At 48.2% G+C, this 60,948-nt stretch overlaps 2 protein-coding genes across 9 annotated transcripts in view; one reads left to right on the forward strand and one right to left on the reverse strand.

Moving 5' to 3' along the window:
- CHST4 (carbohydrate sulfotransferase 4) overlaps nt 1-6,223 on the reverse strand; it is a 10,150-nt gene extending 3,927 nt beyond the window's left edge. The window contains exons 1-2 of one of the 3 annotated variants that reach the window (XM_089319854.1): nt 5,682-5,792; nt 3,502-3,575 (exon numbers count right to left, since the gene is read on the reverse strand). In XM_089319854.1, the coding sequence (XP_089175980.1) occupies nt 3,502-3,524 (23 nt within the window). In that variant the 5' untranslated portion in view covers nt 3,525-3,575; nt 5,682-5,792. Of the gene's footprint in view, nt 1-3,501; nt 3,576-5,681; nt 5,793-5,916 lie in introns of those variants that run through there. The other 2 variants (XM_070063577.2, XM_002711673.6) reach the window with 2 other exon arrangements.
- Nucleotides 6,224-42,418: 36,195 nt separating this feature from the next.
- LOC127491335 (zinc finger protein 19) lies at nt 42,419-60,136 on the forward strand. Of its 6 annotated transcripts, XR_016225406.1 has the most exons (7): nt 46,549-46,840; nt 47,194-47,267; nt 50,199-50,325; nt 51,257-51,370; nt 52,757-52,828; nt 53,074-53,190; nt 53,681-53,817. XR_016225406.1 is itself a non-coding variant. In XM_089320449.1 (6 exons), exons 2-5 carry the CDS (start codon nt 47,235-47,237, stop codon nt 52,822-52,824), a joined length of 342 nt encoding a protein of 113 aa, XP_089176575.1. In that variant the 5' UTR covers nt 46,549-46,840; nt 47,194-47,234; the 3' UTR covers nt 52,825-52,828; nt 53,681-53,819. The 6 variants fall into 6 exon arrangements, 5 of the variants coding, with proteins under 5 accessions (XP_089176574.1, XP_089176575.1, XP_069918816.2 ...); XM_089320449.1 differs by lacking the exon at nt 53,074-53,190 and having other exon boundaries at nt 53,681-53,819; XM_089320448.1 differs by lacking the exons at nt 46,549-46,840; nt 52,757-52,828; nt 53,074-53,190 and adding an exon at nt 42,419-42,999 and having other exon boundaries at nt 53,681-60,136.
- Nucleotides 60,137-60,948: the final 812 nt, after the last annotated feature.

A 60,948-nucleotide genomic window follows, 5' to 3' on the forward strand; every position in this document is an offset into this window, starting at 1 on the left:
GAGACCCAACAGAAGCTCCTACTTTTGGCCTGGCCTAGCCCTGGCCACTACGGCCATTTGGGGAAGCCAGTGATTGGAAGGCTTTTCTCTCTGACTCTCCCTCTCTCTGTAACTGCCTCTCAGATAAAAAAATAAAATCTTAAAAAAAAAAAAACAAAAACCAAAAAAAACCACTCTGTTACTAGGGCCACGGTAGGAGATTTAAACTCTTTCCTTCATGATCCTGGATCAACTTTGGGGTACTTCCTGACATCAGTAATGACTGAGAGACATGATAACTGTAACAAAAGGGCATAAATATAGTAGCAAGGAAGTGCTCTCTTCCTGCTTTAAAAAATAAGAGTGACTATATTTCCAGAAAGTAATTGGAGCTGGGTTTAGGGTTTGCTATTTTCCTGGTGACAGATCTTACTGCTAATGTTAGAAAAAGTTTTGAATGGGTAATATGAGTAGTTAGATGGTTCAGATCATTTTGAAAAGCGTCGTCATGGGTGTTAGGTCCACAGACTCAGAATCTACAATTAGGTGAGACTCTGCAGGCAGGGAGAAAGCTTGCAGCCTGGCCTGTCATAACTCAGCTCCTCAACGTGAGGGCTCCAGAAAGTTCCTGGAAAGTGGATTAAAAGATAAGTCTATTTTGCTGCAAAAGTTTTGAAATCCAAATCCATGAATAGTATTTTCATGACTTGTACTCTCCATGAAGTGAAGTAGTTTTTTTGTTTTTTGTTTTTTTGTTTTTTTTTTTTTAAGATTTATTTAGAAAGGCAGAGAGAGAGAGAGAACTTCTACCTACTGGCTCACTCCCCAAAGTACTTGGGCCATCATCTGCTGCTTCCCAGGTGCGTTAGAAGGGAGCTGGTTTGGAGGTGCAGTAGCTGGGACTTGAACTGGTGTTTTGATACGGGAAGCAGGCATCCCAATCGGTGGCTTAACCTGCTGCACCACAATGCCCGTCCCCTCAATAAACTTTCTGAAGATTTCTCTGTGGGTGGATTTCAGTTTTTTGGCACTCACATAGACGTATTTTAATTTCACTTCATTTCCCACAAACATTTTGAAGTGCCCCCAGAGTGGACGGGGGAAGTCTTGTGTCCGTGGGAGAGGTCTGCAGCGGGAAGTGAGGAGACTGCCGGTGGGGCTATGTGGAAAGAAGGCAACGATGTGTCTTTAAGGAGGACACAGTATTTTTCCAGGGAAAAGAACACCTAAGAATCTTCCTGCTACTGAATTAGTTGCTTCATCTTACGATGAACAGCTGGCATTTACCCACCACTTCGGTATACTGCACAGCACAAAGTCTACTTCCAGCACGTGCCCCCCTGCCCATTTCCCACTTCACCTCCAGATAGCAATAGGACATACTTTATAAAATGGGTCCTTTTTGCTGCTTTATGTACACACAGGCAAATGCAAACATGCATGTATTCTCAATGTTTTCCCTCTTCAAAACACAAAAAATAGTAAGTTTAGCAAATTATCCACACTGTGCCGCCCCCTCTTGTCTTTGCTTGTCACTGGGTCTGGAGGAGCTCTTCAAGGCAGTATCAAAGTGTGTCCTTATTCCTTCTTTACCAAGCAGCATTCTGCTGTATGGATTTGCCACATCTTATTTAACTGTTTTCCTCATTGATGGCCTTTCGGGCTCTTTCTAGTCTTAGCCATGTCAGATGTTTTAGTAATGACCTATATATTCACACACCATTGCACATGTATGTAGCATAAATCCCCAGAACTGGAATTGCTGAATCAGAGAGTACCTGCATCTGTAACTTTGATAGATCTCCTACCCGTGTGGCCTTCATACTGGCCATAACCCATTCTCTCTGTCCAGAGCCCCAGCGGCATTAGAGAATGGATTTTAGGGGAGGAATATGCCAGCCACAGATGTGACTCAGAGTTTAGAGCTTGTTTCCCAGAGAGGAGGGTATGTGTGCTTTGCCAGCTCATGGGCTTCCCTTGGAAGTCCCCTGAACTTTCTGGGAAGTATGTAATGACCCAGCGAAACGTTGGGTGACAGTGGCAGAAAAACCCCTTCTCTTCCATCCATTGCAACAATGCTCTTCCTCTGGGTGAGCCAGAAGGATCCAGTGAGGATCATCTCTCCTTCATGGCCAAAAACCACTTTGCTTTATGTCAGGGAAATGTCGACAAACGGTAATTCCTACCTTGTAGTCTTGTCCATGTTGAATTAGAACAGGACCAGCTAAGACAGGTTCCTAGGTCTTAAACCTTAAGCCCAAGTGGAAATGATTAGAAACCAAGTCTTTGTTCTCATGCCTCAAGGATGCCACTCCAAGACTGAAGAGGTGACTTTAGGAGAAGACCTTACTAAAGACGTGAGCATGAAAAGGTTTGGAACATAGAGATAGGAAACAGTGGAGCAGAGGAGAGAGGGAAGCCAGAAATGAAGAGCCTGGCCTGTTGAAAGGAATTTTATAGGCAGCTCCTATAATCACTCTAGGAAAAAGCTAACATTTCCTGAGGATTAGGAAAGTAGACCTGTGCACACTCCCTCCCTCCCTCCCAGCTTCAAGCCAACCCTGCATCCTGTGTGGGGCTCCATGACTCTGCTCCCTTGCCTGCCAACTGCTCCTGGCCTCAGGCCCATTCCCTCTCTGAGCTGGAGGTGAGCCTCCTAACTCTGTCCCCAGCCACTCCCAGTCATCCATGGCGCTCAGGAATTCCTGTGGAAGCCCTCTGACTTCCTCCCCTGCTTGTTCTTTCCATGAGGGCCTTCCCTGGGCAGAAAGAGTATGCTTTTGTGATGGCATACCACCCCTGGACACTGGGCTCTGGAAACATCCTGGGCCTGGACAGCACCTGCAGAGCTGACCAGACAGCCGGGGACGACTCTCGGGGGTGTCTCTGCATCGAGCGTGGTCAGCAGTAGACACTGATGCTCCGGAGGCCACTGCAGAAGTGTGGTGAGGCAACTAATCCCTGTGCTGGACGAGGCTCGGGGAAGAAGGCAAACTCTTCATCTGCATCCTGGAACCCCTCTCCCGGTGCCGGCACTGCCCTGGGATGCTCGGCTCTCCCCATCAGCCACTGCTGCCAGAGAGGATTTTTTTTTTTTTTAAAGAACAAAGCTATCACTTCATTCTGTCACTTCCCTGCTAAAAATCCTTTGCCAACTCTCCAGCATTTGTAGAAATAAATCAAAACCCCCAAGCCTTACACCTCAGGTTCTGGATGGCCTGATCTTGATTTCCTGTGATTCTTCTCCTCCACTAGGTGCCAGACTTAACTTTCTGTTCTTTCACACTTGCCCTGCTGCTCAGGAGCCCTGAGGCTTTCGTGAGCCTGCCCTCTTCCTCCCAGAGTCTGCTCCCTCTCAGGAATGGCTTGTACTGCAGACTCTGCACCAGCATCCCCCTGCCCCGCCCCCGCCCCACCACCCCCGGCGGCAGGAAGCAGCTGTCTGTGAAGGTCTGCACTGGGCTGCTGGAACTTGCAGGAAAGCCTGTCTGATCTCGCAGGATAAATGAATAAGTCAGTAACCTGTGGAGCCTGGAAAGAGCCATGATCGTTGTTGACAGCAGATGACTGAGTTCCTTCCTTCACGATGTAGAAACCTGCCCTTTCCAGAATGCGAGGACAGTCGTTAGGTTCAGTTATTAGAATTTAGCGGAGTGTTCAGCACATCACCAACACCGTCTCAGTTACGCAGAGCAAGGTGTAGTAAAGTCTGAGGCCTCAGTTTGATGCAATATGGCACAATCCAAAAATAGTTGCCACACTGAGCATGTATTAATTCAGACTAGGGAAGAAACCCATGAACATTATTTTTAGAAAATGTTAAAAAAAAGTAAAGGCCCCAATGTGGGATAAGAGGCTACCTGCTCTAACCAGCTCACTTAAAAACCCCACGTCAGTACATTCTAGAGTGTCACCCCCACAGTAATTTAAAAACACACTGCCCCAGTGATGGGTGAGTGGTGGTACTATCTCAGAACACGAAGGGCAGACCATCCCCAGAGAAGCCTGAGAACCACAGGATCTTAACAATGTCACCAAAGAGAGCAGGTGGGAGCAAAGGAGAATCATTATATTCTTGGAATTGTATCTATGCACTATGTTGAATCTGTAAAAAATTAAAAATACACATTGGGGCCAGCACTGTGGCGTAGCAGGTGAAGCTGCCACCTACAGTGCTGACATCCCATATGTGTGCCGGTTCAAGTCCTGGCTGCTCCACTTCTGATCCAGCTCTCCGCTGTGGCCTTGGAAAGTAGTAGAAGATGGGCCCCTGCTCCGTGTGGGAGACCCGGAAGAGGCTCCTGGCTCCTGGCTTCGGATTGGTGGAGCTCCAGTCGTTGCGGCCAGTTGGGGAGTGAACCAGTGGGTGGAAGACCTCTCTCTCTTTCTCTCTCTCTCTGCCTCCCCTTCTCTGTGTAACTCTTTCAAATAAATAAATAAATCTTTAAAAAATTTAAAAATACACTTTTTAAAAAAAATCATCAAAGGAGTAGTGATAAGGGAGAACCTACACTAGGCAAAGGGACCATGAAGTCCCCCAAATCAGCCCTGTGTAAGGTTTTAGGAACAAAATGGGGGAATTCTCAAGGAAAAAAAAACCAAACAGATATCAATTTAAGAAATCTGGATTCCAGCCACCCAGCACATTCCTAGTGAGATTATGCCCTGGTGACCAGAAATTAGACATGGCAGACACTGGCTCGCACAGAGACTGGAGAATCACTGGATCCAGTGATCATCACCCATAGTCTGTAGACCTGGGACAGCTGTGCAACCAACCCCTGGAGCCAAGGGTGTCTTGAATACCAGTGCTGTCTGGTGCCAAGGTCAGTGCTGGGCACACAGTAGGTACTCAAGAAACATCTAGCAGTGATTGACTGAGTGACATCTGTAGAATGCTGTTTACTGTTTTGAGGTGCCCTCATAGACCCAGGAAGGAAGCATTTGAATTTTGCACGTATGAAAATATTCCAGTCCCAATGAGAAGTTCCAGACTTGACCAGGGCCACTTAAGATGGAAGAGTCTCCTGCCTTAGCATAGTTGCTAGCCCTGTAACTTAATTATATTTTACCTCTGCATGGCATTCCGCAATTTTCAAGGTCTTCTTGGGGCAGTCATGAAAACAATTCAGTTAGGAATTTAGGACAGTCAGGAGCCACTCCTCCCATTTTTCAGGATTAAGAAACTGAATTTTAATTGATGGCTGTAACAACATTGCCTGGAGCAGGACCCAGGTCTTTTGGGTCCCAGGTTGTTCAATGACCGTACTACACCTCACCTGAGCTACGAAACAAACCTGCAGCTGACTGCACCTCCTGCCTTCCCTTCCCAGCAGAGATAGGGGAGAAGCTGTAGGAAGTACAGCAACAAGAGCTCCAAAGTCAGGACCTGACCAAATCAGAGGCACCAGGGAACTGTCACAAAACACACATCAGAACAGCACTCCCCACGTCTGGCTCTTTTGGGTTCTTGTAGGGTTGGAGCCGGTGTGTGTGTAGAGGGGAGCTGCTGGTAGGCAGAGTATTTTTTTTCCACCCCAAAGAGTCCCCTGGTTCATTCTGATTCACCCTCTCTGGGTGAGCCCCCTTCCAGCATCAAAATCCCCAGTGGAGCTGCCAGAGGTTGTGTGGTACTCTGGCTCCCTCGGCCCTGGGATCCTGGCCCTGCACTGGAGGTGAACACAGGGAAATTCTCTTCTTACCTTGCTAAGGGCTTCAGCTTCCCCACTGCTGAGAGAGGCTGGCTGCCAGCCGGCCTGTGGACTTCTCTGCTCTGACTCACCAACCCCCTCTGGGCTCCCTCCTCTTCCTCCTCCCCACCCCTCCTCCTCCTTCCCTTTCTCTTCCCCCTCCTCCTCCTTCTCCTCCTCCTCGAATTTTGCATACCCATCCTGTGTGGCTGCCCTCTCTCTCCCTTTTGCTGCAAAAAGGACCCACCTTGCAAGGCAGGCTGGAGAAAGCCCTTGCTCCTGGGGAGCTCCAGCCTCAGCAGCTTGAACAGTGGCGAGACGCCAGGGTAGGAAGATTCTACTGCAGGTGGGCTGGGAGCAGCAGAGGAGGAGGCATTCTCCCCAGGGGCTGGAAGCTGATCCTGGAATGTTCACTCCTCAGAGGCAGCCATGGAGGTCAACTCCCTTAAGGCAGAGTGGAAACAGAAAAAGATCCTTGGAAATGAGGTTGATAGGAGCATTGCCTGACAGTAACAGCCTGAGTGCTCTGAAGATCTTGACTCTTGCTGTTACTCTTATCTCTGAGAAAATGTGAACATAACCTCTGCATGGGCACCTGCTTTACTCGCCCCACCCCAGGTCTGGGAGGGGGTTACATTTCTCAGCCTCTGTGTCATATTCAGTGTTTTCACCCTTCTCAAAGGAGATAATAAATATATTCTGGGAGGACATGGATGTTTGGTTGGAGCAGGGAAAAAATATTTCCCCAGAAGGAAAAAAAAAGATACAAGTTACTTTTAAAGATGATAACTTAGTAGCCCTTGGGCTAGCCAGGTCCCCACCCTGAATTTTTTCCAGTGGATGCACATGAATAAATGGGAATTGTGGTGTCGTGTGGAAGTCACAGACTTTGAAAACAGAGATCTGGGCAAGTCATTGCACCTCTGTGAGCCCTAGGATAGCTGAGTAAAATAAGGGTAACAATGTCCACCTTATTGTGTTCTTGTGAAAGCCAGGATCAACACATATGAAGCCCCTAATAAAAATCTTGACAACATTCGTAGCTATTATTGAGTGATAATAGCATCTCATTTCTCTTACTCAACTGCTGCCAGGTTTTCCAGGCTTAGAAGGGAGAGAGAGAAAGCAGGCGGTGTTGTTTGAGATCTGGGAAGTTTATGTTTGCTGATTTCCATCAGCTGAGTCCCCTAAGGCCTTATCATCGGGACCTGTGCAGGTCACCATGGCTGCATGTTGATTTCCGTTGCCGTTGTGTGGATCTTCCTTCCCTAATCTTCCCCTCTGAAAATTTCAGAGCCAGACCCCCGGGCTTTGGCAGTTTTACTTTTATTCCCTTTCAAAAAAGTAATGCTCGCTAAGTATAGGAGATCGGAAACTACCAGTGTGTGTAAGGAAGAAAATGTAGATGCCTTTACGTGCTGATCCTGAGAGGACCACTGTTGGTCGGTGTCTTCCCCACATGTGGAGAGGTCACACCAAAAATAGCTTTCTGTGTTTGTTTCTTCCAGTGTTTTTACTTTAAGATATCTTAATTGGGAAATACAATTAGGGCTGAAAGGTACAGTTTACCTATAATATTAAGGAACTACCACTTAAACTAAAAAAAAACAAAAAACAAAAACCAAAAAAACCATGAAAAACCAAAACCAGAACATTCGCTCTGCCCTTCTCTGTCATTTCTCAGAGATAATTGCTTTGACCGTAAGCAGTGCCTTTCTCTTCCCTCTGCTTTATGGCCTTAGTTAATACCATTGACCAGTCCGCATTTTGACCTTGATGTAAATGGAATCTTATTTATTTGAGGGAACTTCAAAGAGCTCATGGCAAAGTAGAATTAAAAGATAAGTTTATTTTGGTGCAAACCATTTTAAAATCTGCATGGTTCATGCATTTCCAATGGACTTTTTAAAATACTTTGTATATATTCCTTTGAGCTTTCTTCATTTTGTGTTAGACTTGTAAGAGTTATCTCGTGTGGGGTAACTATATTTAATAATTATCTTATTTTATGAGCAATTAAAGGGACAAAGTTCCAAGGTTGCAACCATAAAGTAATGTCACAGAAGGGGAACTGGTGATGACCCTGACCTGATCAGTAAGCATTGCATATTTGAAATGTTGCCTATAAATATATACAATTATTGCTTATAAAGTTTTTGAAAAGACGATTCATCATGTTGTTGATATAGTTTGAGTTTTTTATTTTCTGTGATTTTTTTATCTTGTGATTTTTATCTTGTGATTTATATTGTGAATGGATGATGTAGCTATTTATGCTTGTAGTTAGGACTAAAGATTCCTGACTAATATCCTTGCACGTGTTCTTAATCATCTCTTGGGCGTGCCAGGACAATAGGCTGTGACTGGTTTTGAGTGTTTCTCTTTTAAAAAATACTTAATTTGGGAAGAGAGAGTGAGAGAGAGAATCCCATCCATTGGTTTACTATGAAGTCTGCACTGAAGTCTACAATGACTGGGGCTGGAGTATATTGAAGCCAGGAGCTGAGAACTCAATCTGAGTCTTCCACATGGATGGCAGGAACCCAGCTATTTGAGTCAGCACCTGTTGGCTCTCCAGTTGCTCATTAGCAGGAAGCTGGAGTCAGGAGTGGAGCCAGAACTCACACCCAGGCACCCTGACATGGGATGCACATGTCCCACCCCTAAGAAGATGATCTTAATGAGTAAATAAGATTTTGTACATGAAGTAGCTAGCAGTCTTTCACGCAGTGTAGCTTCCCCACCTCCTTCTCTGCATGTGACACCACAGATCTTAGCCAGTTTAGTTTGTGAATTATAAAGCGTTCAGGAAGAATTTTTGGAAAGGCTAGGCTGGAAGCAGCCATTAAGAAATATTCACATAAATTGAAAACTCAGGGTATTATAATCAGAGGCCACTCCCAGCTAGGGTTTATGGAGCCTGATGACTATGGGAGAAGGTCATTGCAGTTACTGCTAATTCGGAGCTTGCTACAGTGCCTGGCACTTGCATGGGGCACTTACATAGGTTATGTTTATTCGTCTTTGTTATGGCCTCTAGAGGTAACTTCCATATTATCCAGAATACAGATTATAGGCTTAGAGAAGGTTAAAAAAATGAATTCACATTTGCGTGGCTTAAAAGTGGCTTGTAAGTCTGGACTCAGCTACAGGCCTGAATTCAAATACCAGCCTAATGCATCAGGCCTGTATTACTGTGGGCCAGGATTGCTATTTGCATTCCTTTTCCCTGTGTTCCTGCAAACAGTCAAGTAGAATGCAGACATCTTTGCATAGTTACATGAATAGAAACTCAACAAGGAGCTTTCCAAATCCTTAGGACTTGTAGACCACATGGGGGACTCCAATACAAGGAGCAAAAGGGAATACATATTTGTCAACGTTGATAGTTTTAATCTAGCCCCTTCTCACTGTTCCCTTCTTGCTTTTTTTTTTTTTTATTCCTGAAACCTTCCTGAATATAATGAGATTCCTGCAATATTGTATGACCTCTAAGTAACTGATCCTACCTGCCGTCCTTTCTTTGACAGTCACTCAGGCTGGCAGAATGCCAAGCAGCAAAAGCAAAGTGTCCTCTGGTCTCTGGTCTGTGGGGTGGTGGGCACGTTCAGGGCCTGGGCTTCTAAGCCTGTATGGTGCTTCATAGCACAGGGGAACACGTTAATGGCCAGCACCCAATATTCACGTATGCTCATGGGAATTACACAAAAGAAACACCATTTCTCTAAGGCAACACTATCAACAGAAGTCAGTGTGATAAGGGAAATGATATGGACTAATACGGGAGCTAATACTACATGTGGTCATTTAAGGGGAGGCCTTGGGTGCAGTGGTGCAACTGTCACGTAGGTTGCCCCGATTCCTTACCAGAGTGCGTGGGTTCAAGTCCAGGCTCTGCTGCCTTCCAGCTTCCTGCTGATGCACACTCGGTGGCAGCAAGTGGCTGCTCAAGTACTTGGACTCCTGCCACCCCTGTGAGAAACCCAAATTAAGTTCTAGCCCTGGCTGTTTAGTTATTTGAGGAGTGAACCAGTTGATGGGAGTTCTCTGTCTATCTCTGTCTTTCCAATAAAATAAGAAAATAAATAAATAAGTCTGGTACAACTATACTGGATAGTGTGGTTAGGGTTGTAAAGATCCAATTCCTTTCCTTTTTTTTTTTTTTTTAAAGATTTATTTACTTATTTGAAAGTGCTGCAGAGACAGGGAGATACAGGGAGGTGGGGGAGGGAGAGAGAGAGAGAGACAGACAGACAGGTCTTCTATTCTCTGGTTCAGTTTCCAAATGACTGCAATGGCTTGGGCTGAGCCAAGCCAAAGCCAGGAGCCTAGAGCTTCTTCTAGGTCTCCCATGTAGGAGCAGGGACCCAATTATTTGCTTTCGTAGGCACGTTAGCAGGGAGCTGGGTTGGAAGTGGAGCAGTCAGGACTCTAACAGATGACCATATGGGATGCTGGCGCTGCAGGTGGTGACGTAACCTGCTACAACACAATGCCAGACCCCTAGTTTATTTTTTGAGTCTCAGGAAATCTGATCAACAGTATAGGCCTTCTCTCTGGAATATTGTATATTTGTTCATGTACAAACCCACAATCATTTCCCATTTTGAAGAGTCCAAGGTAAGAAAGGAAGGCTGTGAGTACTTAAGTTGCTTCTCAAAGCATGATGTGAAGAACTTCGTCTCCCCAGGACCTTTATCCAGCAGAGCTGTAGGCTGTGTCCTGCCCTTGGATCATTGTCATCTTTGCAGTCTGGGGACCCCTGAATGGTGAAGAGACTCTGGGGCAGTTGGGATGTAGACTGGATTTCTTAGGAGTCAAGAAGGGATTTCTGCTGGATACACCACCTACTCCTGCCACCTTTACCCAGACCACTGCTCCTTGTGGGAGGAGTCAGATGGGTAATAGGCAGTCAGGGTGGTCCCTTGATAGAAATTTGGAATAGTGAAGTGCCTGCTCCTCTCAAAAGGTTATCTTTAGCAGATCAGAGTGTCTTGTTTTCTTAGCAATCTCCAAATTTATAAATTTACCATGAGAATAGCAAGGGAGTGGTGATTTCCCCCCTCCTCGTCCTTATGGATGATTTTTTTAATCATGAGGGAGCATGACAGGTTGGAGAATTGTAAATCAGGTCTTTTGTTGAGATTTTCTCTACCTTGTTGATTGACAGTTTGGTACCTAAGATTATACTTAAAAACCCAACTGCTATGGGGCCTTTTGGGGTTTTTCTTCTCTTGGAAGCTCCCCCTCCATGCCGCTCTGGCTGGAGGTCTTTGACTCTAATAAATCTTTTTTAAATCTTTCTGCTGTCTGCTTGGAAATTCTTCTTCCATGTGAGACAAAGAACTGAGGTAACAATAATTTCTTCGCCGCCGTTTTCCCATAACACTTGTGTGCTGAGACTAGAGTGTCTCCACTGCTCCAGCTGCTAGATGTCTTTCCTGTGCACAGGGACACTAAAACAATGAGGAAACAATGAGGCTTTCTGTGAATTCTGGGCTCCAGCCTTCCTCGGTTTACTCAGGATGTTAAGGCCTACAGCTGTTGAAAGAGATGACACACCTTACATTGATCACTGGCCATACTTTACTTGCCAGAGGCTCGTGTTTGCCCTGCTGAGAGCACTGGCTAAATGTCTGGGGTTGGAGAATGGATTCTGAGCTAGAGCTTTCTGATTCAGCTATGTTTCTGCAGGTTGGACCTCAGCACTGTAGGGAGCCACCACATTCTGAAGAAGCTCTTGTAATCCACAAATCCTTGTTTGCTGTAAATCCTGTTGTCAAATGTACAGTTGCATTCACTGAAACCTGTTTCTTGGAGCTGAGCCCTGGGGGTGGACACCTGTGCATGGGTCTCCTGGTAATAGGATGGCCCCTGTCTCTGTGTTAGAGATATTTGTTTCAATAGTGGAAGAACGAGTTGGATTAGAGTAGGTCAAAATTAGGGAAAAATGTGAACATAATTTTAAGTTTCTTGCTGGTTCTTGCTTTCTTGAGGCCCCTTAAAAGGGCAGGAAGGGTGGGAAATGGGCAACAAGGGGCCAGGAGTTCCTAGTCTGTCTTTGGTGGTGTAGGAGTTTGACATTGCTGGACAACGATTGTCTTATCTGGAATCAGGCTCCTGGAATTCTCCCTCTGGGCTTAAAGAATTTCCAGAGACTGCTGCAGATGACCCATAGTTGCCCAAAGAGTTTGTGTGTAGGGGGTGAATTCTGGAGAGAATATGAGTGTGTCTTCTGGTGGGCTGCAGCCCCATGTATCAAATTAATCACTAAGTTCTGTATTCTACCCCTAGATCGCTGTCAGATTTGCCTCCCTCTCTTTCAGTCAACAGCCACTGACTTCAACTATTCCCTTAGCTCTAATCCTATCCCTCAACTACTCACTGTCTCTAATCTTGCCCCCTCCGGTCTTAGCTCCACCCTGCATCTGGAGTGACAACTCATCCAGTCGATCTGATCCCTTTCTCCTCCCTTCACGGAAACACTGCACCAGAGCCCATTGCCAAGGTGCAGACTCAACCTGCCATCAGGGACTTTTTAAGAGCTAGTGTCTCAGGGCTGGTGTTGTGGTGCAGTGGGCTAAGCCACTGTGAAGCTGGCATCCCATACGAGCTCCGGTTCAAGTCCTGACTGCTCCACTTCTGATCCAGCTCCCTACTAAAGCACCTAGGAAAGCAATGGAAGATGGCCCAAATGGTTGGGCCCCCCAACAGTCACATAAGAGACCTGGATGAAGTTACAAGCTCCTGGCTTTGCCCTGGGCTAACCTGGCCACTGGAGATGGACAGTCTCTCTGTTTTCCCCCTTCTCTCTGTAACTGCCTTTCAAATAAATAATAAACTTAAGAAGAAAGAGCTAGTGTCTCTACTGTCCATCATGATCTCCTGCATGTAGTAAATTCCAGAAATATTTATGGGTGCCTATTGCATACCAACCTCTGCTTTAGAACTGAAAACAGCAAGGAACAAAACAGGCAACATTCTCTACCTTTGTGGAGTTTGCATTCTACCAGGTTGGGTGGAGAGGACACATAAATCAATTGTGCGTTATCAGATTGTAGTAAGTACTATGGAGACAAAATGAGGAGAGAAGATAGAGATTGTGATTGGGGCTGAGGATTCCAATTATAGATAAAGGGTCAGGGAAAGTAAAATCTGAGCTAGGAGATGAAGGGAGGAAAAAAATTTAAAATCTGGGAGAGTGAGAAAATATTTAAGGAAAGACCATTCTGGGCAAAGGGAACGGCAAATGCAGAAATGCTGAGCCAGGAAGCAAGTGGAAGGCAGTGTGACCGGTCAGAGTTCAGTCAGGTGGCACAGGAGGAGTTGAGAGGACAGAGCGAGCAGGGCGACAGAGGTTCTACAGGAGTGCATGGTCCTTATCAGTGGGTGTCTGGCTTCAGCATGGCTGAAACAGGAAGCTGTGGAGGGTGTGAGTTCAAGAGTGACACATCCTAAAGGATCACTGTCAAGGATGTGAGGACAATAAACTGTATGAGGGTCAAGGGCAAACCCTGAGGGATTGCTAAGAAGCCAAGCATTAGACAAAGAGAGGTGGTGGATTCTAAGCTATCTGTTAAAACATGTATTCTAAAGGTCAAATTCGGTGATGGATCAGATGTAGTCATGTGATAAGAGAGGAGGTTCAAAGATACGGTCACCATTTTCTGAAATGAGAAGAAGTAAGTTTTGGGGTAGAAATTTACTTTTGGAGGTCCAAGATACCTACTAGACATCCAGGTGCTAATGTTAGGCAGCTTGTTGGATGTATAAATCTTTTTTTTAAAAAAATTATTTATTTGAAAGTCTGAGTTGAGGGGGGAGAGAGAGAGAGAGAGAGAGAAATCGATCTTCCATCCACTGGTTCACTCCCCAAATGGCCACAATGACCAGAGCTGGGCTGATCCGAAGCCAGGAGCCAGGAACTTCTTCCAGATCTCCCATGTGGATGCAGGGGGCCCAAGCACTTGGACCATCTTCTACTGCTTTCCCATGTGCATTAGCAGGGAGCTGCATTGGAAGTGGAGCAGCCGGGACTTGAATCAGTGCCCATATGGGATGCTGGCTACACCAAAGCACCAGCCCTGGTTATATAAGTCTCACATTCAAAGGGGCAGTTTAGACTGGAGACAGAGATTTGAGAGTCATGAACATAGAGATGCTATGTGGAGCCTTGAGGCTTGTCTGAGATCGCTCTGAGAGAGTGAGCAGGTGGCAAAGAAAACCAGATGTCACCAGCAAGTTAGGGGGGAAATCAGGGGAGTGTGCTGTCTTGGAAGCCAGAAAAGAGAAGCTCACTTGGAGGAAGGAATAATTAGCTGTCCAAAGGTTCAAACAGAAGAGACAATATTCAAACACAGACTGCATATCCTGGTGCTACCTCCACAATGATAAAGATCACATATTGGCCATTGCAACATAGATACTATTAAGGACCTTAACAAGAAAACATGCTGTGGAGTCACAAACAAGAAAATCAGATTGGAGGAAAGGAATTGGAGACGGAGGGAGCGGCCAGTTCTTGTCTAAAGGGAGGAGAAATGAGGCAGTAGATGGAAGGAGAGGTGGGGTCAGGAGGTAGGTTTTCTTAAAAGATGAGGAAATAACAGCTTGTTTATTTGCTGATGGAAATGATCCAGGAAGGAAAGAAAACTGAAAATGCAGAAAAGAAAGAAGAGAATGATTGGAGTAATGATATCAGGTGCACAAATGGAGGCACTGGCCCAAGATAGGAGCACACGGACCCACGGGAATCAGATGCACAGATGCAGGTGGGTGGGTAGGTGATGTGCTGGGAGCTTTGGAAATTGTTTCCTCGTTGCTCTTATTTTCTTCCTGACCATATGACATGGGTATTGTCTGAGTCTGGACCTGGGGAGGAAATCACAGCAAGTTTGAAGAGAGAGAAGTTAAGGAGTGGCTGTCATTGAGAATGTGGTAGTGACCGTGCTAGGGTAAGGTAAGATGGTGACACTAAAGGCCTTTTCAAGGTGAGGGCTCAGAAGTGGAAAGTGAGATCAGTTAGCACAGGCATGTGATTTTTCCAGCCACATTCAGCACCTGTGCAGGTGTAGGTGAAGAGTTAGAGTTAAGCAAATCTTGTGCTTTTTCAGAAAAGTACAGCAAGTAGTAGAGGGACAGCAGAGCCAAGGTGCTGTTCAAAGAGTGAGTATAATAATGGGCCATGCAAGGACACAGGGGTGCAGCTAAGCTAAGGTAGGAGATAAACTTTTTGGAACGAGAAGGTCAAGGATTTGAGATATGATGGTTTTGGAAGGGGCATCTATAAGGATATTGAGATCATGTAGAGTTGTCCCAAGAGCAGGGTTGGAGAGTGACAGTGGCCATAGGACAGCAGGGAGAGTAATACGGAGTCAAAGCCGGGCACTTTCAGAAAGCAAGGAGGCAGAATGATCCGGAAGCACCCTGAGAAACAAGCATGCTTGTTTCACTGTGGGGGTTGGGAGGGAAGTAACCACCACTCAGAACAGCTGCAGAGAAAGCTGTGTTGTCATCCAAGACCAGGGTTTGTCATCCAGCGTTTCCTGCAGTGCAAGAAGGTCTTTGAGAAAGCAGGGATTTTGCTTATCTCAACAATGAATCCCTGAGCAGTTCAAGACATGGGGAGGGTGGGAAATGAGAGTCAGAAAATGGGATGGGATGTACAGAGCCATCTGGGATGAAATGCTAGGGACAGGGTATGATCCAGGATCTGGACTCTTGACCTTCCTCTGTGCCTAGCAGAAGCCAGGATAAAGGGAATAATGGCAGATGATGGTGATCTCTCCCCTAAAAATACTGGGGAAAGGAAGGTGAGGTGGGCCTGCTGGCAGAGTCTGGGGTGCTCCCTCTCTACTCTTTGACAATGGGGATGCGGAGGCCAGTGGGAGGGGCTGTTGGCCAAACCCTAGGAATTGAGAAACTTCACTCTGGAACTAAATAATGTCAGCATGTCCCCAAATGTTGCTAAGCATCTGGAATCAACTGAAGCACCAGGGATTTTGGTTGGGAGATACTGATGATGGTGCATGGGACACTGCAGGCAGAGTGGTCTTCCAGGGCCCTCATGGGCGTTCCGGAGGGCTGACCCCTGTGACGTGAAGTCATACTGCTGGAGCGGATACAAGGGCTCTGTGGTGCCACTTTGTGTGGTTCTTCTCTGGGCCTTCAACTTCGTGCTGACGGCCTCATGGGCATAGGGGGGCTGCTGCATATCTGGGATTCACATCTACATTCCAGATTGTGAATGGACATGCGCATGGTACGGACAGAAATATTTACATCTCGCAGGTTCTCCTTCATGCACGTGAGTTCCTTTGCTTAAAGCACTGCCGCTCCTTTATGGCCTCGCTGACCTCCGTCTTTTCTCTCAAGACTCAACTCAAGTCAGCATCGCCTCTTTTGGGAAATGTCCTCATCTCCCTAGCTTAGTTATGGGCCCCGGTCTGTGTGTTCAGAGCTTATGGGAGATTGCAGTAACAGTCACCCATCTTTGTACCCACGTCCTGTGCCATATAGTTCTAACTCTGATCTCAGCCACACAGCCTGCTTTGACTAGTGAAAGGTTTTTAGGCAGAGACTTGAAGCAGTCACTTGCGCTGTTCAGTACCCTCTTGCTCTTGTGTCTGAGGCACTGCCGTGGGGATACGCCTGCCGGTGAGGAGCACACATGGCAAGAGCTGAAACAGCATGGCTGTCATGGCAGAGGCCGCCCAAAACCAGTCAGTAACAGCTAAGCCTGACAATTCAATGGACCCAACCAAAACCAGCAGAGCCACCTGGGCAACCGCCGACGACACATGAGGACACATGAGTGAGCTGTTGTGGCACACCACAGACATGTGGTTGCTTATCACTCAGCATCAACATCGCTGTTAAATAGTCGATAGAGAGCCCTGAGGCCTAGCTCTGTCAGGAACACTGGCTCTGTCTCCACAGCTAATGATGGGAGGGCCAGCGAGTTTTATCTGTGTGTATTGAGCCTAGCACCGTGCCTGCCACATAGCAGGTGGTCGGAGGGCGCCTGTGAAAGGAATGAATGAATGAACCTTTGTTCAGACTTTAAAAAGGAACTCATTACTCTGTGTACAACAGGTGCACATTCCGCATCACTGAACAATGTAATCAAGCGAGCGTGCTCACAGAAAACCTGGTTCAACAAGATATGCGAAGCTCACGTATAAAATAAACTCTGCTCACAAATTAAAGTGCTTTTCTACCTCAAACACAATGGCCATTTCTTAAACATTGGACACATGATTTTATATTATGTTATATTATATAGATTAATTTAAAGATAATCTAAAGCCTGTTAATACATTTTAAAGGGTAGCATGTAATTAAGTGGATATGACTCATTCTAGATATGCTTACTATTATCTTTGGTACACAGCACCGCACCATTGTAACTACTGACTTTTCCTAAACAGTGTCCAGAAACTTGCATTCCTTTTCTTAAAAATTTTTATTTATTTCAGAGACAGAAATAGAGACAGAGCTCCTATCCGCTGGTCCACTCCCTAAATGCCAGCAAAAGGGCTGGCCAGGGCGAAGCTGGGAGCCAGGAATGCAATCCAGTCTCCTAGAGAACTTCTGGGAGCCTGTAGAGGGCAACTTGCATGTGGGTGGGGAGATGAGGATGTCATCCTTAGGAAAAGTCGGAGGTCACATGGGATGGCCTGTTTTGGGGACACCGAGCAAACTAATTTTGCCCAAGAAGAGGGTTCCTGCAGAGAAATAGTCAGAAAAGAAAGGCTGGGGCGGTGGAGGGCAGGATGGGCCCCAGTTGGGGGAAATCCTTGAGTGAGGTGAGGGCATGCTGATGCTGCTTTTCTCAGCCGGAAGATGACAGCCAAGCAAGGGAGTGACAGGATGAGTGGAGTGATGGGCACATACCAGCCACCAGGTCCTCGCAGCTCCATGTGGGCTGGCTTCTGCAGATGATGTTAATATTCATGTCAAGTAATTAATGCAGTTATGCAGATTACATTCCCATATACTCACAGACCACGTCTGGTTAAGCTCTAGATTTATGCTAGGATGCAGGTGACCGAGAGATTATTTTTGATGAGGCATGCTCTCCCCTTCCTGACAGTCCACTGGAAGCCCATGAAGTATTTTTCTCTAGATATTGGGTTGTTCTCATTCTCTTTTCTTTTTTGCTTTTGATACGCTTCTTCCTGACTCCTGCTGGCCCAGGCTGCTTTAAAAAAAAAAAAAAAAAAACAGTCAGAGGTGGAGATCGGAAGTTAGAAAAAATGAGACCCTGGTAGCCCAGCCAGAATCAACATCAGGATCAACTGTTCTAAGCTCTCTTTCCAACAACCGGGCTCACCTGAGTCATGGTAACATTTACCTTTTGGGTGTGGAGATGTCATTTTGCCCTTGAAGTGTATTTCATAATCCACTAACTGATAACCATTTGCTAGGTTGGTGTCACTTTCTTGTTATTCAAATGGAGCTTAAAGTCAGGAAGAACACCTAACTGTATACAAATCCTTGTGTCAGATTAAGGATACAAGCATGCCTTTTCACATTGCGTGCCTCTCTAGAATGTTCTCTCCACTCCTCTCCCATTGCACTCAGTAAGCTCCTATTCAGCCTTCCAAATCTCATTTGGATGGGCCTTGTCCCGTCAACCTTCCTTCTGCCCATGCGCAGGCCACAGTAATGTGAGAAAACCGGCAGGCAGCGGGGGAACAGCATCCCCACCGGGAGAGAGGGAGAGACCGCCTCGGAGCGGACAGCAGCCCCCGCAGGTGCACCTGGATCACTGCACCAGTGCAGTCATTTCCTGCACGAAGCCTGGCATCCAGTATACTGTGGGTGCTTAATTAATGCCGAGTCTAAAAGGAAAGACACTAAATTCTGAACTCTTCTAAACTAAGCCATAGATAAAGGGGACACCGCCCGACACGATTCTCACTTACATTTTTTATTTTTCCTAAAAGTATTCTGGTGGGGGGGGGGGTGGAAAACGCTGGGAAAGGAAGTTTCTCCCGCTCCCGTAGCCATCGAAGAAACGCTGCGCCGCCCCTCCGCGGCCTGGGCGTGCGGGCTCCGCGGGGGTCTCTCCCCTCGCTGCGTTCTCGGCGATGCTGCTCCCCGGATGCCTGCCTGTCCCGGTTTTCTCACATTTTCTGCACTCCCCCCGCCCCCCTACACACACCGCGGAGCTCCGCTTTCCCGGCCACATCCTCCTCCGCCCGCGGACGCAGGGGCTGGCCTCCCGCTCAGGACCCGGTGTTCTCCCACCGGCTGGACGGGCCCTGCAGCTTCTCAAATCTGTAATCGGGCGTGCAGCGCGCTCAGCCTGCGGGAAAGAGGGCTCGTCTACACCGGCGGGACCTGCAGTCAGCTCCCGGGGTTGGGAGGGGACGGTGGTGAAGCCCCGGTCGCCGGTCCTCTGTGGCGGAGGGAGAAGCCGCTAGGCACAGCGAGGTGGGCTCGTGCCGGTGTTTCTCCGGCGAATCTCCCCCAGGGCACTGAGCGCGCGTCTCCTACCAACTGATCGCCTCCCCCACCTAGCGCAAGACGTCCCCTGACAGCTGCCCCAGCGCAGTTCGGCTACAGACGGACCCCTGCGCTGGCATCTCTGAGAGAGGCCGGGCAGGAGACCTTGGCTGGAATTTCGCAGGAATTTCAGGGCTCCCAGCGCCTGCGGGCGGGCAGGCGCACCGGGCAGGGGAAGGAGAGCTCCGCGCCCCCAGGCTTCGGGAGAGGCCCGGGGAGGAGGTGGAAGAGGGTGGGGAGAAGCCCCTGATCACACTGCTGCGGGCGTGGTCCTGGGTCGTCCCGGGACACTCGGGGCGAGTGGCTGGGTCAGCGTGGGGTGAGCGAGGCTATGGTAGGCAGGCGTGCGCCTGGGTCTTCCTTTACTTAGAATTTAGTCCTGTGGCATCATAGGGTTTTTTTTTTTTTCTTCAGTATTTCTGTTTAAAAGATATTACATTATCTTATTGTTCATCTTAGTTACTGAGTTTTTGTTTATTGTTTGAAAGACCACACACACACACACACACACACACCCCTATCCACTGGTTCACTCCCCAAATGCCTGAAACAGCCAGGGATTGGCTGGGTGGGAGCCAGGAGCCAGGAACTCAATCCAAGTCTAACATAGGAGCCCCGGGGCCTCAAGTCCTTGATGATCTCCTGCTGCCACCCAGGGTGTGCATTTGCAGGAAGCTGGAGTTGTTACTGTAGCTGGGACTTGAACCCAGACTCAGCAGTGGGGGATGTGCTTCTCACGTGGCATCTTGATTCATGCCCAACGCTCACCCCAGATTACTGGAATCATTCTGACACACCCACCCCTGACACTATGCACCTGTGCCATATGCAAAGTTGTTTCACTTGCTCCACCTTAATACTGGCACTGAACACGTTCTCTGGATAGGGTGATCCTGAGAGGTTTTTAGTTGTTCATTTTTGCTCACCTGTATTTCGTGACTTTTTATATTTTTATTTTTTTAATATTTATTTATTTGAGAGGTAGAGTTACAGACAGTGAGAGGGAGAGACAAAGAGAAAGGTCTTCTGCTGGTTCACTCCCAAGATGGCCGCAATGGCCAGAGCTGTGCCCATCTGAAGCCAGGAGCCTCCTCTGGGTCTTCCACATGGGTTCAGGGGCCTAAGGACTTGAGCCATCTTCTATTGCTTTCCCAGGCCGTAGCAGAGAGCTGGATGGGAAGAGGAGCAGCTGGGACTAGAACCGGTGCCCACATGGGATGCTGGCACTGCAGGTGGAAGATTAACCTGCGCCACAGTGCCAGCCCCAATTCCTGACTTTTTAAAATGAACATGTCTTTTTTTAAAAGATTTATTTGAAAGTCATAGTTACACAGAGAGAGGAGAGCCAGAGAGAGAGAGAGAGAGAGAGAGAGAAAGAGAGAGAGAGAGGTCTTCCATGCCATGGTTCACTCCCCAGATGGCCACAACACTGGAGCTGTGCTGATCCGAAGCCAGGAGCCAGGAGCTTCTTCCAAGTCTCCCACGTGGGTGCAGGAGCCCAAGGACTTGGGCCATCTTCTACTGCTTTCCCGGGCCAGAACAGAGAGCTGGACAGGAAGTGGAGCAGCCAGGTCTCAAACGGGCGTCCATATGAGATGTCGGTTCTTCAAGCCAGGGCTTTAACCCACTGTGCCACAGCGCCGGCCTGAACATGTCTTTCTTATAGAATAAAAGGCAGTGAAATGCAAAAAGATCTTTGAAGGTAGGGATCCTTTGTGCCACAGTGGAGAATAAAAAAATGATGAATGAGTGCATAAAAGAATGTGTTCATCAACCCTGTTTCCGAATCCTATCTGTTCTCAGGTTCTGACTCAAAAGCTACCTCCTCAACAAGCATTTTCTTTTGTCCCCAGTCACACTGGCCAGCAAGCCCTGCATGGTCTATCCAAGTACATGTCCCATGCCATCTTGACTACACTCAGCCCTCTGTCCAGGGCTTCTTTCATTGTGAATTGAAACTATGTGTTAGGGGCTGGCGTTGTGCAGCAGGTTAAGCAACCCTGTGTTGAATCCAGCATCTCATATCGAAGCACCAATTTGAGTCCTGGCTGCTCGGCTTCCAACTCTCTGCTAATGCTTCTTTGCAGGCAACAGAAGATGGCCCAAGTGCTTGGGTCCCTACCATCCATGTGGGAGACCTGGATGGAGTTTCTGGCTCCTGGCTTGGGCCTGGCCCAGCCCTAGCTGCTCAGCCATTTGGGAAATGAATGAAGGGATGGAAACACACACACACTCTCTCTCTCTTTTACCTACTTCCTTCCTTATATGTTGCTCTGACTTTCAAAATAAATAAATCCGCCCCTCTGTAAAGATTTTATTTGTTTGAGGGGCAGAGGTATAGAGAGAGGGAGAGACAGAGAGAAGTCTTTTATCTCCTGGTTCACTCCCCAATGGCAGCAAAGGCTGGAGCTGGGCTGATCTGAAGCCAGGAGCCAGGAGCTTCTTCTGGGTCTTTCACTTGGGTGCAGGGGCCCAAACCCTTGGGCCATCTTCCACTTGCTTTCCCCAGCCTTTAGCAGGGAGGTGGATCAGAAGTGGAGCATCTGGGACTCAAACTGGCACCTTCATGGTATGTTGGTACTGCAAGCAGAGGCTTAACTTATGGCACAGTGCTGGCCCCAATAAATCATTTTTAAAAAAGGAAAATATTTTAAAAAATTGCATGGGTACAGAAAATGCACACTTTTTTTTCCGTGTCATTACTCCCTAAACAATACAGCATAACAGCTATATACCTAACACTCACATTGTCTCAAGTATAACCAGCAACCTGGAGATGAGTTAGAGTATGAGGAGAGACCTGTGGAGGTTACATGCAAATTCTGTGGCATCTTGAGCATCTTTGGAGGGGCCCTGGAACCAGTTCCCCAGGGGTTACAAGCACGCCCCCCAGTTTCCTCCTGCCCCTGCTCTTAACTCTATGGCTCCATTTGTTTGGCCTCCTCCTTACTGCTGCTTCTGGCACCCAGGAAGTGATCGATTTGTATTTGTTAAACAAATTCATGACCGTGACCTTTTCCTCTTCTGTATCTTTCTTAACAAAATCTGTTTTGTTCTGTAGGTTTGTATCTGTCTTATCTCCCCTACTCTTAAGCAAATCGGGTCACCTTACTCATTCTGATATAACCCTGGTGCTAGGTACAAGGCTTGGTATGAAGCAATAACAAATACTACAGTAAAAACAGGAAGAGCCATCGCTGTAGGCTTACCCTGGATTAAACATTTGTAGGTGTCACTTAACTTCTACAGGTTACGTGTCCTGTATCCAAAATGCATCTTGGAACCAGGAGTGTCTTGGATTTTGGAATATTTGCATATACATATGAGAGAGTCTTCAAAAACTTAATTGAAACTGCATGTTATGAAAAGACTGTGCAGGCCGGCGCCACGGCTCACTAGACTAATCCTTCACCTTGCGGTGCCAGCACACCAGGTTCTAGTCGCGGTCGGGGCACCGGATTCTGTCCAGGTTGCCCCTCTTCCAGGCCAGCTCTCTGCTGTGGCCAGGGAGTGCAGTGGAGGATGGCCCAAGTGCTTGGGCCCTGCACCCCATGGGAGACCAGGAGGAAGCACCTGGCTCCTGGCTTCGGATCGGCGCAGTGCGCCGGCCGCAGCATGCCAACCGCAGCGGCCGTTGGAGGGTGAACCAACGGCAAAGGAAGACCTTTCTCTCTGTCTCTCTCTCTCACTGTCCACTCTGCCTGTCAAAAAAAAAAAAAAAAAAAAAGAAAAAAAGAAAAGACAAGACTGTGCATGGATTTCAAAAATTTTTGCACCAAAGTAAACTTATCTTTTAATTCCATTTTCCCACAAACTTTCTGAAGTTCTCTTATAAGATACATTGAAGATGAGACCCATGTCCAAGTATAAAATCCATTTATGTTTCCTGTGCACCTTATACATGTTTTATGAAATTATGTAAATAATGTGGTGCATGACACAGAGCTCCATGGTGTGAACTTTCCTACTTGGGTCATATGGTGTTCAAAACATTTCAGGTTTTGGAGCACTTCTGGTTTCAGATTTTTGGATCAGGGAAGCTCAACCTATGTATTTTTATTTATTTATTTATTTAATTTATTTTATTTGAAAGTCAAAGTTACACAGAGAAGGAGAGGCAGAGAAAGAGAGAGAGAGAGACAGACAGACAGACAGAGAGGTCTTCCATCCGCTGGTTCACTTCTCAATTGGCCACAACAGCTGGAGCTCCACCAATCCAAAGCCAGGAGCCAGGAGCCAGGAGCCTCTTCTGGGTCTCCCACACAGTCTCCCACATGGTGCAGGGGCCCAAGGACTTGGGCCATCTTCTACTGCTTTCCAAGGCCACAGCAGAGAGCTGGATCGGAAGTGGAGCAACTGGGCCTCGAACCAGCACCCATATGGGATGACGGCACTGCAGACGACGGCTTAATCGGCCACACCACAGTGCTGGCCCCTAAGATCTATTTATTTGGAAGTCAGAGTTACACTGAGAAAGAAGGAGAGGTGGAGAGAGAGAGAGAGAGAGAGAGAGAGAGAGAGAGAGAGAGATATCTTCTATCTACTGGTTCACTCCCCAGTTGGCTGCAATGGCCAGAGCCAGGAGCTTCCTCCAGATCTTCCCACATGGGTGTAGGGGCCTGAGGACTTGGGCCATCTTCTACTGCTTTCCCAGGCCAGAGCAGAGAGCTGGATCGGAAGTAGAGCCGCCGGGACACAAACTGGTGCCCATATGGAATGCCGGCACTGCAGGCAGCAGCTTTACCCCCTATGCAATAGTGCCATCCCCTCAACCTATATATTTAAACGCTGGTGCAGATACCTGTGAGTGTATGAATCCATGTAAGGGACCCCATATTGCTAGTCCCCATATTGCTCAGTCTTAGTTTAAGTAACTTGTCATATTGCTAATAGGTAAAAGTCATATTGCTAATAGGTGACATAATAGAGAAGTGGAATCCTAAATTATATCAGATCTAGAGTTCTCAAATGTGTCCCAATCCATAGGGGCCAAGCCATTTTCATAATAATATTGGACATTGTTGGCCTTTTTCATTCTCCTGGGTGTGCCCCAGGTGTGTCACGTGATACCAAAACACCTTGAATGCAGAAACAAAAAAGAGAATCCAGCCACTTCAATTAAGGGTGACATTAGAGATTTTTTTTTTTTTTTTTTTTTTTTTTTGGACAGGCAGAGTGGACAGTGAGAGAGAGAGACAGAGAGAAAGGTCTTCCTTTGCCGTTGGTTCACCCTCCAATGGCCGCCGCGGCTGGCGCGCTGTGGCCGGCGCACCGCGCTGATCCGATGGCAGGAGCCAGGAGCCAGGTGCTTTTCCTGGTCTCCCATGGGGTGCAGGGCCCAAGCACCTGGGCCATCCTCCACTGCACTCCCGGGCCACAGCAGAGAGCTGGCCTGGAAGAGGGGTAACCGGGACAGAATCCGGCGCCCCGACCGGGACTAGAACCCGGTGTGCCGGCGCCGCTAGGCGGAGGATTAGCCTAGTGAGCTGCGGCGCCGGCCGAGATTTTCAAAATTGTAAAAATGATGTCAGTTTTTTGTTTGGGAAGTATAGTTATTTTTCATAAAATATGTCATTTATGTTCATATGTAATATATTCATATTATCTTAGGTTAACTATTTTTAAAATGATTCATGTTGCTTTGTTTTTCTTAAAAGATTTAATTTTTAGAGATTTTTTTGTTTAGTTATTTGAAAGGCAGAGTTCCAGAGAGAGGAGAGACAGAGAGAGAGAGGTCTTCCATCTCTCGGTTCAATCCCCAAATGGCAAATGGCAGCAACAGCTGGGGCTGGGCCAGGCTGAAGCCAGGTGGGTGCAGGGGCCCATGCACTTGGGCCATCTCTTGCCGCCTTTCCCAGGCACATTAGCAGGGAGCTGGATTGGAATTGGGCCTTACAGGATGTCCGTGTCACAGGCGACAGCTTTACCCGCTGTGCTACAGCGCCAGCTCCACCCACTTCAATTTCTAACATGGTCAATATTGACAGATGGAAATTAACAGAAACGGAAACCCCTGGGGGTCCTCCGTGCTGTTGCCCTGTGACAGAAGTGCATTTTGGAGCTGAGACCATGTGGGTCTTGTGACTTCTGGAGGGCGCAAGTAGGAATGCGAGATCATTGTCTCCAGAAAAGAGGGCCGTGTGTGGGGCCTTTCTCCAGGCCGAGTCCTGAGCGGCCTTGGCTACCTGGATTTATTCTGCTTTTATCCGCTCTGTGACCTTCAGGAAACTTCCCTCCTGTCTAGGGCTCACACACAGTCCCAGTCCCAGTCCCCTTCAGGACCCCAGGCTCATTATTTCCTTCCTGTTTTGTTTCTGTGATGGCTCAGTTTTTGCCTCACCCCAAAACGTCCTGGGCCAGGGAGGAGCCTGGCGTTTGTATCACTCATCAAAAATTCAGTTCCACCGAAACTTTGCTCCCAGTGAAGTGAAACAAACAAGTGAACAAAACAAACCAAAAAGATTTCCTCCTATGTAATTATGTCTAAGAGCTTCTGTGTTTGGCCGGTGGCCCCTCCTTTCAGGGGAGGAGCTTCTTGTGGGGGTGGCGCAGGCGCAGGGACTTCATCACAAATCACTGGGCAGTGAAGACAATGTATGGTTTAGGTTTAGGATGGAGATCACCTTAGGGAGCTCCGAGTGTTGATTATTTCCCACTCTGACACCGTGTCCTAGGTTGGCAGAATAGATTAAGAATACTAACTGGCCTCTGTCACTTTACAGAAACAATTGGCAAATCCATATGTACGATAAACTAAGATGCATTGTATATGATATGCGGTATACATACTGGGGACACTCGATGCGTTCTATTTGTTGGTGCTTAGTTGGTGATTACTTTTTTTTTTTTTTTTTTGTTATTTTCCCACGCTGATGCCTTTGGAGAAAGGAGGTAAATGTTGATGCTGTTCCCAGCCAGGTCACCTGTTTGCTGTGTGATCCTTGGCCAGTCTTCTCCTGGGTCTCCATGACCCACATCCATCACAACACAGGGTGAGACTTGCCTTAGAGGGGCAGTCGGGCAGGAAACACAAGACCTAGGCAGCAAAGTCTTTGGAAAGTTGACTGTGCTATTCAACCCCTAAGTGGTATTATTAACTATTCCGCATACTTAATTCCCAAGAAACAAGAAGGAAACAAGAAACAAGGTCTTGGCTCCACTTTCCAGCTTGGAACAATAACACTGCAAAGAACACTCTCAGAGCAAGTCAGTGGCTGAGCTGGTTCTAGCTACCTGACCCAGCCCTCTTCAAAGCTGGAGATCAGCTGTCAGTGCTGTTCCACGAGGGAGCAGCAGCGTGGACAGTTCTAAGGGAATGCATCTCCAGACCCCAGACTTGGTGTGCATCTTCTGAGAGCCACACTCCTTGTGCTTTACAAGAGGTGTGCACACTCTTAACCTGCTCTCAGTTGCTCCAGGGACCTAAAACCTCTTGGATACCAAACAAAGGGACACTTTGGAATATGGATTTCTGAAAAAACTTTTAATAATTAATCAAAGGGAGAGGAGAAAACTTGCCTACCATTTGTCTTCCATTGTCACATGTTTCCTATTGTGAGAATTGGCTGCCAAGAGCTATTCTTTCTTCTTTTTTGTAAAGATTTACTTACTTGAGTGGTGGAGCGAGAGACAGAGTTACAGAAAGAGGGAGAGACACACAGAGAAAAAGGTCTTCCATGTGCTGGTTCACTTCCCAAATGTCTGCAACTGCTAGTGCTGGGCCAGGCCAAAGCCAAGAGCCAGGAGCTTCTTCCAGGTCTTCCACGTGGGTGGTGGGGTCCTAAGTACTTGGGCCATCTTCCACTGCTTTCCCAGGCATATTAATAGGAAGCTGGGGCAGCCAGAACTGAAACTGATGCCTATATGAGATTGCCCCTGTAAGCCTCAGCACCAGATCCCCCCTATTTTTTAAAATAGGTGATTGGGAATCAAATTACTAGGACGTTAAGTCTTTATGTATATATTTAAAAGAATAACAGTTTTTATCTTAAATTGCATCCTTGGCAACTATTTATACTTGTTATATAATGTTAAATATTAGCTAAAAACATATAAAAGCTGTCATGTTTTTTACAGATTCTTTTATTGAATAGAACTCACACCACATAAAATTAACCATTAACCATTTCAACAGCATTACCTTCACATGGTACGCCCATCACCTTTTTCTTCTTCTAAGACACCGACATTACTTTTTTTTGTTGTTGTTGTTGACAGGCAGAGTGGACAGTGAGAGAGAGAGACAGAGAGAAAGGTCTTCCTTTGCCGTTGGTTCACCCTCCAATGGCCGCCGCGGCCGGCACGCTGCAGCCAGCGCACCGCGCTGATCCCATGGCAGGAGCCAGGAACTTATCCTGGTCTCCCATGGGGTGCAGGGCCCAAGCACTTGGGCCATCCTCCACTGCACTCTTGGGCCACAGCAGAGAGCTGGCCTGGAAGAGGGGCAACCGGGACAGAATCCGGCGCCCCGACTGGAACTAGAACCTGGTGTGCCGGCGCCGCAAGGCGGAGGATTAGCCTAGTGAGCCGCGGCGCCGGCCACTGGCATTACTTCTAAGGGAAATTCTATACCCATTAAGTAGTTGAGTGCCAAACACTCATCTGTTTTCTGTTCCTATCAATTCACCTATTGCAGGTGTTTCATATAACTGGAAACACAGTCACCACATGTAATGAAACACAAAATGGAATCCTTCAGTGTCTGGCTTCTTTGACTTGGCATCATTTTTTGAGGTTCATCCACGTTGTAGTGCGTGTCAATATTTCGTTCCTTCATGTGGTTCAGGAACATTCAGGTGTATGAATAGACCACGTTGTATTTATTCGTTCATCAGCTGGTGGGCGTTGGGGCTATTTACACCTTTTGGTTAAGCTGACTAGTACCATTAGGGACACTCATGTACCAGTCTGTGTTTGGGGATATGCATCTAGCAGTGAACTTGCTGGTGAGACACTGTTTAACTTTTTGAGAAATTCCCAGACTTTCCCACAGTGAGCAGTCTATTTTATATTTCCCCTAGTGGTGAATAAGGATTTTCATTTCTCCACATCCTCTCCAACTCTTGTTATTTCCCATTGAAAAAAATTTGACTAACTTAGTGGGTTGGGTATGAAGTGTGGTATCTCACTGTGTTTTTGATTTGCATTTTCTTTTTTTTTTTTTTTTTAACAGGCAGAGTGGCCAGTGAGAGAGAGAGAGAGACAGAGAGAAAGGTCTTCCTTTGCCATTGGTTCACCCTCCAATGGCCGCTGCGGCCGGCGCGCTGCGGCCGGCGCACCGCGCTGATCCGATGGCAGGAGCCAGGAGCCAGGTGCTTCTCCTGGTCTCCCATGGGGTGCAGGGCCCAACCACTTGGGCCATCCTCCACTGCACTCCCTGGCCACAGCAGAGAGCTGGCCTGGAAGAGGGGCAACAGGGACAGAATCCGGCGCCCCGACCGGGACTAGAACCCGGTGTGCCGGCATGATTTGCATTTTCTTAATAACTAAGGCATTAAGCATCATTTTTATGTGCTTGCTGGCTAGGATTACCTTGTTTTACGAAACTGTCTTAGGGGATCTGAAAACAAAAAAGTCTGCAGACCATGGCTCTGAGCCTAAGCCATCGTAAGATCATGCTGAAACTGCCCAGCCCACACCACCCCCCAGAAGCCCCAGGACTTCCAGAGAGATTGTCTAAGGGACACCTCTCCCTTCCAGAAAAGCAGAACTAACAGTTTAAAAAACTCCCTTCTCAGTGGGGTGGCATAAGAGCCTGTACAGACCCAAACTACAGCTTAAAGAACAAAGCCGTCCTTCTCTCCTGCCTGCTCAATGAGCGCTTCTAGGTTTTGATGACAGTATTGCAAATGCTAAGATATAAGCCTCTGGGAGGAGATCTGAGTGCCGAGGTGAGCCCCCTTGCCCCTGGGGAGCGTCCCCTGCTGACTTGTTGGTTTGTTGTGACAACCAGAAGGGACCTCCAGCTGTGGTTCTCACGGAGACCCTGGGAAGACACCTCTGCATCAGGCTGGTGGGAAGTGAGGGAAGAGGAAGTGTTTGGGCAGTTGATGTGGCAGCTGGGCAGGGAGCTGTGAAAGTAGCCAGAGGAGGTCTCAGAATCCCGACAGCAGGGACACTGACGCAGTCTCCCCAGGTAGATTGTGAGTTCACTGAACGGCGTCCTCATGTACTCCTTAATGCAAAACGTGGCACCCACTAGGTACCTGGGAATGGGATCTGTGTGGGCCGAGTGCTCCTTCTGCATCCGCCCCATGGCTCGCCTCTGCCTGATGAGGCGTCTTTGCCTTTCCAGTGGGTGGTCAGCTTGTCCCCTGGCATGACCCACTGTCCTCACCGCCTCCACCCACACCTATGCAAGGCTTTCTCTGGTTATCATTTCTCTGTCCTTTTCCACCTTTGCAAACCACATTGGCATCTTTCATCTGTTTTCGTCTCCTTTGTCATTCTCTTGTCCCTGTGGGTTTTCAAGCTTTTGTTGTTTTACTGTTATGTTATGGGGCTCAAGAAATACTTGTGTCTAATCCACTCATGTTTCATAAGCAACTTTTCTTCAGAATCACCCACTCCATGGAGTGTAATACTCTGAAACCGTTAGGTAGAGTAATATTCATTCACCTGTCTGGGCGTGTCAAGTGTTTCGGGCAATACAGAATGTTGAGGCCAGCGCTGCGGCTCACTAGGCTAATCCTCCGCCTGCAGCGCCGGCACTCCGGGTTCTAGTCCCGGTTGGGGCGCGGGATTCTGTCCTGGCTGCTCCTCTTCCAGTCTGGGTCTCTGCTGTGGCCCTGGAGGGCAGTGGAGGATGGCCCAAGTGCTTGGGCCCTGGGAGACCAGGAAGAAGCACCTGGCTCCTGGCTTCGGATCGGCGCAGCGCGCCAGCCGTAGCAGCCATTTGGGGGGGTGAACCAATGGAAGGAAGACTTTTCTCTCTGTCTCTGTCTAACTCTGCGTGTTAAAAAAAAAAATACAGAATATTGAATGGAAAAGGCGAGCCGCAGGTTGGGATGTATGCGGGAACTTCAGAAAGTTTGTGGAAAATGTGTATTGTGGAAAAGCAATACATGATTTCAACTTTTTCATACCAAAACAAGTTTATCTTTTACTTCTACTTTTCCATGAAGTTTTTGAAGTATCCTGGTATGATATGACCCCATTTGCATTTAAACATTTAAAATGTTATATGTATACATACAATTATACATATTGCATACATATATCTTCTTTAGAATTATCTGAGACAATATAAATCAATATCAGAGCAGATCTGCAGAGCCAATTGGAGATTTTCTTTTTTAAAAAAGATTTTTATTTAGCTGAAAGTTAGAGTCAGAGTGAGAAGTAGAGAAATCCTCCCTCTGCTGGTTCACTCCCAGTGACTGCAGTGGCTGGCTCTGGGCCAAGCTAAGTCAGGAGCAAGGAACTCCAGCCAAATATACCATGTGGGTGACAGGGACCCAAGCACTCGCACCGTCTTTCACGCTTTCCCAGGTGCATTAGCAGGGAGCTGGATCAGAAGTTTAGCAGCCAGGTCTGGAACCACTACTCATATAGGATGCTGGCATTGCAGGTGGCAGCTTAAAACTGCTACACCGGCCGGCGCCGTGGCTCACTAGGCTAATCCTCCACCTTGCGGTGCCAGCACACTGGGTTCTAGTCCCGGTCGGGGCACCGGATTCTGTCCAGGTTGCCTCTCTTCCAGGCCAGCTCTCTGCTGTGGCCAGGGAGTGCAGTGGAGGATGGCCCAAGTGGTTGGGCCCTGCACCCCATGGGAGACCAGGATAAGTTCCTGGCTCCTGCCATTGGATCAGCGCAGTGCGCCGGCCGCAGCGCACCGGCCGCGGCGGCCATTGGATGGTGAACCAACGGCAAAGGAAGACCTTTCTCTCTGTCTCTCTCTCTCTCACTGTCCACTCTGCCTGTCAAAAATAAATAAATAAATAAATAAATAAATAAACTGCTACACCACAGGGACAGCCCTGGAGATTTTCATTTGCTAACAATATCTAGGAGGTTCTGGTTTGAAAATATAGACATTTTACTAGACGTAACATTTACTTGGGGAGCCGACGCTGTGGTGTAGCAGATGAGACCCTACCCTGTGGTGCTGGCATCCCATATATGGGTGCTGGTTCAATTCCCGGCTACTCCACTTCCAATCCAGCTCTCTGCTATGACCTGGGAAGGTCATGGAAGATGGCCTGAGTCTTTGGACCCCTGCACTAGCATGGGAGACCTGGAGGAAGCTCCAGGCTCCTGGCTTCGCATCAGCCCATCTCCGGCCATTGTGGCCATTTGGGGAGTGAACCAGTGGATAGAAGATCTCTTTGTCTCTCTCTGCCTCCACCTCTCTGTAACTCTCTACATTTCAAATGAATAAATAAATCTTAAAAGGAAAAAAAAAAACCACATTTACTTGCAGACCTGAAAGGCAGTGAGCATCATTCCCAGGGATTGTACAGCTGGTGTGGCCCTTCCCTGGGGATCCCGCACAGGGAGCAGCTGCCACTGGCATAGAGAAGTGAGGGTTCACTTGGAAAGGAGTTGCTTCTCCCAGGTGTGTTTCCAAGTGGCCTGTGCCCCAGGGTGTGTTTGTTTGACTGTTGGCTCGTAATCCTCCTGAACTGTCCTAGGGAGGCCAGCGTGGAAGGAGAATAACAAGCAGCAAACCTCCTTTGTGCAGATGTCCATTCCTGCATGTTGTGGGGGAACCTGGGCTTTCTCGCAAAGGCAAGCAGCTCTTCCTGCTCCCAGCCACCCTCGATTCCTAAGCCAGTCAAACAAGGAGAAGTGGAGGATTTTTCAGTTCAAGTTTAGTCTCACAGCATTGAAAGGCATTCAGCCACATGTTCAAATAATGACCCGGCAGTACATCTCTAGAGGTCCTGAAACGTGGCTACCTGAAACTTGAATCACCAGGGGAGGTTAGCAAAACCACACGCCCAGGCTGGACCACTACCCGTAGAACCTTGGCACTACTGACATTTGGGCTGCTGCCCTGTGCATTGTGGGATGTTTGGCAACATCCCTGGGCTCTACCTGCTGGATGCTAGGAGCACCTTCCCCCAGTTTTACCCACCAGAAAACATCGCCATGTGTTTCCTGGGGGAAAGGGCCAGCCACCCAGCGAGGACTCACTACTGTTGGGCTGGGACACGGGCATCACGGTTTCTGAAAAGTTCTCAGATGAGCCTAACGCAGTCAAGGTTGAGAACCAGTGCTCTTACGGAGTTTCCTGTGGGAAGTGGGTCCTGGTGGAGAGTCCCAGGAATTTTGGAGTAGGTTCTTAGGAACTGTGATTTCCTGCTGGTTCAGTAAGATGGGAATATTCTGGTCCAGATACGCAGCTCCACTCATCCTGTCTAGTAAGTGTGTGTTGCTTATGTCAAGGGGACTTTGGAAAACTGTGAGCAAGCTGAGAAGCTGGCAAAGCCAGCCGAGCTGGTGGTTGACAGAACACCTTATGCAGAACAAGGGGGTTGGGCTAGGGAAAGAAAGGTCTGAGCAGAAGAGGACCACAGGGTGAACATCGTTGGCACCTAGATGAAAATCTACTCTTGTCTGTAGAGCCCCTGCAGATCGTGGTCCTGTGCTAGGAATCTATTTACATGTCACCAAGTGAGAGTACGTCTAAGGGAAGGCGAGGGGTCTTCAGAATGTTTATGGAAAATGTTCATGAAGAAGCTGTGCATGGATTTCAAAACTTTTGCACCAAATTACACATCTTTTAATTCCATTTTCCATGAAGGTATTGAAGTGCCATCACCATCATACTCATCATCATCATCATAAAAAATAGGACTAGCTTAAGAACAAGCTTGTTGAGGCCGGTGCTGTGGCATAGCTGGTAAATCCGCCTTCTGCAGTGCCGGCATCCCATATGGGCGCCAGTTCAAGTACTGGCTGTTCCATTTCCAATCCAGCTCTCTGCTATGGCCTGGGAAAGCAGTAGAAGATGGCCCAAGTCCTTGGGCCCCTGCATCCACGTGGGAGACCTGGAAGAAGCTTCTGGCTGCTGGCTTCAGAACAGCCCTGCTCTGGTCATTGTGGCCATTTGGGAAGTGAACCAGTGGATGGAAGATTCCCTCTCTCTCTCTCTCTCTCTCTCTCTCTCTCTCTGTGTGTGCCTCTGCCTTTCTGTATCTCTGCCTTTCAAAAAATAAATAAATCTTAAAAAAAACCAACAACTTTGTCAATGCTTCTGCATCGTGTTCTAAACCCGACTGTTGTATATAGGTGTTTCTATGTTTTGTAGTGGGAACTGTAAGTTGGTTCACACAATACCCTTTCCATCCTCTTTCTAGTTTGGGAGCCAGAGAGTGAAACTTGATTCCCATATTCCTTTGCTGTCGGGATGAGCTGGGAGATAGAACTTTGGTCTATAAGGATGTGGGCCTCTGAGATTTATTGTTTGCTACTCAAGAGTCATCAAATTGAACTGTCTAAACATGTCAAGTTCATTGTACATTAATTCTATCTTAATGATACAAAGGTGAGTCATTATTGTTTTAAATTTTTTACTTATTTTATTTATCTGATAGAGGGAGAGGGAGCTCCTCTCTGTTTATTCACTCCTCAAATGCCTGCAATAGCCAGGGTTGGGCCTGGCCAAGGCCAGGAGCTGGGAACTCCATCCAGGTCTCCTACATGGGTGGCAGGGCCCCAGGTACCTGTTGCCTCCCAGGGTGAGCATTAGCAGGAAGCTGAGATTGGGAGTGGAGCCGGAACTCTAACCCAGCTACTCCAATGTGGAACTCACACCCAGCTACTCCAATATAGTATGCTGATATCCCAAGCAGGATCTTAACGTCCACAACAAACGCCTCTTTCCAAACAGCCATTATTAATAAAATTTAGACAAATTATAAATTGGAAAAATTTTTTGGCCCTGCAGGAAGTTGAGGTGAGAATTTTGACTGGAAAAGCAGCACTCAGATGACGTTCTTTAATTTCAGGTAGCTTTCAGAGCTAGAGATTTATCCAGAAGATAATGGATTCCTCAGTGTGCTGTGTAAACACAGCTGCCACTCAGCAGTGCTGTTTGATGTTCAGAACAGGAGGTTGGAGCGGTTAGAGGTGGCTAACTTTCCCTTCTCTTGATGCCAGAATTTGGCCTCATTCTGCAAGGGCAACACTTTAGAGTGATCACTGATGTTTTTCCAAGAGGCAACAAATAAGATCATTTTGCCTGGTATCAGAGCACATCAGCTCACAGAAATCAACTGTGTGGAAACAGATTCAAGCTACATTGGAAAAGACCCAAGGTCAGATGTTTAAGATGGAACAGGAAATAGGACTGCAAATCACACACTAGATGTAAACTTCGGATCCACCCTTGGAGAAGATGAGAAGGCCTTAGGAATGAACAAAGGCCCCCAAGAGACAAGAATTGGCTCTGAGCAGAATTAAAGACCACCCCCTCCCCCATCAGAAAAAGCATGTGCAGGAATGCACTGCTCAGGGTAACAGGCTTGGTGGAAAACAGGGACTGAAAGATGTGTTGCAAATCTATGTCAAACTGCTGAAACACTTGAGCAAAACCACAGGAAGCTCAGGGAACTGGGAGCCTCTGAAAAAGAAGAGAACAGTGCCAGAACCCTGTGTCTAGGAAACAGGCCCCAGAAGCCAAGGCAACTCTCCCTGTGCTGACTCTGCCTGCACTCCAGGGTCTTCCAGGGGCTGGTGGCTCCTGGGGAATTTGTCATCTGTTTCCAGCATCTGAATCTGCAAGAAAAAGGAACCTCCCACAGATGGAACGTGAAAGAATACTGAACAAGAACAGCTGACACCTTGAAGAGACGAACGAAACAGCTAACGTGCGTGCAGCTCCGAGTGAAGTGGCAGTTGGGTCCGAAACTTGCCGGAGCAATGACGTCTCTGCAAGCACACTGACCACAGGCCCTGAAGTTTCTGTGAGCACACTGACCACAGGCCTGCCTCCCTCCCTCCTCATTTGATTACACTGCAGAAACCCACAGAGGATGATCTGACCTCCACAGAGTTCAGTATGACATCAGTCTTAACAGAAAGTCACCCCTTGGCCTCCCCTGAAAAACCAGGGGCCTTGCTACAGTGTTTCTCCACCATCGTGAAAACCAACTCACGGGTAGAATTTATCCCAATGACGCGCCATCTTTTTGCAGGAAGACGATATTCCAGTCAGCCAAAAGTCTCTCTCTAAAGTTGTCATGAACTCTACCAAATGGGTGGAGAGAACAGGTGCTTTCCTATGATGGAAGTTGGATGTGGCTTTTTTTTTTTTTAAGATTTATTTATTTATTTGAGAGGCAGAGTTACAGACACAGAGAGGAAGAGATAGAAAGGGAGGGCTTCTGTCTGCTGGATCACTCCCCAAATAGCCAAACAAGCTAGAGCTGTGCTGGTCCAAGGCCAGGAGCCGGGAGATTCTTCTGGGTCTCCCATGCGAGCGCACTTGGGCCATCTTCCCCTGCCGCCCGGAGCACATTAGCAGGGAGCTGGGGGCTTGACCTACTACACCACAGGGCTGGTACCATGTTGTTGATTCTTGATCGACTGAAGAGACAAATCTGCCAAATGCAGGATGAGAATCTTGTTTGGATCATGATTCAAACAAAGCACCTAAAAAAGATTTTGTTTTAAGACAACAAGGGAGGCCGGCGCCGCGGCTCAAGAGGCTAATCCTCTGCCTAGTGGCACCGGCACACCGGGTTCTAGTCCCGGTTGGGGCGCCAGATTCTGTCCCAGTTGCTCCTCTTCCAGGCCAGCTCTCTGCTATGGCCCGGGAGTGCAGTGGAGGATGGCCCAAGTCCTTGGGCCCTGCACCCCATGGGAGACAAGGAGGAGAAGCACCTGGCTCCTGGCTTCAGATCAGCGCGGTGCGACGGCTGCGGTGTCCATTGGAGGGTGAACCAACGGCAAAGAAAGACCTTTCTCTCTGTCTCTCTCTCACTGTCCACTCTGCTTGTAAAAAAAAAAAAAAAAGACAACAAGGGAAACTTTTCTGTGCTTGCATATTGGGATATTCTGAATTATTGTTAATAGTAATGTATTTGTGTTTAATCCTTTTTTTTTTTGAGAGATACATGAAAGTATTGGTAGGGAAAATGGTATGATGTCGGAGATTTACTTTAAATAGTCCAGCAAAACAAACCAGCAATAACACAAACGTGTGTGTGTGTGTTTGTAGGAGCAGATGCAGTGCAAAGGGGATCATTGTTGAAGCTGATTATGATGGATTGGTACAGGGAGCTTTGCTATGCTACCTTATCTACTATGTGATTTTGTTTTAGTCTAAAAAATGTTTAAAAATTAAAGAAGAAAAAATGAAAGGAAAAAGATCTCCAGGCAACACTAAAATAATAAATATGTACACACATATATATTTGAAATATTGGTATATGCATATTTGTAAGGGTAAGTGGGACCCCAGGATTTTCTTTATTTCTCTCTCTCTCCCTCTTTTTTTTTTTAAGATTTATTTATTTGAAAGGCAGAGTTACAGAGAGACAGAGGTAGAGAGAGAGAGAGAGAGAAAGGTCTTCCATCTGCTGGTTCACTCCCCAGCTGGCTGCAGCGGCCGGAGCTGCACGGATCTGAAGCCAGGAACCAGGAGCTTCTTTTGGGTCTCCCAGACAGGTGCAGGGGTCCCAGTACTTGAGCCATCTTCTACTGCTTTCCCAGCCATAGTAGAGAGCTGGATTGGAAGTGGAGTAGCTGGGACTCGAACCAGTGTCCATATGGGATGCTGACACTGCAGGCAGCAGCTTTATACTGTGCCATGGTGCCAGCCCGACCCAAGATTTTCATTTACGAAAGGTCAAAAGAACACAGCTAGCTGGGAACAAAATATGAAGGCTGATTATTATGTCTTCCAGAACATTCCACCAGGTGGTGCTCTTGTAGTCTTTTTTTTTTTTCCCCCCGCCAAACAGCGGTTTAGACCCGATTGGACTCTCATTCCATAAAGCTACCTCTGTGCCTTCCAAGACCCTGCTGTCTCCTGGTTGTGCATGTAGCTCTCTGATCTTGAGCCTGTGTCGCGAGTAAGCTCTTCTTTTTTCCTGTTTCCACCTGAAGTGTCATAGGGTTCTTTGCTTAACTCACAGGTGCCGTCAGTGATCTCAAACACTGTGGTGTGCAGTCACCCGAGGGACACACAGACAGGGACACACAGACAGCACAGAGGTGTAGACCCTGTCCCCTTTCAATGAGATGAGACCCCTGAACTGCCTGTTGGCTCTGTGTGATCACATCTGGTCGTAGGTATGGCTGTGTCCACTCCAGCCCTGTTGCCGCCCTGTGCTCTCCCCTGACCTCCAGATGCGTGTCTAGCTGGATGGGCTTACTGGCATCAACACCAAAAGCTCATTATTGCTTGTCCGCTTCTCCCCCTGAAACCCACAATCTATGCAGTCATCCAAGGAAAAACCTCGTGTAATTTTACACTTCATCCTCTGCCTTATGAAATACAGCTTTGATTCTTAAAATGGTTGACATTCACTGAATGCTAAGTAGAACAAGTGGTGCTTTGAGATGCTTCTGCAAACCCATAAAAGGCAAAGTGTAAGCACTTTGCAAACCTTTGTGGCTGTCTCAGCCAGGGCTCAGGTATCCAGTGACCCAGCACATCCACTCATGAGCATACCCAAGAGGAACTGAGAGCTTATTTCACCAGAGTGTGTGGGGGATCTTCATAGCACTGTTATTTATAATAACCTCAAAGTGAAAACGATCTAAATGTCCACCACAGTAGTTTCTTGAGGGTAAAAAGCTGGTTTATTCAAACAACAAAATGTTACGCAACAGTAAAAAGTTAACTATTGTTGTTTGCAATGGGTGAATTTCATAGAGAAATATTGAGTGGGAGAGACCAGCCATATACTTTATGGTTACATTTATTTGAAGTTTTCAAACAGGCAAAATTAATCTAAGGTGATGGAGATGAGAATAATAGGATACAAGAGAAATGGCTGGGGTGCTCTGAACATTCCATGTCTTGATTTTGGTAGAGTTACATCTGTATTCATGAAATTTAAGATTTGTGCACTTTCCTGTATTTAAGTTACACTGTGACCAAAAAAAAAAAAAACCAATTAATTTAAAAATGTATGTTTACCATAAGTCAGACACCAAAATAAGTGCTTTTCATATATTGTTTAATCCTCCCAACAGCATACATAGTGGGTGGCCATACAAACATTTCATAAGCGAGGAAACTGAAAGCAGAGATAATTTAAGTAACTTGTCCAAAATCAGAGTTAAGTGGAAGCTTGAGAAAATCACCTTGTCTTCACGTGTTTCTGTTTCTTGACTGTCAGCCAGAAGAATGCATTTCTAAGGTGGTGATGGCGTTGTGTGCGTACACGGGAGCCACACTCTTGTGGTTTGGCTTCTGGCTGTGCCGCATGTGAGCTGGGCATGATCTGGAGCATCCTATCTAATCCTTGTGTTCGGTTTTCTCATCTGTAACATGGGAGTAATGGTCCATCTTTTATGGTTCCATGACCTTAATTTCAGAACTCTCTCTCTCTTTTAAAGATTTATTTATTTATTTATAAGGCAGAGTTTCAGAGAGACAGAGGAGAGAGGGAGAGAGGGAGGGGGTAGGGAGAGAGGGAGGAGGTGGGGAGAGAGGGAGGGGATGGGGAGCGAAGGGGGGGATGGGGAGAGGGGGAGAAGGGGAGAGGGGGAGAGAGAGAGAGAGAGATATTAGTCTTGCATCCTCTGGTTCACTTCCCAAATGGCTGCCCAGAGATGGGCCTATCTGAAGCCAGGAGCCAGGAGCTTCTTCCAGGTCTCCCACATGGGTGCAGGAGCCCAAGGACTTGGGCCATTTTCGATTGCTTTCGCAGGCCAAAGCAGAGTGCTGGATTGGAAGTGGAGCAGCTGGGACTTGAACTGGTGCCCATATGAGATGCCGGCACTGCAGGAGGCAGCTTTACCCTCTATGCCACAGCGCAAGCCCCTCCCCTCTCTTACTGAAAAGGTTGAGGTCAGAGAACTTGGGTCCACAATGTGAGAACACAGAAAGGCATTTTGGAACCTGAAGCACCATCTAGGGGATTATTTCAGAAAGTCAGTTTGATATGGTGGAAAGTATCTAGGGTTTAGGATTGGAGATCAGGTTTAACACTCTTTAAAAAATTTGTTTTTATTGGGGCTGGCACTGTGGTGCAGTGGGTTAAGCTGCTGCCTGTGACACCGTGTCCCATATGAGCACCAGTTCAAGTCCTGGCTGCTCCACTTCTAATCCAGTTGCCTGGTAGTGTCCTAGGGAGGCAGCCAAGGATGGCCTAAGTACCTGGGCCCCTGCCCTACAAATAGGAGACCTTGGATGGAGTTCCTGGTTCCTGGCTTCTAACTAGTCCAGCCCTGGCTGTTGTAGCTATTTGGGGAATGACCCAGCAGATGGAAGAGATCTCTTTCTCTCTCTCTCTCTTCTTCTTCTCTAACTCTGCCTTTCAAATAAATAACTCTTTAAAAAAAACTGCATTTATCTGAGATGCAGAGACACAAGGAGGAAGATGAGGACACAAACACACCTCAAGAGCGAGCACATGAAGGCTCCTCAGACCATGAGCCTGGGCCAGGAGCCAGGAACTCAATCCAGGCCTGCTGCATGGGTAAGAGGAGCCCAGTTACTTGAGACATCATCACCAGCTCCCAGGATCTGCACTAGTAGGAAGCTGTATTCAGGAGCGAGCTGGGCATAGAACCCCAGTACCACAATGTGGGACACAGGCCAACCCCTGGAATAAAAGTACACCCCAGGTTTAAGTTAACTTGCTCTCTGTTATTTGCTGTGGCCTTAGTGAAACTCCCTGATTTTTGATTTTCTATTGTATGTGATTTACTCTAAATTGAGTGTCTACATTGTATCTCTGTTGTTTATATGAGTAATATATTTATTTATGTCTGACCATTCATCCCTGTTACAGATTATGAACCTAGTTATGGATGCTGCTCTAGAAACTGGGAATACAGTAATGGATAAAAACATTCTTCCTTGAGGCATTCGCATTCTGTACAAAGCCCGAGAGTTGTTTTTGATGCCTTGGTTTATGCCCCCTTTTGCCTGGACAAACGTTGCCACAGTCCCTGATGCCAGGCTGTGCTCCTCACCTGTGTGTCACCCTGGTGTAAAGACGGAGCTCCAGTTCCCTGCTGTGCCACGATCCTGACAGTAACCACAGAGGCTCTGACTTCCTCCTGGCCGGAGCTCACTTTCGTAGCCCTACAAAACCACAGACATCAGCACCCCAGAGCTGTCTCTGTGTCCAGGCATCAGATAGCTTTGTGCTCTTCTTTATAAATCATTTAGAAAGCGGCAAGGGCAACGTGGATTCCATGGTAGTGGCAAATCATGGTCTTAACAGTGCAGGGAATTAGGACACCTGGCGTGGTCGTACCTGACTGCCTCGTGTTACAGAAGAGAAACCACTGCACATGATACGCCTCCTTTATCCTGGTGTCACACTTAGTTCCAGGCAAAAGGTCCACACTGCGGGGACTCCCAGTTGGACCGAGGTCAGGCTAGGGGTGCCAGTAGCAAGGCAGCTTTAGCCTGGTATTGTTGGGGCTGAGCTCTAAGAAGGGCACGTGGGATTCTGCTGATCGCACTGTCTGCTTCATCTCAAAGTGGCTTTGTGCAGAGTGCCAAGAGATGTTAAGGCCCTCCGTAGCTGAGTTGAAGTAGTGGGGACAGAGACAAAAGCCAGGGTCTTGGTACAAAGGTGGGCAGGAAGCCTCCTCCATCACTGTGAGATTTCAGATATGCCTTATATTTCCAGGACTCAGTTTCCTCGATAGAAAGATGGAATGATCCTGATGTGAAGAAAGTGGAGTCTCCAAACATTTTGTTCTTTGTCAAGCAAAAGCCACTGAGGCAGAGTAAACCCTGGCAATTATGGAGCACTCTGCAAGCTAAGCCTGTGTGAGGAAAAGGAAGAAGGCGTGGCACTGTGGCACAGGAGTTAAAGCTCCAGCCTGTGGTGCCGCATCCCATGTGGGCGCCAGTTCAAGTCCTGGCTGCTCCACTTCTGATTCAGCTCTCTGCTGTGTCCTGGGAAAGCAGTAGAAGATGGCCCAAGTCCTTGGGCTCCTGCACCCACGTGGGAAACCCAGGAAGAGGCTCCTGGCTCCTGGCTTTGGATCAGATCAGCTCTGACCGTTGCAGTCATTTGGGGAGTGAACCAGCGGACTGGAAGACTTCTCTCTCTCTCTGGCTCTACCTCTCTCTGTAACTCTTTATTTATTTATTTATTTTTATTTTTGACAGGCAGAGTTAGGCAGTGAGAGAGAGACAGAGAGAAAGGTCTTCCTTCCGTTGGTTCACCCCACAAATGGCTGCTACGGCCAGCGCATAGCACCAATCCGAAGCCAGGAACCAGGTGCCTCCTCCTGGTCTCCCATGTGGGTGCAGGGCCCAAGCACTTGGGCCATCCTCCACTGCACTCCCTGGCCACAGCAGAGAGCTGGACTGGAAAGGGAGCAACCGGGACAGAACCAGCGCCCCAACCGGGACTAGAACCCAGGGTGCCAGCGCTGCAGGCGCAGGATTAGCCAATTGAGCTGCGGCGCCGGCCCATAACTCTGTCTTTCAAATAAATAAAATAATTCCTTAAAAAAAGGGGGGGGGGGAGAATACGTGGAGATAGACTTCTAGAGAGGTGCCACCCAAAAGGCTGCGTAGATGCTAAGGGGGGGTCACACAGATGCGATCGAGTCTGTCTACAGGTGCAGTCCATTCCCATCAGAGAGTTTGTGAGAGGCACTGCCTGGATTCAGCTCTTCATCGTTGTGACTGGACCCCTTACAATACATTCCTCTTGGCTCTGGGACAAAGCTGAAATCTATTATTATTTCTGCTGCCTTCTTTCTTCCTCATTTTTTTTTAAAGATTTTATTGGGGCTGTCGCTGTGGCTCAGTGGGTTAAAGTCCTGGCCTGAAGCGCCGGCATCCCATATGGGCACTGGTTCGAATTCTGGCTGCTCCTCTTCCGATCCAGCTCTTTGCTATGGCCTGTGAAAGCAGTACAAGATGGCCCAAGTCCTTGGGCCCCTGCACCCACGTGGGAGACCCGGAACAATCTCCTGGCTCCTGGCTTTGGATCTACGCAGCTCCGGCCATTGCAGCCATCGGGGGAGTGAACCAGCGGATGGAAGACCTCTCTCTGTCTCTACCTCTCTCTGTAACTCTTTCAAATAAATAAAATAAAAATTAAAACATTTATTTACCTATTTGAGGGGTAGAGTTACAGAGAGAAAGGTTCTACATCTTCTGGTTCACTCCCCAGATGGTCGCAACGGCCGGATCTGAGCTGACCTGAAGCCTGGAGCTTCTTTCAGGTCTCCCACTCATGTGCAGGCGTCATCTTCCTCTGCTTTCCTAAGCACATTGGCCGGGAACTGGATCGGAAAAGGAGCAGCCGGGACCTATATGCGATGCCGGCGCCTCAGGCGGAAGTTTAACCTACTCCACAGCGGCGGCCCCTGAAACTCATTCTTTACCCTACAATTGTCACTAGGTCCATGGACAAGGAAATAACAACCCGATCCAGTGGACAGAGACAACTGGAGTGCAGTCGAAAAAGAGACACACAAAGCGCTGGAACTCATCCAGGTAGGCCTTTTGCTTCCTCTGCTCCGTCCGAAGGCTGAACAGCAGGGCCACCAAAGGCGCCGCGGACAGAAAGCAATGTCCTACGAAATGCCTGCGGAGAAAATTAGATGGCCCTAGAAAGACCTCCTGCATCGCCGAGGAAAGCAAGCGGCCGCGCCAGCGCGTGGCGCCCAGCGGTGACGCACTTCCGGAGCGTCGCGCCGCTCGCCGCTGCAGGTGAGTGTGGCGTCGGCGGCTTCGGTTCGTGCAGCAAAGGTTTGCGTCTCGCACCGCAGGAAGAGGCTGCTGTTCTGTTCTCCTGGGTCGAGCCGGGGAGCGAGCCTGGCGACGGGCTCGAGGATCTGGGGAACCCGCACTCCCTGGGATTCCTTCGCTTCCCTGCTGCGACCCTTTTCGGAATGGGGACTGTGGGCGTGGGTGCAGGTGCTGGGTGTGGCTCGGCGATGCGTGCCTCGCGAGTGCGCCTGAGTTTCAGCGATACAACTGAGACACGCATGAACTTGCGGCTCCATGGGAAAGTCAGAATTAACCAAATCCGATCTGTCCCTGTCCCCCCTGCACCCCGAAATATCTCCGCTGTGGCAGAAGACCGACGTTGATAACGTGCACAAGGCCAGGCGTGGCCTGGTGTCCTGCGCCTCCCCCTAACCCTTGGGTCCACTGCAGTCCCTTTGGCCTTTTACAGTGGCCTCGGTGATACCCCAGTGAGTGCCGGAAGCGGCAGGCAGTACCAAACATTATACATACTGTTTTTCCTATACATATATACCTTCGATTAATTTACACACTTATGAATCAGGCTGAGTAAGATTAATAATAGGAACTAATAATAAAATGAAACAATATAACATACCAAAAGTTATTTAAAATTCATAAATTATTTCTGAAATATGTTGTATACAGCTAACGAACTGAGAAAAGCAAAACTTTGGATCAGTGAGGACTGCTGTTCTTCTAGAATGTGATTTCTTTCTTTCTTTCTTTTTTTTTTTTTTTTTTTTTTTTGACAGGCAGAGTTAGGCAGTGAGAGAGAGACAGAGAGAAAGGTCTTTCTTCCATTGGCCCCCTCAAATGGCCTCTACAGCTGGTGTGCTGCGCCGATCTGAAGCCAGGAGCCAGGTGCTTCCTCCTGGTCTCCCATGGGGTGCAGGGCCCAAGCACTTGGGCCATCCTCCACTGCACTCCCGGGCCACAGCAGAGAGCTGGCCTGGAAGAGGGGCAACCGGGACAGAACTGGTGCCCTGACCGGGACTAGAACCCAGTGTGCCAGCGCCGCAAGGTGGAGGATTAGCCTTGTGAGCCGCGGTGCCGGCCTACAATGTGGTTTCTTGGGTAAAGATGCCCACTTTTTAGCCTCTTTAGTTCTTCTAAGGTTTTCCTTGATGAGGGTAGTTCCCCCGTTGGTTTGGAACGATTATGCCTCTGCAGGGTTTTTAGATCACCACCTACCTGTTTCCAGAGAGAGAGAAGGAGAGGCAGAGAGAGATCTTCCATCTGCTGGTACATTGCCCAATTGGCTGCAATAGCTGGGGCTGTGTTAGGCCAAAGCCAGAAGCCAGGAGCTTCTTCCAGGTCTCCTTTGTGGGTGACAGGGACCCAAGCACTTGGACCGTCCTCCACTGCTTTCCCAGGCGCATTAGCAAGGAGCTGGATTGGAAGTGGAGCAATCAGGTCTCCAACAGCTGCCCACATGGGATGCTGGCATCACAGGTAGCAGCTTAATTTAATGCCACAAGGTCAGCCCCAGAAGTAGTTTTGTAAAAATATCGATTTATTCGAAAGGCAGAGCAACAAAGGAAAGAAAGATGGAGAGAGAGAAGGAAATGGGGAGGGAGGTACAGGAGAGACAGATATAGGTATCATGGAATCAAGTCTGCACATGTTCAGTACAGGTGCAAGGAGAGACCACACACACAGAGAACCTTGCCCCATGTGGTTCACTCCCCAGGTGACTGCAACAGCCAGGAAAGGGCCAGGCTGTAGCCAGGAGCACAGAACTCTATCTGGGTCTTTCATGTGGGTAGCAGAAACCCAAGTACCTGAGCCATCGTTTGCTGCCTTCACAGGAAATACATTCTAAGGAAGCTGGTAGTGGAGTAGCTGGGACTTAAAACACTTTGAGGGGGCCGGCGCCGCGGCTCGCTAGGCTAATCCTCTGCCTTGTGGCGCTGGCACACCAGGTTCTAGTCCCGGTCGGGGGGCGCTGGATTCTGTTCCGGTTGCCCCTCTTCCAGGCCAGCTCTCTGCTATGGCCCGGGAGTGCAGTGGAGGATGGCCCAAGTGCTTGGGCCCTGCACCCCATGGGAGACCAGGAGAAGCACCTGGCTCCTGGCTTCAGATCAGCGCGGTACACCGGCCACAGCGCGCTGGCCGAGGCGGCCATTGGAGGGTGAACCAACGGCAAAGGAAGACCTTTCTCTCTGTCTCTCTCTCTCACTGTCCACTCTGCCTGTCAACAACAACAACAACAAAAACACTTTGAGGGGGCAGTGCTGTGGCGTAGTGGGTAAAGCCACCGCCTGCAGCACCAGCATCCTATATGGGCACCAGTTCAGGTCCCAGCTGCTCCACTTCTGATCCAGCTCTCTGCTATAGCTCGGGAAAGCAGTAGAAGATGGCCCAAGTCCTTGGGCCCTGCACCCGCGTGTGAGACCCGGAAGAACCTCCTGGCTCCTGGCTTCGGATCAGTGCAGCTCCAGCCGTTGCGGCCATCTGGAGAGTGAACCTCTCTTTCTCCCTCTCCTTCTCCCTGTGTAACTTTGACTTTCAACAACAACGAAACACTCTGATACGGACTTCACTGCTGTGCCAGATACCTGCTCCTTAATTTGATAGTTTCTTTCTTTCTTTTTTTTTTAAATTAGGGGTAGTTTTTCCACAGTAAAGGGATTTTTTTTATAGGTTTATTTATTTATTTGAAAGAGTTACACAGAGAGAAAAGGAGAGGCAGAGAGAGAGAGGTCTTCTATCTGCTGGTTCACTCCCCAGCTGGCTGCAACAGCCAGAGCTGCACTGATCTGAAGCCAGGAGCCAGGAGCTTCTTCCAGGTCTCCCACATGGGTGCAGGGGCCCGAGTGCTTGGGCCATCTTCTACTGCTTTCACAAGCCATAGCAGAGAGCTGGATCGGAACTTGAGTAGTCGAGACTTGGACCAGCGACCATATGGGATGCTGGCACTACAGGCAGCGGCTTTACCCACTGTGGCACAGTGCTGGCCCCTGATAGTTTCTTCATCTCTTAATTTTGGTCTACTCATCTGTTTAGAGACAGCAGGAAAAAAAACTCACACAAAGGGTTGTTCTGAGACTTAAATGAGATTCACCTGAAGTGTTTAGCATACTGCTGAGCATAACAGGCTCTGAGTAACAAACAGTAAGTTATTAGATTTGTGGATTAGTTTGGGGGAAAGTCGACATTATAAAATATTACTGATTTTTTTCCATCTAGGGACTTATCTTTTACTGATATTTTTCATAGTATTTTACAGTTTTTCTATAAGTTTAGTATCTTTCTTGTTGAGTTTATTCATCTGCGTTTGTGCGTGAGTGTGTGTGTGTGTTAAGTGTGAGAAAGCAAAGTTATCAAGTTCCCACGCCTTATGCCTCTTATCTGTGTGCCTCTATGGCACCAGTGTCATGGCAACCAGCAGGCCCACCTGCTTGGCTAGCTGCCCACACGGCTGTTGTGTGACTGCCTGGCTCTGGGCCATTGTCTGTAAGCCCATATAAGCAGCGCGGGGGCGGGGGGCCATGGTGAGTCGCGGCTGCCTGTGGCTGGATGTGAACATGCAGACACGACTATGTGTGTGTGGGTGACTGTATGCGGCTGTGTGTGGATGTATGCAGGTGTCTCTGTGTGTGTCTACCTGCTGCCACGGACACAAAGGCGGACATCTCCCGTGGCCCCAGTGCCGTTGGGGGCAGTGGCTGTTCCTTGTGCATTTCTCACTGCCACTGTGCGTAAAGGAAATGAAAACCCACAAGCAGCTCCAGGGTGTTGTCTGACCTGCTAGAGTCTGAATCTGCTTGTCCTGGGCCCTAAGCTGCAGGTGTGTAGGGTATGTGCACGTTCTGTTGTTGCTCTTTTTTGTGTACTTTTTTTTTTTTTTTTTGCCTTATATACTTTTTATTTGGGAAACAAAATGTTCCCTTGTGACTGTGAATACAAGTCTAGCAGCCTAAGATAACTGCTTAACTTTCCAAGTCTCATGGCCTCATCTTGGTGAGGACAACAGTGTTAAACATCTCCTGGCGTTTGAATGAGTGCAAAGTGCTGAGCTCCAAGGCTAGCCCTTGCGAGCCACCAGGGACTGCTAGCTGTTCTTACCAGCAGCTGATACAGGTTTGCAAGTTGGAAGGAAAGACCTTGGCTGGGCAGGACTCACTTGGTTCTCTTTGCTTCTTCTTTCAGCCCCTGCTCCTCCTTGAGAGGGAGCCCAGGTGACAGCAGCCATGCTCCTGAAAGCCCAGCTGTGGATCCCTCAGGTCAGCCTTAGGGAGATCTGATTTGAAAGAAAGGGAGTGTGTGTGTGTGTGTGCGGCGCGTGCACTGGGCTGTATTGAGGACTCTTCTAGTGAGCCCCGAGGCAAGACTCCCAGTGGGACAGAATACTGGGGAGGGAGAGCTGAGGGCTGAGCAGCCAGACTGCAGGGCCCAGGGAGCGATGGATAGAGCTTACTAATGAGAGTGACCTGGGAAGCAGAAGTCCAGCCTCTTGGCCTCTTGGCCTCTGAGAAGCTCTTGAGGGCTGGAGAGTCCCCAGGTCAAGCAGCTTCCTCAACAGCAGGATCTGTGAGAATGGGGGGCTCAGCCTGGTGATGTGTGAACCCAGTGTAGGGTGGGGTGGTTGGGATCAGCAAGGCCACAAGGTTCTTAGGAAGTGCAGCAGAGGGACAGCAGGAAAAAGACGAGGAAAAGGGAACTTGCACCATTTTCCTCCCCAAAGAAGTTGGAAGTTGAGGTCTCAGGATCACTGAGGGGAAACTGGTCCAGAAAGGGCACATAAATGCCTCTCTGAGAGTCAGCGCCTCTGGTTGATGGATGCAGTAGGACACTTGGCACCGGTGGCAATTTCCGGTTGGGTGTCCCGTCAGCCCTCAGTGGTATTGCAGCCTTAAGCCAGTCGCTTAACTCTGTGCCTCAGCTGACTGCCTCTGTCAGATGGCAACAACACCGCTTGTTTCCAGGTTAGGAAAAAACATGTTGCCAAGTGTGTTTCCCTTCTGCAGACTAGTGGGCTGCTTAGTGCTGCCTGGGGGGTCTCTGTCTCCTGAGAGCGTCTCTATCTTGCAACTCAGCAGCTGTGATCTCATCTCCACTAGCAGTTACAGATCTGTGCTCCCTCCCCTTCCTGTCACCCTGCCTGGTAGCCTGGTCTCAACACACTGCTGACATGTTTGTGTCTTCCCTGCACCTTCTGCAGTTCTCCCTGCATTTCCTCCCTGGTGCTGGTGTGGTCACGTCACTGTCATGGTCACTGTTAGACTTCTGAGCCACTTGCTCCTTTTCATTCCTTCTTGTCACTTTGTCCATTCCATAGGAGTCCTGTTTCCTTCTCTGTAAGACTCTCCTTCTGATTCTGCCATCCCTCTTTGGACTCTGTCACGGAGCCTCTTGGCTATTTCCTGTGTCTATTCTTGTTGCTGCCTCTAGAGCTCTGGCTCAGGGTCTCGGATTTCAGTTTGCTGTTGTGTGACGATCTGTCCAGGTTGAGGGAGGGTTGGCATTTTGTAAAGATCAGTCTGGGTGCTGGACAGAAAGTAGACGTGGAGGATGAGCTTGGAGCACTGCTGCAGTGGGAAGCAGCAATGGTGAGTAGCAGTCAGACTCAGGAAATGTTTAGGAGATAAAGGAGGCAGGGCTTGACTACAGCTTCTTTGTCAGTACTGAGCAATGACAAGGCGGGAGCCAAGAGTGACATTCAGATTTCTAGCTGGGACCGCACGGAAAGTGCTGCTGCTGACTGAGACAGGAGGACAAGCAGTAGCCACCCTCATGCCTGGGCACCAGCACTCGCTCCTCCTTGTCCTGAGCAGTTCTTGTGCACCAGGGGAAGGAGCCAGTTTAGGGAGTGAGGTGTGCTCAGTGTTGGTTTGTGGCTCGGATGCATCAGATGCATCACTGGGAGGTCACCAGGCAGTGCTGTGACAGGAGGCCCTGGAGCGAGGGGAAGGGAGGATTACCACAGCAGGGGGGGCACCAGGAGGTGAGAGGGACCAGGCCTTGGTGCTGCCCGGGAAGGCAGAGCTGTGGCCCGTGGGCAGCTTTGCTTAGTAGTGGCCAGATGATCTGGGAGGGGACAAGAAAGCCAGAAGGGCTTCTGTCTCCGTCCATCTTCTGTCGCCAGAGCAGGACGCCGAGATTGGGTGATTCCTGAAGAAGAGGGGTTTATTTCAGCTCACGGTCCTGGAGGCTGAGAGGCCCAGGGTCTGGCAGATGTGAGTGGTGAGAGCCTCGTGCTGCTTCCTCTTTCGGAGGAAAGAAGCGGGCGGGCAGTGACTCGTGTGACGCAGAGAGAACGTGAGGGGTGGCCTTGCCTTTTACTCCTGCGGTGACAACTCCAGTACCACGCACGTGAGCAAGGCATTCATCCGTTCATAAGGGATCTGTCTGCATGACCCAGACGCTTCCTGCTGGGCCCCGCCTCCCGACCCTGCTGCACTGGGAACCAAGCCCCGGCATGCGTTTTCATAGGGACAGAAGTGTCCAGGCCTCGGCAGCTGCCTAGCAGTCATTAGGATCAGGAACGCTTTTCCCGTGGAGAACTCCTGGACTTGGGGAGGCTTTCAGGGCCGCGCTGTGTCCCCTCTGCTGGAGGTGCTCAGTCGGGGGAGGGAGATACGGCAAGGTTCACACCTCGGATGAAGGACACTGGAAACAGGGTCATTTCAACCAGCTGTGGCCATGTTCCCCAGGAGTGGGGGTGAGGCCTGGGGTAGAACAGGGAGCTGTGGGAACACAGCAGGTCGTGGTGTAAGTGCAGGGAGCACGAGAGATGGGCGCACCCACACTAGGCCAGTGATGTGGGGACAGGCAGCAGGCCCGTCCGGAAATGTCACCATTGGAAGGGCCTTTGAGGCCGATCGTCTGCTTGTGGAGAGTGAAAGACTGGAAGGGCCTGTGCAACCGGAGGAGGGTTGCTTCAGGAAGGGTCTTCACACAGACTTTTTCTGTTCCAGATTGTTGTAAACGTGAGGCGGTGTTTGGTGGTAGTAAATCAGTGTGCACGTCACAGCTGCTGCAAGTGTGAGAGGAGTGTCTGGCGTTGTGATTGTAGGTGTAGTTGTTCACTAGCACTCTGGGCTGTAGTCTTTCACCCTTCTTCATTTCCCAGCCCCCATTCTGCTCCCTCTCTCCCACACTTTGGCCCAGAGCCAGAGGACTGGCTCGGGGGCAGCAGGAACCTGTCATTGTAGGAGCTGGTGACCTTCGAGGACGTGGCCGTGTACTTCAGCCAGACAGAGTGGGCTGACCTTTCTCCAGCTCAGAGGGCGCTGTACCGGGAGGTGATGCTGACGAATTACAGGAATTTGACTTCCTTGGGTAAGGCCACTTGCCTTTGGAGCTCAGATCCATAGGACAAAGGTAGGGGTGGAATGGGGGCATGGATCTAATAACTTTCCACATTTTTCAAGGGAAAAAAATTCTTGGTCCCTCATCCCCAGAGGATTTCAATAAGGGAGAGAAGGGAGGGAGAGGCCCAAGGTTAGTTTGAAACTAATGTGGTTTCTTCTGCATTCTGGTGAAAGTACTTCGCACCCTAAGGGGTTCTGTGCAGGACCCAGTGCGGGAGAAGCATCCCCAGCTGCAGTTCTTGGCTTCCTTCAGCCCTTTCAGTGGTCTAAGGAAGACTTCCTCAGTGCGTCCCTTGACCTGTGTGTGTCTTACAAGGTGATGCTTGCAAGCTCTCTGAATGACATTTTAGGGAGAGGTCGAAAGTTCTCTGTTTCTTTTTCTTTCTTTTTTTTTTTTATTTGACAGGTAGAGTTATAGACAGAGAGAGAGAGAGACAGAGAGAAAGGTCTTCCTTCCATTGGTTCACTCCCCAAATATCTGCTACGGCTGGTGCTGTGCTGATCTGAAGCCAGGAGCCAGGTGTTTCTTCCTGGTCTCCCATGCAGGTGCAGGGGCCCAAGCACTTGGGCCATCCTCCACTGCCCTCCCAGGCCACAGCAGAGAGCTGGACTGGAAGAGGAGCAACCAGGACTAGAACCTGGCGTCCATATGGGATGCCAGTGCCGCAGGCAGAGGACTAACCAAGTGAGCCACGTGCCGGCCTTGAAGGTTCTGTTTCTTTTGGATCAAAATCTGCTTGGGCCTTGCCATGCTGCAGCCTATGTCTATGGGCTTTGTCCTTACTGAGCCACTCTGGCATTTCCTCCTCTTGATGCTGCGGACATGAGGCCTTAGGGGGCCTTAGGGACACTAATGTGAGACTCCTCCCCAGGAGCTCCGTGTTTCCCTCCCTTTTCAGGGTACCCAGTTTGCAAACTTTCCCTGATCTCGCTTCTGGAAAGAGGGGAGTTGCCGAGGGACCTGGAGGCAAAGGATGACGCCCCTGCAGGGAGGACAAGAGACAGCCTCAAAGGTAAGGGAGCAGGTGTAGGGCTGGCTACTGCAGCCCCTCATCAGGTCAGCGGTTTCTGAGCAATTGCTGTGTGCAAGAATTAGTTTAAGAAGCTCGGGGCCGGTGCCGCGGCTCACTAGGCTAATCCTCCACCTTGCAGCGCCTGTACACCGGGTTCTAGTCCCGGTCGGGGCGCCGGATTCTGTCCCGGTTGCCCCTCTTCCAGGCCAGCTCTCTGCTGTGGCCAGGGAGTGCAGTGGAGGATGGCCCAAGTGCTTGGGCCCTGCACCCCATGGGAGACAAGGAAGAAGCACCTGGCTCTTGCCTTTGGATCAGCGCGGTATGCCGGCCACAGCGCGCCGGTCGCAGCGGCCATTGGAGGGTGAACCAATGGCAAAAGGAAGACCTTTGTCTCTGTCTCTCTCTCTCTCACTGTCCACTCTGCCTGTAAAAAAAAAAAAAAAAAAAAAAAAAAAAATAGAAGAAGAAGAAGAAGCTCGGGAGGATACTGGTTGTAGAGATAGACATGAAGAGCTAAGAAGTAGAGGATGTGTTCATTGCTGTTGTTGATGTACTGTATGAGCAGTAGGCTGGGGGAGCACAGTGCAAGGATAAGGTAATTCCAGTTTAGAAGATCAGGCACGATCACGGCCATTTCTTCTTAGCCCCACAGATGAGCATGTCTTAGAGTGGTGGACACTGTGTCAGCCGGTGAAGTAGCTGCTTGGGACGCTTGCATCCCAGATTGGCGCACCAGTTTGAGTACTAGCTGCTGTGTTTTTCCCATCCACCTTTCTGCTAATGTGCCTGGGAGGCAGTGAGTGATGGCTCAAGTACCTGGGTTCCTGCCACCCTTGTGGAAACCCAGGATGGAGTTCCTGGCTCCTGGCTTTGGCCTGGCCCTGCCCTGGCTGTTGTGGGCATTTGGGGAGTGAACCAGTGGATGGAAGGTCTCTCTCTCCCTTTCTCTGCCTTTCAAATAAATAAATCTTAAAAAAAAGAGAGACTATTTTGCAGGATGGAGTGGGAAGAAAGATGGCCTGGCTCAAGGAAGGGAACATAAGACCTAATATAACTTCTGAGATAATATACTACGAGACAGAGGACTAGTACTCACCAGTAAAGACAAATAATCCGGTTAGAAAATGTGCAAAAGGAATGAACAGATGTTTCAGCAGAGAGGAAATACAGATGGCAAATTGATGTGTAAAAAGATGTTCAACTCCTATAGCCATCAGGAAATGCAATTTGAAACCACAGTGACACTACACACCTATCCTATGTATCACATATATAATTATGAAGAGCTTTATGATTTAGTGTGGGGGAGAATCTGGGGAGTGCATTTTAACTGGATAGTTGTAGAGCCCACCTGTGAGCATTCATTCTTTTGTCTTTCCTATTAAGCACTGAAGAGCTTACAGTTGAGGACTGAGCGCTTATGCAGGAGTTTGTTGTTTGTGCTGCTGTGCTAATATGGTGGGTGCCAGCTACATGTGCTTAGTAAACTGTTAAGTACTTGAAATGAGGCTGGTTCAAATGGACATGTGCTAAAAGTATAAAATGCACACCTTTTGAAGACTAAGTACAAAAATGTAAATTATCTAAACAATGTTTACATTGATCATATGTTGAAATGATAAATGACACTACTTTGGATATATTGAGTTAAAATATATTATTAAAATTAATTTTACCATTTTATCTTTACTTTTTGAATATAGCTACCAGAATATCTAAAATTACACAGCTTGGCTTGCATTGAAAATCCTCATCATCTTTCTGTTGGAGAGCCTGCTCCGCTGCAGAATGTACTAAGCCAACTCTGTAAATTAATCAGTGTAAGTGGCAAATCCAGAACTCAGTTAAGGTAGACCTGAAGAGTTCTGTCTTAAGGAAGTTAAGGTGTGGACATAGGAAATGAAAAAGCAGGCAAAACCAGAACAGGAAAACAGGAAATAAGTGATCAGGCTAAACAGAGCATGAAGCAGGAACAGTGACACCACACACCCATCACAACAGCCTTATCACTAAAGACATAAAGACTGTTTTCAAAATATCAACTTGACATAGTGTGGGCTTTGATTGACTGAGGAGCAAAAAGGCACAGAAGGCATAAAACCTGGCCACAGGCATGAATTTTTGGCCCAGCAGTTAAGGTGTCAGTTAGGATGTCCACGTCTCATGTGATTGTGCCTGGGTTCCATTCCTCACTCTGGCTTATTCCTGCCAGTGAGGATCTTGGGAGGCAGCAGGGGATAGGTTCCGGGGTTAGGTTCCTGCTACCCAAGTGGAGGACCTGGATTGAGTTTTTTCTGCTTCTTATATCAGGTGCAGAGACCAGCACCGCCAAGAGGGCCACATCAACACATGAAATTTTTGAGGAAAGAGGCCTCACAGTGGCACACGGGCTGCCAATAAGCACGTCTCAGGCAACTGACTTTCCAGGGACAAGTGAAGTGGGCCAGCACCGGCAAGTCCCCCCGGTGAAAAATACTGAAAGAAAGGGGGAGAAAGTCCACTCTGCAAGGAAGCCCTTCAAATGCGAGGAGTGTGGGAAATCCTTCAGCTTTTTTTCTTACTACATTAGACACCAGAGAATCCACACTGGCGAGAAGCCCTATCAGTGCGAGGCCTGTGGGAAGGCCTTTAGTAACAGCGCAAATCTGACCAGGCATCAGAGGGTCCACAATGGGGACAGGCCTTACCTCTGCAAGCAGTGTGGCGACGGCTTCCCCGGTAGTTCTCAGCTGGTTATACATCAGAGGATCCACACTGGGGAGAAACCCTACAAGTGTAGTGAGTGTGGAAGAGCCTTCGTTGTTACATCCAGAGTAAGCAGGCATCAGAGAACCCACAGCAGAGAGAAGCCTAAACCCTACGCATGTAGCAAGTGCAGGAGGACCTTTAGGACGTGCTCCCGGCTGCAGCGTCACCAGGACGCCCACTCAGGAGAGAAGCCTGTGCTGGACCTGGCCTATTTGGGACTCCCGGCATTTTTTACCCCATTTGCCTGGTAACGTCTCTCTGGGAAATCACGGTCCCCACCTGACTGTTCTTGTGGTTTAGTTCAGGCTCTGTTCTGCCTCGCAAGGGTGGAGTGTGCGACCCGGACTGGTGCATCTGCCCTCCTCCTTCTGCAGTAGTTCATCCAGTGAGAATGAGCTCTGTGACCATGCAGTTTCCTGCTTCTCTTGGATGTTAAATTTGATAGCACAGGAAGGCTGAGAAGATAGTCGAACTATAAGTGGCAGAGATGGAGAGAGCTAAACCCACCTCTGGATTTTTCACTGAGATGAATCAATAAATTCTGGGGCCGGGGGCGGGGGGGGGGGGTTGGTTTGTGTGTGTTTCTTTTTGCTTAAGTAATTTGGGTTGGATTTTATGTCACTTGAAGCAGAATCCTTATGTGTTGTAGAGTCATTTCAATGTCTCAGCTGTGTCAGAGCCTTCAGAGTTAACATAACCTGGCATTACTGAGTCCATACCACGAGGCCGTCTCATGTGTGTGATGTGCTAGAAGTGCTGTAGCTGTGATTTTAATGGTTCACACAGAAGCAGACACACTTGAGTAGTGCGAATGTGGGAAAGCCATGAATCCTCTGTTAAACCAGTGTGAAGTGTCAGCATCCCGTGTGGATGAAAGTTACAGCAATTTAGAAACTGTGATGGGGGTGGCATTGTGTAGTGGGTTAAGCTGTTGTTTGTAATGTAGACATCCCATATGAGTGCTGGTTCAAGTCCTGGCTGTTCCACTTCCTATCCAGCTCCCTGCTAATGTACCTGGGAAAGCAGCAGATGATGGCCTATGTGCTTGGGCTCCTGCCACACATGTGAGAGACCCAGCTGGAGTTCCAGGCCTCTGCTTTGGCCTGGCCCAGCCCTGGCTCTTGTAACCACCTGGGGAGTGAACCAGCAGATGGAAGATCATTTTCTCTGCTCTCCTTCTCTCTCTAGCTCTGCCTTTCAAATACATAAATAAATCTCCAAAATGACTGTGATGAAAGTTTGAAGTTATAAAACAGTATCAATAAATATTTCTTAGAGAATGTAACTGTATTAAATAGAAAAATCTTTTTTTCTTCCAATTCAACCATTTATTTATTCCCTATTACAAAACTGTAAGATTTAAGTGTGCCACACATACAGAGCCAGTGTGACCATTTCTTTCTTCAGCAACGTCGTCTCTTTTCTGATTTGACTGACTTAAAGCTAACAGATCAGTGGAATCTGGCTTCCTTCCCAAGTAGCAAGGATGGGTGAGCTCCTACACTGTTCTGTGCAATTGAGTCCTGAAGGGTTCACTCTGCAAAACAAACGTTTGAGGTCATTTCCAAACCCGCTGCATCAGGGCTGACTTTAGAGAAGCCATTTGTCCAGTGTTAAGCCTCATGCTGGTCAAATCAATATTGCAGTAATCCACCATAAACCTCAATAGAAAGAACACTGCAGGAGGATTTTTCCTTAAGACCCAACAAAACTCTAGGTTTGGTTCTGCTCTGATGAAAAGTCACCCAAATGTTTGTTTTTCACTCCTGAGTCTGTGGAAAGGCTTCTGAAGACCTCCTTTAGTTTCTGTCCAACCCAGACCTCAGTGCTTGGTGCAAATAGAAGATCTTTAAAGAGAAGCATTTATTTCCTATTCTAATAAAGATGATTGCTGAATTTTATATATTTCAAGATGATATTTCTTCTTTGACCTAATTATATAATTAATTATACTATTTTTCTAATACTAAATCATTCATATATATCTTTTTTTTTGTTTTTTGACAGGCAGAGTGGACAGTGAGAGAGAGAGACAGAGAGAAAGGTCTTCCTTTGCTGTTGGTTCACCCTCCAATGGCTGCCGCAGCTGGAGTGCTGCGGCTGGCGCACCGCGCTGATCTGAAGGCAGGAGCCAGGTGCTTATCCTGGTCTCCCATGGGGTGCAGGGCCCAAGCACCTGGGCCATCCTCCACTGCACTCCCTGGCCACAGCCGAGAGCTGGCCTGGAAGAGGGGCAACCGGGACAGAATCCAGCGCCCCGACCGGGACTAGAACCCGGTGTGCCGGTGCCGCATGGAGGAGGATTAGCCTATTGAGCCGCGGCACTGGCCATTTATATATCTTTTATATATAGCTTTTGTTGTCACCAGATTCTCACCTAAGTTGTACAACATTTTTTTTTATTTTGAAAAAAGATTTATTTGAAAGGCAGAGTTACAGAGAGGCAGAGGCAGAGGCAGTGAGAGAGCTTCCATCCACTGGTTCACTCCCCACCTGGCCACAATGGCCAGAGCTGGACCAATCTGAAATCGGGAGCCAGGAGATTTTTCCAGGTCTCCCATATCAGTGTGTAGGGGCCCAAGGATTTGGGTCATCTTCCACTGCCTTCCCAGGTCATAGCAGAGAACTGGATGGGAAGTGGAGCATCCGGGACTAGAACTGGTACCCATATGGGATGCTGGCACTGCAGGTGGCAGCTTTACGCCACAGTGCTGGCCCCACAACATTTTTTTTTTAAGCACAATTTCTTTTATTCACAGCTTTGCCATGGTTAATCCTTTTTTTCCCTCCCTCCCTCCCTTCCTTCCTTCCTTCCTTCCTTCCATTTATTTATTTGAGAGGCAGAGTTACAGAGAGAGAGAGAGAGAGAGGTCCTCTATCTGCTAGTTCACTCCCCAAATGATTGCAACAGCCAGAGTCAGGCCAGTCTGAAGCCAGGAGCCTCATCCAGGCCTCCCATGTCAATGCAGGGGCGCAAGCACTTGGGCCATCCGCTGCTGCTATCCCAGGCCATAGCAGGGAGCTGGATTGGAAGTGAAGCTGTTGGGACTTGAACTGGCACCCATTTAGGATGTTGGTGCTGCAGGCAGAGGCTTAACCTATTATGCCACAGCGCTGGCCCTGTCATTCGTACATATTTGTTAAGATTTATTTATCTATTTGAAAGGCAGAGAGAGAGAGAGAGAGAGAGAGAGAGAGAATAAGAAGAGCGAGATCTTCCATCCCTGGATCACTCCCCAAGTGCCTGCTAGAGGAAGGGCTGGGTCAGGCCAAAGCCAGGTACCTGGAAACTCCATCTGGGTTCCCATGTGGAGGCTGGGACCAAGTGTGTAAGCTGTCATTGCTGCTTCCCACGCATGTTAGCAGGAAACTGGATCAGAAACACAGCAGTCGGGACCTGAGCTAGCACTCTTTTTTTTTTTTAAGGATTTTATTTATTGGGGCCAGCGCTGTGGCACAGCGGGTTAAGGCCCTGGCCTGAAGCACCAGCATCCCGTATGGGCACCGGTTCTAGTCCCGGCTGCTCCCCTTCCGATCCAGCTCTCTGCTATGGCTTAGGAAAGCAGTAGAAGATGGCCCAGGTCCTTGGGCCCCTGGCTCCTGGTTCCGGCCATTTCGGCCATCTGGGGAGTGAACCAGCGGATGGAAGACCTTTCTCTCTCTCTCTCTCTGTCTCTGCCTCTCTCTGTAACTCTGTCTTTCAAAAAAAAAGGATTTTTTTTAAAAAGATTTTATTTATTTGAGAGGTAAAGTTACAGACAGTGAGAAGGAGAGACAGAGAGAAAGGTCTTCCTTCCGTTGCTTCACTCCTCAAATGGCCGCAGCAGCTGGAGCTGTATCGATCAGGAGCCAGGAGCCAGGTGCCTTTTCCCAGTCTCCCATGCGGATGCAGGGGCCCAAGGACTTGGGGCATCTTCCACTGCTTTCCCAGGCCATAGCAGAGAGCTGGGTTGGAAGAGGAGCAGCTGGGACTAGAACTGGTGCCCATGTGGGATGCCGGTGCCTCAGATGGAGGAGTAACCCACTGCGCCATGACCCCGGCCCCTAAAATAAATCTTTAAAAAAAAAAAGATTTATTTTATTTGAAAGTCAGATTTACACAGAGAAGCAGATGCAGAGAGAGAGGCCTCCCCAGTTGGCCGCAACAATTTGGAGCTGCGCCAAACAGAAGCCAGGAGCTTCCTCTGGGTCTCCTGCACAGGTGCAGGGGCCCAAGAACTTGGGCCATCTTGTACTCTCCCAGGCCATAGCAGAGAGCTCAATAGGAAGTGGAACAGCCGGCACTTGGACTGGTGCCCACATGGGATGCCGGCGCTGCCGGCGGCCGCCCCGAGCTGACATTCTTAATATGGGATGTAGGAGTCCTCAGCAGTAGCTTACCCTGCTCCATCTGCCCCCATTCTTATAATCTTGGTTAGATACGGCATTTTAAATTTCTTTTTAAGTCCTCCTGGATTGTTTTTGTGGATATGTTTAGGATATTGGTACCTATATTCATAAATGGTTGCCCTCCATATCCCCCTCCCCCATTTTTGTTAAGATTTGGGAACTAGATCATACCTGGTTACTAAAAGTAGAGGCTGTTCTTTCTCTCTGAGGTAGAACATTCTGGACAGCCAAGCAGTTATCTGTTCTTTGGACGTTTGGAAAATATCTCCCTATAAAGCTACCTGAGCCAGTTGGAGGTAGAGAAGAGACCTTTAACAGTTCTTTGTGTTAAAGGCGTTGTTCAATTTCACTGTCTTCTTGAGCCAGTGTTGATAATTTATGATTTACTATTGACATTTACAAATACATTAGTCCAGAATTGTCTACAAGTTACTCATACTTACATGTAAAAGCCTGACATTTGGGGCTGGCGCCATGGCTCACTTGGTTAATCCTCTGTGGCGCCAGCATCCCATATGGGCGCCAGGTTCTAGTCCCGATTGTTCCTCTTCCAGTCCAGCTCTCTGCTGTGGTCCAGGAGGGCGGTGGAGGATGGCCTGGGTGCTTGGGCCCCTGCACCCGCATGGGAGAGCAGGGAGAAGCACCTGGCTCCTGGCTTCGAATTGGCGTAGTTCTGGCTGTAGCGGCCATTTGGGGGATGAACCAATGGAAGGAAGACCTTTCTCTCTGTCTCTCTCTCTCTCTCTCACTATGTAACTCTTATCTGTCAAAAAAAAAAAAAAAAAAAGCAGCAGCAGCCTGACGTTTATCATCATAATGTCTGGAATGGCATGTCTGTCCTGACCTTTGATCAGGTTAGGGGATTTTATAATGAAGGAAATTGCTTTTGTTCTCCATTTGAAACCTAGCACTATTGACATTTGGGACCTGATAAAAAATATTTTTTTTAAGGGCTGTCTTCTGTGTCATAGGATATTTAGCTGTATCCTGGGCCATTAGCAGAAAATACACCCGTGAGGATGGCTGGGCCTCCAGCAGCCTCCACAGCAGAGTAATGGAACAGGTGAATCAGTGTTGGCTGAGGGTTTGGGGAAGGTAGATCACAAGGGCATGCAAGCCCAGGGAGGCCACCTGAGGTGCCTCTGGAGATGCTGTGTCCACGTCCTGGGAGTGCTGGGCCGCAGGGTGCTCAGTCCTTGTGGATGCCCCCACGCCAGGGGTCAGCCGCAGATGTGGGGCAGACAAGATGAAGCTCATTTGTAGAAATCATACTGCTCATACTTTCTCATCAAAGTTTTAGATCTCTTCATTGGAATTTTTAACCTACTTGACCTACTTGGAGTTTACTGTAGTAATGGTGTGGGTTAAAAGAGTTTCATTTTTCCATTGGGATATCCAAATGTTTCAGCATAATTTATTAAGGAACCCCTCCTTTCTCTATTGCTTTCTTTCAGTTTTATTATATGGCTAGAATACAATAGAATTATATGATAGAATATAATAGAGTTATCTTGTTTTCTACAAAAGTCTTCCTGGAATTTTGATTGGGATTGCTTGGAATATATAGATCAATTTGGGAAGAACTGACATCTTAGCAATATTGATGTTTCCAATAAATGGATATAATACATCTCTCAATTATGTCTTTCATTTCCTTTGTCATTATAGTTTTCATTATGCATATCTTACATATGTTTTATTGGACACACCTAAATATCTCAATTTTTTGTGCTGTTGTAAATAGTACTTTAAAAATTTCAAAATTGTATTATTGGCAATTGAAAGTTCCAAGAATTGGTATTTTGTACCTTGACCTTATTCTGTGACCTTACTTAACTCAGTAGTTTTAGGAACTCTGTTGTAGATTCTCTGGGATTTTCTATGTAGGTAAGCATGCCCCACAGCGTAACAGTTTTGCTGCTTTCCAATCTGAGTGCTTTACACTCGCCTTTTCTGCCCTTTTTGCACTTGCTAGGACTCCCAATATGATGGTGAATAGCAGTGGTAAGGGCAGACATATGTTCTCAATGTCGGAGATGAAGACATTCTATCTTGAACACTAAGTATGTTTTCAGTACAAGGGGAGAATGCAAATAACATAGCTCCGATTCACTGTAGCTACTGACGTACAATATTTAGTTTATATATATATATATATTTAAAAGATTTATTTTATTTATTTGAAAGCCAGAGTTACAGAGAGAGGAGAGAGAGAGAGGTCTTCCATCTGCTGGTTCACTTCCCAGATGGCTGCATGGCTGGAACTGCACTGATCCCAAGCCAGGAGCCAGGAGCTTCTAACAGGTCTCCCACGTGGGTACAGGGGCCCAAGGACTTGGGTCATCTGCTGCTGCTTTCCCAGGCCATAGCAGAGAGCTGGATTGGAAGATGAGCAGCCAGGACTAGAATCGGTGCCCATATGAGATGCCAGCGCTTCAGGC

Source organism: Oryctolagus cuniculus, chromosome 18, assembly GCF_051225735.1.
Source record: "Oryctolagus cuniculus isolate XC-2025 breed Fujian yellow rabbit chromosome 18, ASM5122573v1, whole genome shotgun sequence".
NCBI classification, from domain to species: domain Eukaryota; kingdom Metazoa; phylum Chordata; class Mammalia; order Lagomorpha; family Leporidae; genus Oryctolagus; species Oryctolagus cuniculus.

Excerpts from the sequence above, each read along its gene's own strand:
- LOC127491335 (XM_089320448.1), top strand. The coding sequence starts at position 47,235 with ATGCTCCTGAAAGCCCAGCTGTGGATCCCTCAG. Across the intron at positions 47,268-50,198 it reads CCCAGCTGTGGATCCCTCAG|GAGCTGGTGACCTTCGAGGA; the intron begins GTCAGCCTTAGG and ends CTGTCATTGTAG. Across the intron at positions 51,371-53,680 it reads GACAAGAGACAGCCTCAAAG|GTGCAGAGACCAGCACCGCC; the intron begins GTAAGGGAGCAG and ends TTCTTATATCAG.